This window comes from Sinocyclocheilus grahami, unplaced genomic scaffold (genome assembly GCF_001515645.1).
Source record: "Sinocyclocheilus grahami isolate Dianchi unplaced genomic scaffold, SAMN03320097.WGS_v1.1 scaffold60.1, whole genome shotgun sequence".
Taxonomy (NCBI): domain Eukaryota; kingdom Metazoa; phylum Chordata; class Actinopteri; order Cypriniformes; family Cyprinidae; genus Sinocyclocheilus; species Sinocyclocheilus grahami.
Genome location: NW_015505239.1, coordinates 1,096,079 through 1,168,167, shown reverse-complemented (window position 1 = coordinate 1,168,167; position 72,089 = coordinate 1,096,079). Strand labels below are relative to the sequence as shown.

Below are 72,089 nucleotides of genomic sequence, written 5' to 3'. Positions count from 1 at the left end.
GATTAGCTAATAGTAAAGTACCAGTTTCAGCTGAGCACTATTACTAACTAAATTGTTAATCAGAGTTTCTTGTTAGGTAATAGTAGTTACTACAATGTTATTAGTGCATTAGTCATTTGTTCCTGTGTAGTTATTAATTAACAACGGAACAGTATTCTTAAGTGTTACCAGAAATTGTTTTAAATGGTACAAGTGAATTTATAACCACCACTGTGCATAATAACATACAGTATAAAAATAGATATTCATTTTTCTACATTTAACAGTGTTACATTATAAGTGTTTAATTTTAAGTAAGCATTAGATGCTTACAAAGATAATCTAAAATGTACAAACATGTATATAATATCAGATGACAACACATATGGCACAGATATATTGTGCATCAGATTTTCTCAAAAAAAGATCTTATGGCAAATGTATTTATAAATGAAATCCATTTGGGACATTTTATAAAAGTTAATTAATTAATTAACGACTTCCATGTAACAAAAACCTGCTAAAGCACTTCCTGGGATACACATATCTCTAGTTGGGAATCATTGGTTGAAATAAACACCTTTGTACCCTACAGGCCAACAACAATGGGTAACAACAGCCTCACAGCTGCCCTCTAGCATGTTGTGCATACAGTGCACAAACATGTGACTTCCTGAAGCTCCAGGGATTTCTTTTTTTTTTTTTTTTACAGCAGAACAAAGTAGCCGAACTGTTAAGAGCTGCCACAGTTGGAGACCCAGAACAAGTCAGGGAGGATGAAAGAAGGGCAAGCGAGAGAAACTGCTTGAATGACACTCCATGGGGAACGCATTCGCCATTTTACCTCACAATTTTCTTTAATGTGACAGGGCAGAGGTGATGGTGGATGCTTTTGAGAGGTTGTAATATTTTGCAACACTGATAGAAAGATTCACAAGGGACTAGGAAGAGAGCGAAAAGAGAAGCCAGATGTTTTCTCTGTCAAAATGACTTTTCAGTTCTACTTTGAAACTAAGAGAATTAATCCCAGACATTTGGCTTATCGTGTGTTTTGTGCAGATGTTTTGTAAATAATTTGCAAATGCATGTCTATCGTTTTCTTTGGCCAACTGATATCAAGATTGGCTGAGTGGTAACAAAGCTTACACAACAGACACAAAATTACAGAACAACAACTTATCTACAGAATAATATAAACATGATAACAAATAAATATGAATAATATATGTACAACAAATTGTTATGTACCGTAAAGGAAAATATGTATATCTGCATAAGCAATACTTACACTACTGTTGAAAAGTTTGGGATCAGTATGCCATTTTTCAGTCAGCGCAGTCAAAAACATATTTGATTAATTAATTAAATAAACTTACTTGCTGAACATAAGTAGCAAATTATTTCCCAAAAATATTACTGAAACCACAACTTGGAGATGAATGGAAGTGTATGCATATATAAAATACATTCTAATGTAATAATAAAAAACAATGAGTATTTGAATAGATTGTCATACTATTACATTTGGACCCTTCCAGTCCTGAATATAGCATCTATGTCTCATCTATGTCTTAAATGCTCCAAGATAAGATAAGATAACCTGAACTAAATCTGGAACCATACTGTAATTATTTAAGATATTTTCATATTCGTGACTTACTAAATCTAAAGAAGCTGTGGAATCTATGAGAACATTAGTAGCCAGAAGCCAAAGGAACATGATCTGGACTGAATCACAAAGAGTTTGACAGCCAACAGACATCTTTTTTCAATACAATGGGCATTGTGCACCTCGCAATGGCTGCAAGCTGTTACGACTGACTTTGTGAACCCCCTCAGTGAATATTTGTCAGTGCTAGCCAGCATTCACCTCACACAGCAACACACATCACTCCTGGCATTCAGAGAAGTCCTTGCCCACAGAACCATCTGGATTCTTCTACAACAACATAAGAGGTGGAGGAAGGTATAGAGCATGTGTCAAGGTCAGACTTCTTAATTTCCTTCATATTTGACCTCTAGGCTTGTCTTCATGTCCCGACTCTTTACTTGCATGGACTATCTGGTATGAGGAGATTGATATAATGTCCAGATCAGATCATCCAAATCATTCAGCACAGGGGCTACAAAAGAAATAAAGATCTATTTAAGACATATATCATTTCTCGCAAAATAATAAAAAATAAATAAATAAATAAACTTAACCTAGCTTTAAACCTAGAGAATGATATATAAGATCTATAAGGTTGGTTCTCAGAAACAGTTTGCACATAATATTTAACCAAAAAAAGGTTCACTGAGAAGCAGCACAGACATTGCACAAATGTGACCCTGGACCACAAAACCAGTCATAAGTCGCTGAGGTATTTGTAGCAAAAGCCAAAAATACATTGTACTGTATGTGTAAAAATAATTGATCTTTCTTTTATGCCAAAAATCATTAGGATATTAAGTAAATATCATGTTCCATGAAGATATTTTGTAAATTTCCTACTGTAAATATATCAAAACTTAATTTTTGATTAGTAATAATGCATTGCAAAGAAAACTTTAAAGGCTCAAAACTTTTGATTTTTTTTGCACCCTCAGATTCCAGATATTCAAATAGTTGTATCTCAGCCAAATAGTGTCCTATCCTAACAAACCATACATCAATGGAAAGCTTATTTATTCAGCTTTTCATATGATGTATAAATCTCAATTTCGAAAAACTGACCCTTATTGAAGACAAACAATAGCAATTTCTCGCTTTTCTGTTTATCTGTGTTCTGTTCATTGTTACCTTTGAAGCAATACACTTCCAAATTCTCCCGAGTATAAACTTGGCAAATAAATTCTATTTTAATTCTGGACTAATCTTCAATCTGTTATGAGAAACCGTTCAGCCCAGTTTGAAGTCTGATTCCCTGGAAAGTCAAGTGCAGTGCTGTCGGTGTAATTTAGCATTATAACAAAATTTATTCTGCAAAATTGTTTTTGAATGTTTCTGATACTACTGCTGAGACAGAATCAGTTTTTTTAGCACCAATCATCTGACCTAATTTTATATGACAATGAGGCTAGAACAATCTACACTCAATGAGTTGCATAAGAACACAGTGTGCTGTTTGGGGATGTAAGGTCAGGTGTGTATAGTGAGAATGACAGAAAGAAGGTTGGGTAGACTGGGGGGTGGTGATGGAGACGTGGCTAATATTTGAACAGTTTGATTAAGATTCAGCTCCATTCCATTCTGATATCACCCCCCCCCCAGTAGACTCACTACAGCAGATAATGGACTTTTTAATAGGAACGCAAACCAGCCAGTAAAGGTGAGTGTATTTAAGGGTGAATATATGAAATAAGAATGGCACCGCCAATCATTCACTCTCATTAGGCATCAAATGGAAAGCGATTCTCCTCTGTTTGCATGCACTGCTCAGCACCGAAAACGCAGTAAAAATCACTGACAATAAACATAACAATATCTCTATTATTTCTCCTAGACAACAACATTAAGTGCTGTTGAAGTCTCCTGTGTCAGATTTTTCTCATGAGAAAAATAGTCTCAAAAATGTGTATAGTGAGAATGACAGAAAGAAGGTTGGGTAGACTGGGGGGTGGTGATGGAGACGTGGCTAATATTTGAACAGTTTGATTAAGATTCAGCTCCATTCCATTCTGATATCACCCCCCCCCCAGTAGACTCACTACAGCAGATAATGGACTTTTTAATAGGAACGCAAACCAGCCAGTAAAGGTGAGTGTATTTAAGGGTGAATATATGAAATAAGAATGGCACCGCCAATCATTCACTCTCATTAGGCATCAAATGGAAAGCGATTCTCCTCTGTTTGCATGCACTGCTCAGCACCGAAAACGCAGTAAAAATCACTGACAATAAACATAACAATATCTCTATTATTTCTCCTAGACAACAACATTAAGTCCTGTTGAAGTCTCCTGTGTCAGATTTTTCTCATGAGAAAAATAGTCTCAAAAATGTCTCCTCTATTTTTTCAGAAGAGATCTCAACAATAACTCAAGATTTGAATGTGTGCAATCGATATGCATCCAAGCATTCTCATCAAATTTTGAAACAAAGTTGATACATAAACACAAGATCTCCATTAACTCTATATGGAATTCAAGCAATGTCATTTCCACAGGCTCAGCAGCATGTTCAGTTATTGTATATTGCTTCTCTCCCCCCAGAAAAGGTAAATGGTAAGAACAGAACAGAATAGAACAGAATAGAATAGAAATGTATTTATAAATAGCAACCACATACATAGGACAAGCGGTTTGTAAAATAGATGTATGATATGATATGATATGATATGATATGATCCATTAATCCATTTTCCAAACTGGTTGTCTTATGTAAAGGGCTGTGGTTCTATTCTATTCTATTCTATTCTATTCTGATGAAAAGCTCTTCTTTTAATGTTCTTTTTACATTTACATTTACATTTAGTCATTTATCAGATGCATTTATCCAAAGCGACTTACAAATGAGGACAATGGAAGCAATCAAAATCAACAAAAGAGCAAAGATATTATATTATATTATATTATATTATATAAACTTTAACCAATTTATTATACATTTAAACTCAAGTAATATTTAATGGCCATTTATTTATTTTTAATTTCTCAACAATGACTCAAAATGAGCAATTTTCCAAGATGCTTTGCTGAAGTGTGCAATAAAAAGAGGTATCAACATGAGCTCAAGTATTCTTATCAAATTCCAAAATCAAATAATTTGAACTATGACATCCACATTAATGGTAAAACTAAATGCCTACCATATGTCAACAAATGTCTAATGTTTTTCATCTGAAACAAAGTTGATAATATGAAACATAAGATCTCCATTAACCCTCCAGTAGCTATCTATGAGCAATAGAATTCCCTCAGGCTCAGTATGTTCAGTGACTGTACACACTTTTTGTCTCCCAATAAAAACCTCTAAAAATGAAAGAATGGGGCATCAAGGCTTAAAACTAAGGCGGGAAGTTCAGTTTAATGAGGGCACCCGACTAAAATAGGCATCTTTAGGTTAGCCTCTTTATCCAACACAAAAGATAATATCTAAAGATGGCAAACAATATATTGCATTAATGAACATCTCACTCAGACGGGTCCCTCAGCATCAGACCTAATTTCAGCGAACATTCCTCACAGAATGTGTGCTTTCACACAGCAGGGAAACCAGGAATGACTTTGTGGAGTATTCTGCCTCAGGCTACAAATTGCACAGACATAACAAGGGTCCCATCGTGACAGTGTTTCACACAAAGACATCTGTATTCCACATGCACTTTGAACAGGTCTTTTTTTATTCCTTCCTTTTTCTGAGGTAATGATCAGGACAAACCTCAGCTAAAGGAAAGCTGTCATGGATAGTTCTGGTAGTCATGTTCCCATGCCTTGGCAGGCTGTATCACAGAAACTGTTTTGATATCACATTAGAAAATAGTTTAAAATGTATCCACAAGCAATTCTTTAATGTTAGTTTTGTGATTACAGCTTGGCCTACACTGCACACTCTCAGAAATAAAGGTACAACAGCTGTCAATGGGGCGGTACCTTTTCAAAAGGTACAATTTTGTACCTAAAGGGTCAAATTTGGTACATATTAGTACTTAAAGTGTACATATTAGAACCTAATAGGTACAAAAGTGTACCTTTTGAAAGGGTACCGCCCCAGTGACAGCTTTTGTACCTTTATTTCTGAGAGTGCACAGAATATTTACATTATGTTAAGTGCTTATTTAAATGTATACACGTAGATGATAATATGAATATAATCCTACAATATGTCTTTAACCATACATTATGCAGTTCAAGGCATTACTGATCAGTAAAAAAACATCAAACCCATCGTTTCATCACAATTTCACCATCCAGTTAGGCACATCAACCATAACTCCTTCAAAAACAGCCAGAAAACTTATGATTGATGATCAGCTGACTTTCTCAGACCACATTGCTAAAACTGTTCGGTCCTGCAGATTTGCTTTATTGAACATCAAGAAGTTCAGGCCCTTTCTTTCAGAACATGCTTCACAACTCCTTGTTCAAGCTCTTGTTCTGTCCAGGCTGGACTATTGGGATGCTCTCTTGGCAGGTCTTCCAGCCAGTTCTATCAAACCTTTACAATTAACCCAGAACACGGCAGCAAGATTCATTTTTCAAAAATTAATAAAAAAATTCAAAAAGAATGCACGTCACACCTCTGTTTATCAATTTGCACAGGCTACCAATACCTGCTCGCATAAAATTTTAAGCATTAATTACCAATACCTGCTCGCATAAAATTTGAAGCATTAATGTTTGCCTACAAAACCACCACTGGCTCTGCACCCCTGTACCTAAATTCATTACTTTAGACTCATGTGCCCTCTAGAAGCTTGCATTCTGCAAGTGAACGGCGCTTTATTGTGCCATCCCAAAGAGGCACAAAATCACTTTCATGGACTTTTAAATTAAATGTTCCCTCCTGGTGGAATGATCTGCACAACTCAGTCCGAGCAGCTGAGTCCTTAGCCATCTTCAAGAATTGGCTAAAAACACATCTCTTCCATCTTTATTTGACCTTCTAACTCTAGCACTCTCTATTCTAATTCTATTCTTTAAAAAAAACTTGTCCCTTTTAGACTTGCACTCTATTCATTTACTGCTTGTTTTCTTTAAAAAAACAGTAACACTAGTTTTTCTAATCTTTTTGTATTCTATCTATTTGTTTTCTTTTTATTTATTATAAAATTAACAAAAGCAAAAAAGTCCTCTAACACTAGCTTGCTCTATTCTATCTGTTTTCTTTTTATTTATTATAGAATTTTGAAAAACCTTGCTACGTCTACTGCATTAAGCTAACTGAGACTTGTTATAGCACTTGCGTATCATTGCTCTTTTGTTGATTTTAATTGCTTCCATTGTTCTCATTTGTAAGTCACTTTGGATAAAAGCATCTGCTAAATGACTCAATGTAAATGTAAATGTAAAAAGAACATTAAAAGAAGAGCTTTTCACCAGAATAGACTAGACTAGAATAGAACCCCAGCCACATAAGACAACCAGTTTAGAAAATTGATTAATTGATATATAATATAATATAATGTAATGTAATGTAATATAATATAATTATATGAACTAAAAAAATATCCATGTATTTCATTTTAAACAGCTGTGTAAAAGTAGAATAATAGATTTTATCTGAAAATAAACTTCAGGGGTTTATTTAGAGATAATCATCGGCTGACTGTACAGTATATGTAATCCCTGCACTGCACATATAATATTATCTTAAAAAACAAGAGCGATCAATCATTTATACTGCATATAGTCTGTGAAAATTGATTTAACACCAAATGAGTTTTTGCCTGTTTGATTCTAAATTCTAGACTTTCTTAATTATTTAATAATGGCTGCAGTTCTTGCAGTCAGTAAAGCTCCATGGACCAATTATGCTTAAATTAATTGTGTTAATTACAATTATGTCCTTTGCCTCCTCCAATGTCTTTAACAAAAAAGCATTAATGTTTGCCTACAAAACCACCACTGGCTCTGCACCCCTGTACCTAAATTCATTACTTTAGACTCATGTGCCCTCTAGAAGCTTGCATTCTGCAAGTGAACGGCGCTTTATTGTGCCATCCCAAAGAGGCACAAAATCACTTTCATGGACTTTTAAATTAAATGTTCCCTCCTGGTGGAATGATCTGCACAACTCAGTCCGAGCAGCTGAGTCCTTAGCCATCTTCAAGAATTGGCTAAAAACACATCTCTTCCATCTTTATTTGACCTTCTAACTCTAGCACTCTCTATTCTAATTCTATTCTTTAAAAAAAACTTGTCCCTTTTAGACTTGCACTCTATTCATTTACTGCTTGTTTTCTTTAAAAAAACAGTAACACTAGTTTTTCTAATCTTTTTGTATTCTATCTATTTGTTTTCTTTTTATTTATTATAAAATTAACAAAAGCAAAAAAGTCCTCTAACACTAGCTTGCTCTATTCTATCTGTTTTCTTTTTATTTATTATAGAATTTTGAAAAACCTTGCTACGTCTACTGCATTAAGCTAACTGAGACTTGTTATAGCACTTGCGTATCATTGCTCTTTTGTTGATTTTAATTGCTTCCATTGTTCTCATTTGTAAGTCACTTTGGATAAAAGCATCTGCTAAATGACTCAATGTAAATGTAAATGTAAAAAGAACATTAAAAGAAGAGCTTTTCACCAGAATAGACTAGACTAGAATAGAACCCCAGCCACATAAGACAACCAGTTTAGAAAATTGATTAATTGATATATAATATAATGTAATGTAATGTAATGTAATGTAATGTAATGTAATATAATATAATTATATGAACTAAAAAAATATCCATGTATTTCATTTTAAACAGCTGTGTAAAAGTAGAATAATAGATTTTATCTGAAAATAAACTTCAGGGGTTTATTTAGAGATAATCATCGGCTGACTGTACAGTATATGTAATCCCTGCACTGCACATATAATATTATCTTAAAAAACAAGAGCGATCAATCATTTATACTGCATATAGTCTGTGAAAATTGATTTAACACCAAATGAGTTTTTGCCTGTTTGATTCTAAATTCTAGACTTTCTTAATTATTTAATAATGGCTGCAGTTCTTGCAGTCAGTAAAGCTCCATGGACCAATTATGCTTAAATTAATTGTGTTAATTACAATTATGTCCTTTGCCTCCTCCAATGTCTTTAACAAAATCCTCTCAAACAAGGGTTTCTTAAAGAAAAAAAACATTTCTGATTTATGTTTCCTTACTATCTCCTGGATCATGGTGGCCTAACAAGAAGAAGTTCAAGAGGCCACAGGAATAAACAGCATCAACATTCACTTGAGCTAAAATACATATATTAAATTCATTATCAATTAGGCACAATTGCTTTACAAAAGCCTATGAATGTTTCTTGTCATTTAGATGTTTTTCAAAAGAAACTGAGCTGCCGGGCTCCACACACAGACACTACGAGCAGGTTTTCTGTGTGTTTGTCTGTTACAGCCTTCTGTCAAGTCTCCGTGTCTTATACTGCCCAGTAGTTGACCTTGGGTGGTGACAGAGTGGGTGGAATACATTAAAAGCCCTATCGCATCTGTCAACGAGAACGCTAATGAGCCGCCAACAGACGGACAGACAGACAGAGCGCGCGCACACACACACACGCGCGTCGTACATATACACACCTGTGAGTAATGAGGCATTAATGCAAAATGCAATCACTTCCAACTGTCTGTCAGAAAAAAAGAAGAAACTGTCTGGCAGGGATGACAGCAGGCTCTACTGTTCTTACACAATAGGAGGCTGTGGATTTCTATTGAGCTGCACTGTCTGTCTGCCAATGGATTTTCTTAACAGAATCTGTGCATTTTGAATATTAGCATCTTTGGACACCAATATGACAGATATGCACCAGACAACGTGGGACTGCTTCCATCTATTCCATATAATATATATTCCAATATATATTATATTTTTTTTATTTTCTCACAAAAATCTCTCATATTGTTCTGCTTTCATAAAGACTGGACCTTGTGTTGAGATGTTATACTGCATGCATGTTTTTTAAAAATTTTTATTGAGGCATTTGCTTATTGTATTAGATGGATTTATATCTCTATAAAACTGTGTATGCATTTCATGTTTGTGCTTCTACTTTGCTTCATGTTTTTTTTAATAACATTTATTTTTAATTTTTTGCCATTTTGATTTTATATTTTGTATTCGTTTTAGTGTTAGTAACATTTGCAATAACAACTGCACCATAAGCATGTCCTGTTGCTAAAGCTGGCTGTACCAAATTTGATACTGACGGAAAAGTGTTCAACAGATACAGACCGATAGTCATCATGCCTGAAAATGTTATTGGTACACATCTGCCAAACCATTTGATGAACTGGAATTTGAAAATGCTTGGCCTCCTAAATATTTGCCTTGTAGACATTTATTTAAATACTGTATGTGCCTGTACTGCTGATAGGCTCTAGCTTTAAAGCTGCTTTGGAACAATGTGTGTTGTGAAAAGCACTACACAAATAAAGCTGGCTTCACATGACTACATATGTTAACTAAATTTATGCTCATATTTGGAAGAAATGAAACAGTCAATTTATAATTACCCTTTGAAGTACCTGCCACACTCATGCACACACTGAATGAACAAAGAGCAGAACAAAAACAGAGGTGCATGAGTGCGTGTATATTAAACGTCTCACCTCGTGATGTTCTGGATTAATGTTGTGCTTGGCAAGATTCCACATACAAAGAAATCCTATACTGTGTATATTCTCCTCTGCTGTCAAATTTCTGCACATATGCTTAAAAGAATTTGGTGCAATATGTCCCGTGCAAGATGTCTTCAACAAAAACAGGACCTTTACAGTCCCACTGACTCAAGCATTTCTTTACATTATAATATTTGCATTGACATATTCAGTTTGGCCATCAAGTATCCTGATGACAGTATAGACCCTGCCTGTAACCTACATCACTCATTTCAGAAACAAAAAGAGTGGCATTCAAGTGAATTCCACCATCAGGAAGGATGATAACGTAATTAGTACCCTCAACGGCGTTCATGTGAAACAATGACAGTTGACACATAAATTGCCGTGAAGTGCAGAGCAATTTGTGGCGCCCATGTCAGAACACACTTATTTATGCAGATTACAGCTGATAAGATTCATATTAAAAAGTGGAGGCATTAATACGACGTGTGAAAAATATGGAATATAATGTGTATATGTATATATAATCTGTGTGTGAGTGTGTATATATATATATATATATACTTTATATATACACACATACTTTATGTTTAAATTTATATATTTGATTCTGGTTTTTGCCTTTTATTTATTTGCCTCGATCTCGGGACGCCAGAAGTGCCATGTCATTATATGTCAGCGCACTGCCCATGAGGCTATTGGCAATGACTTCTTAAAGCCATTATGTATAATGCATTATAAAGGGTTATTAAAAGGTATAATGCATTATAATGAATTATTCTTTAATTATATTATTCATAACGTTTGTTGTAATACATTATGTCTTGTTGTAAATAACTATAAAAGATCGGAGCATTGCAGATCGGTCTGCAATGCTCTTCTGGCTGGACTTCCATCAAGCACAATCAAACCTCTACAAATGATTCAGAATGCAGCGGCACGACTGGTCTTCAACGAGCCCAAAAGAGCCCATGTTACACCTCTCTTTATCTCCTTGCACTGGCTACCGGTTGCGGCCCGAATCAAGTTCAAGACATTGATGCTTGCATATAGAACAGCCACAGGTTCAGCGCCCGCCTCCTTCCACTCACTACTACGAATTTACATCCCCTTCAGAAGTCTGAGATCCGCTAGTGAGCGACGCCTCTTGGATAAAAGCGTCTGCTAAATGACTAAATGTAAATGTAAATGTATAAAGGAATTTATAATGCATAGTGTAACAATGATTGATAAGTGTTAATGTATTAACTGTGGTTATAATTATTCATGAGATTGTACAATGCATTATGAGGTGCATTACAAGGCATAATTAATGCATTAAAACTACTTTTACAATGCATTATACAAGTAAAGTGTTATATATATTACATACATATATATATTAGTGCTGTCAAATGATTAAACGCGATTAATCGCATCCAAAATAAACGTTTTTGTTTACATAATACATGTGTGTTTACTGTGTATATTTATTATGTATATATAATTACAAACACATGCATGTATATATTTAAGAAAAATATGTTATGTTTATAGATTAAATATATTTATAATATAAAATATAAGAATATGAATATATAAATGTATAAACGTGTAAATATTTTCAATATATATATACTGTATGTGTGTGTATTTATATATAACTAATAAATGTACACAGTATACATACATAGATAATGTAAACAAAAACTTATTTTGGATGCGATTATTTGCGATTAATCGTTTGACAGCACTGTTAATATTGTTATATACTATATATATATAACAATATTAAGTATAGTTGTTTTTGCATATATTTATATATATATATATATATATAAAATAGTAATATTATTTTTTATTTTTATAACAGTAATTATTATTATTATTATTATTATTATGCAAAGACATCTATAATACTACTAATAATAATTACAGTAATAATTTGTATTAGCCTAATTTTATTATTATTGTTATTACTTTTTATCAGCCCAAATATATGCACAGACAACTACACTTAAATCACATACAATAATTATTAGAATGTAATATTTTATATTATGCAGATATTCTATATTATGCTTAAATAGTATGAAAAGTATTAATTACATGATGAAGATGTCTAGATGTCTAGAAATTATAAAGATGCCTATGCACAGGCCTACAGCTCTGTGCTGCCCCTGCTAATGCCAGATCAGATTTCTGTAGGAGATTTATACTGGGGCAGCTGGACAGTCTCGTAACCTGTGCTCTGAAAAACAGTAGGTGATGTAACAAAATCCGAACAACCAAATCAATCCATCAAGCTCAGAGAACTGTGGATAATCATCCATGAACACCAGTGGGTCTACATTAGGGAAGGTTTATCCGATCCGCTAACAATCCACAGCAAACCTGATACAGGCTACTTCCATCCCCATCATCATCATGGGGAAGTCATGGCCTAATGGTTAGAGAGTTGGACTCGTAACACAAAGGTTGTGGGTTTGAGTCTTGTACCGGCAGGGATTGTAGGTGGGTGAATGTACAGCGCTCTCTCCACCTTCAAAACCCCGACTGAGGTGCCCTTGAGCAAGGCACCAAACCCCCAACTGCTCCCCGGGCGCCGCAGCATAAATGGCTGCCCACTGCTCCGGGGGTGTGTTCACTGCTGTGTGTGTGCACTAAGGATGGGTTAAATGCAGAGCACTAATTCCTAGTATGGGTCACCATACTTGGCCACATGTCATGTCACTCACTTAAAAGATAAGCTGAGCTTCTGTTTTCTGCAAATAGCTGACAGTTTATTTGGTTTTCGTTGTCATAGTACTAGCAGCCAATTCCCAAATGTCAAGCAAAAGTCAATATATAGTGAGAAGGATGGGATACAAGGTGCGCAATTATTTCTTTATCCTGCAATTAAAACAGTTCCATAAACAAGACGTTAATAGTAACTGATATTTTAGACACAATATGGCTAGCTGGCTTTGTTTGTTTTAGCTCCGCCACACATATTGCTTCTATAAAACAGTTCAATAAACACAAAGTTAATAATGAATAACTTACATTTTGGACATAATATTAACAATATCTTAGTCTATATTTGTTCCATTGACAAACAAAGATGTATCTTTGGGCAACACACTAGGAGTGTTTTGTTCCTGAATGAATCAGCGTTTCTGAATCAATCGTTTGAGCGAATGATTCAATGACTCATTCAATCTCTTGTTTCATTACTGAATAAATCAGCATTTCTAAACAAATTGGTTGCGTGAATGATTAAATGATTCACTCATAAGACAATCAATTGTCGTTTCAGTCCTGAATGAATCTGATTTTGAACTATTTCGAGTGAATGATTTAAATGAACAAATCTGCAGTGCTGACTAAACGATTCAATGATGCCTCATAAAGTCAATCATTGCCACCTACTGGCGTACAGATGTAAAGTGCTTAACTAATAGCTCTATAATTCCTATTACAAACCTTTCATATGCAACATATTCACATGACACATATCAGTGCAATAAATCTGGCATTTGAATCAACTGAAAGTGACATATACATGTTAGTCAGGACAGTGCATGAGACTGACTTGATCAAAAGGTCAACGCAAGTAGTTTGTGATGCTGACATGCAATATGGTGTGAAGTTTAACCCTAAAGCCACTTTTAATACCACAGCATCAATTACATGTCGGACCACCGGCACCATACTTGACACTGAGAACAGATCTCCAGTGTGAAAGTCAAACATGTGGCAGTCAGTCAGGGCGGCCTCCAGAGGCCACTTACTCTCACTGTTTGACGACAATGCCCAGTTCAGGTTTCCAGCACTCGCTGGGAGGTCAGAGCCCGAGCAGGAAAAGTGGGGTCATTATACCCGCTTTTGACCCCAACGACACCTCCCTTCCCTGATCCATCACGCTCATGACACACACACTCCCATTCCCACAGTCCAGAACACATACACAAACATGAACGGAGAGCGTTTGACCTTATCTAATTTATTGTCCTGGGCATTATTCGCACAGGTCCAGGTGTGGCCAGCACCACATCCGATTCAATCAGACAAACCACCCCATTCAGTGGCATTTAAACACTGTGAAAGCATCTTTGAGATGTTCTGAATACTGGGTTGCCTTTAACAGAGAAGCCCAGCTGAAGAGTATGCTTTTCACTAGCAAGTGAAAAGTGCAGAGTGACTAATGGAAATACTGCTGAAATTTACATAATAATTTAATGATTGCAAATGAGATGTGCACAAAATTGCTGAAATGAAACACTAATTTTGAAGGAGAGTTTCTCAAAATTCACCAAAGAGCATATTTGAAAATTTAAATTGTTATCCATTTACAAGTGTGTTGGCAGATTTTGGAACTGACACAAGGGGAGGTAACTCTTCAGTTCATCGGCTAAGTTGGCCTCATTAAAATTGCCATATTAATCAAAATAACTATTTATTTTATAAAGATTTATAATAATAATATTCTGTAAATGTACCCAGTATGCAATTCATTATATAATTTTAATTTCTGTAAATGTATCCAGTATGCAAAGAACAAAAGGCACCTCTTTAACTGAATATATATCGAGTACGAGAGTGATATTGCATTTATATACAACAGTTTGTTCTGGTTCTCAAATCTGATTGGTTGAGAACCGTGAGATATTGTACTGGTATCGCTACAGGAACGCCCTTTATAGCCGGGTCTATGTTTTTTTTTATTAATCACTGAGCTAATCGTAGAGTACGTTAGTTAATATAAGAAGAAAAGAGGGTTTTATTAGGCACTCCGTTGTTTCTTGTTTAATTACACACATGTTCCGTCGAACTGTTGTATAAACGCAATATCACTCTCGTACTCGAGCAATACCGGCTCTATATCAGCGGCTGTGATTGCCTCTGGCCTAATCACAGCCATGCTGATATAGAGCCGGTATCGCTCTCGTACTCTAGTGATATTACTGATATATATATACAGTGGGTACGGAAAGTATTCAGACCCCCTTAAATTTTTCACTCTTTGTTATATTGCAGCCATTTGCTAAAATCATTTAAGTAAATTTTTTTTCCTCATTAATGTACACACAGCACCCCATATTGACAGAAAAACACAGAATTGTTGACATTTTTGCAGATTTATTAAAAAAGAAAAACTGAAATATCACATGGTCCTAAGTATTCAGACCCTTTGCTGTGACACTCATATATTTAACTCAGGTGCTGTCCATTTCTTCTGATCATCCTTGAGATGGTTCTACACCTTCATTTGAGTCCAGCTGTGTTTGATTATACTGACTGGACTTGATTAGGAAAGCCACACACCTGTCTATATAAGACCTTACAGCTCACAGTGCATGTCAGAGCAAATGAGAATCATGAGGTCAAAGGAACTGCCTGAAGTGCCTTTCACGATACAAATCGTTGCAAAGCAACTTTACAGAAAATTAAGTTTCTACAATATTTAGTACATATATATATTACTTCAGCATTTTTGTTTTTACATTACAAGACTGACAAAATCTAAGAGAAATTAGACTTCTAAAAGAATGGTGACAAATAATTTGAATCATTTTAATTTGATTAATTAACGAAATTTGCAAATGGAGCATGAAACAATCTGAAATAAACCTTATTTTAAGGATGTTTTTAGATATCTTCACTGAAAATGGGACAAAAAAAGGTTTTGTTTTGTCGCTAACCACTGCATTTGAGTAACAAGTTACTGTTACTGTCAACCATCTCATGGCCTCATGAGAAGTTGAACCTGCTATTAGTGCTTCACTGTCTCAAGAAAAAAATTATAAGGAAAGAGACAAATGAATTTTTTTTATGCACGAGCTCAACAAATGCTTCTGTTTACATCCATGAGGGACTTTTACACTTTTAAACTGAGAACAAACTAATCTCCAACATCAATTCTACGACTCTCTAATAAATGACTAATAATTAAGACTTGCTTCTATTTTGGCTGTTTGACCTTTCGGGTACAAACACTCATCAAACATAATTAGGAAAGAGGAAATTAGATATTTACTGTTCGTCAAGCCTGCCTGTCATTACACAGAACTCAGACAGGTCATAATGTGAGAAGTGTCATTCATTTAGCTGTGTTTACCTAATGAGATGAGATGGCAGTTATAGAGCGAGACTCTTGAATGAATTATGAATATTACTGCAGGAAGCTTGCACTATTCTATTCTATCTATCTATCTATCTATCTATCTATCTATCTATCTATCTCAAAAAATTGAAGGGAGAAATGCAGCTATCTTTTTTTGGCTTACTATTGCAGCTATGTTACTACAGCAACAGAAATACACAGAAAACAATCCACCATTCCTTTCATTCTTTGCAAAAGAGCTTTTTTTATGTACAAAAGAAAAGCAACATCAGTTTCCAGTTGTAAAGAGGCCTATTCTCTCTTCTTCCTCAAAGCCCAGAGGCTGTTATTCTGACAGTCATCGTGCACAATTCCTTTTAGGTGAAATAATTCCTTTCAAACAAAAGTCTTATGGTCTCATGTCTATCTTGTGGTTTACAATCTGTCCTTTCAGTACAGCTTTGTAAAGTTGGCACAGATTACAAAAAGTATCTACCAAGCATAAAGAAAGTCTTAGCAAGTGCGTTGTTTCGCGTGGCTTTAATTGCTGTTATCATGCCCCATTTACAAATATTAATATAGTGGGATTTTCTAAACAACAGCCAGTTTGTTCGCATAGTAAAGGCTGACAGCAGTAAATTGCAGATGGATGACATGAAAGATACGGCACATGATGATAATCAAAAAATTCTTTTTTTTATTAAAATAGATGGTCTCTAATTGTTGAAGAAAGGTTGCATGTCTTTTATAAACTATAAAGAAACCAGCTACCTGATCCATCCCAGAAAATAAACGATTACACATGTTAGATATCTAAAAAAAAAGATATGCTCGTTCCAAAAAAGACACTTCACAGTGTCTTCAGTCTTCTCTCATGGCCAAGAGAATCCATTGACCTCCTTTGAACTCTGGGACATTGACCTAATGCATGAGTGGCAACCATTGCATTCCTTTCTATGGCAGCGAAGACATGCTCCCCCCAAAATTAGCAAGCCATCTCAGTGTTATACCACGTTTTTTGTCTAACTGGGGAGGATGTTGAGCGTATGCTTTCCTTTGGCCAAGGTGGACCCACAATATGTCTGAAGAGTGCAACCTGACACCAAACTTTACATAAACAATCGACTGCCTGCATGTTAAATGCATTTGAGAGAAAAGTCCATTAAGAAAAAGTACAAAAAGATCCTGCAGGGATAAGGGAGAACTCAAGCGCTGTAAAGGAAAGGAACCGAGCGCTATTAAGATATAAGATGACCAAAATAACAGAATATCTCCTACCAAGAAAAGCTCATAATCAAAGTGTCCTTGTGTGTCTAGATCTCTTACACGGGGAACTCCGTTCTAGAATAGTTCACATATTTAGCCCTCAGGCTGATTAGTATTTTATAAATACATAAGCAAGTGCAGTTACGAAGCCTACTGATGTAAACATGGTGGTCTTTGAATCCTCTCTATAGGGGTCTTTCACTGCTGTCATCTAAAATGGGGGGTAATGGTTACTGTACACCACACTAATGGCATGCATAAGGGTCTGCATTCTTATGCTAAAATTGCATGCTGGCCTTTCAACCCCAGGAGACAAGCTGCGATGCTATAATAGGCTTTTAACGGCTTCTCACTATGACAACAATTAAGAAATGAAGAAATATGAGATGAGAACCTGCATGTACTTTAAGAAAGTAAACAGCTTTAACAGTAGATCTCACAGCAGTATGTCACAATTGGCTGTTTATTAATTTATTTATGCATCACCTTGCATAGCATGTCAACCTCTAATTTTGTTTGCCTTACATAATTTAAAACACTGTGATACACCAAACCTGAACCCTACTATATTTCAACGAACTAATACATTCATATCAGCTATCTAATGCTCTTTTCCCACCACAAAACAAAATTTAAGGGACCGAGAGTCTTTCAATGTCTGTGCACATAAAGAAAGTTGAACTTTGAACCTTTAATCCCAAGGAATAATGCCATCTTTCGGTCAGGACTGTAATTCATTGCACCTTCAAAGACATTTAAGAAATACTAATGTATTTGTACAAACATGAAACTAAAACATAAAAGTCTGGGAGGTTGGGAGCGTCATTTTGTTAATGTTAACGTGTAATTAAAAACCTATGAACTTTTAACCTCTAGGAAGAATACAGCTTAGGGAACAAATCCATTGGAACAAAGCAAACTTGAGCAGTTTTTGTGCATATATAAATATTTTGTTTTGTTTAGCACATTACTGGATCTAAAACTAAAACTACAGTCTTTTAAATCTATAATATTATTATTATTTTCTCTTTTTTTGGCAGAAAATACTGTTCTGAGAACATAGAAAATATTTGAAGATACATAAAACATCAGTGCAGTAATTGTGTTACCACAAGCTTAACTAGTATATTATTTAATAATATGCATAGGTTTAATGCACTTTGAGTCTATATGTTTATAATTTACCTAAAAATCAAAAATAACACATTAAATATAAAAGTCCACGAAAAAGTCAATAAAATAATATTGTACAATAAAACAAAACTGTTATCTTTCAAATCAGGAGAGACTTTTCTTCGTGCCAAAGAAACGTTTTGAAGGCAAACATATTAATGTTGATTGTTTGCTATTCATTGCTAGAAAAAGGAAGATTTTCTCAACACAAATTGGTGTGAGGATTGAGACAATGGAAGAGAATGTTCCAGCTTGAGGCATTCTGTATAAAAGGTTAGAATAACTATATCATGTTCACACCAGCAAAAAAATATTCATTGCGGTGAAGTAATAAAACAGTATGATCATAATATTGAAGCTAAAATGGTTCTCTTTCTCCTCTGCCAAGAAAAATGAAGAAATGAACACACACAGAAAAATATCATTATCAAACCCCTACATATTTTTGTTTAATGTTGAAAAATTTAAAGTCTTAGGAAAACTAAAACTAAACTTGATGAAACCACTTTCACCAGTACAATATTTTCCATTTCTGATCTCACACAGCACACTAAAATACAACACACAATACAATTAAAGGAATATTCCGGGCTCAGCGAGTTCAATCAACAGCACTTCTGGCAGTGTTCATTACAAAAAAAAAAAAACTTAAATTGGGAATTGAACAATTGGGTTACAGTGAAAATGAAAGGGGCCAACCTGTAAACGTTACAATACTCATTATTTAAAAAATGCTGTCAATTGAGCCTACATTGAATTAAACTCTGAATATTTCCTTAACCTCCCTGATCCTCACAGTATCTAACTAGATATTCCTGATACGTCTCCACTGGGAAGGTCAAGGCAATGGACTGAAGGTTTAGGCAGTCGTAGCCTAATGGTTAGAGAGTTGGACTTGTAACCCAAATGTTGTGGGTTTGAGTCTCAGATCCGGCAGGTGAGATCCTTGAGTAAGGCACTAAACACCCTACTGCTCCCAGGGCGCTGCGGCATTGGCTGTCCACTGCTCTGGGTGTGTGTTTGTTCATTTCTCACTGCTGTGTGTGCACTTGGATGGGTGAAATGCAGAGCACAAATTCCAAGTATGGGTTGCCACACATCATGTCCTTTCCTTTCCTTAACCAGTCTTGTTCAAGCATGCTGCGGTCTGATTTCTGATATGTAAAGTTTAGGCAATGGTCTGAAGCTAATTACGGGACGTTGCTTTAGTTTAGCGGACGAGTGTTGTAAGCCCTTTTCAACACTACCTTGATTCGCTGCACATTTAGGGGCCCGGCGCGGTTAGGTATTACCTTAAATGCAACAGTGGGCCAACCCCCCCACCCCCCCAGGTCCCAGTCATCATTCAGTCTCACATATACACTCTCACGTGTGTGCACACACTGATGGGGCTTTGCCATTAGTCAGTCGTCACACCGCAGAATTGCAAAACGATTGAGCAGCTGTTTGGGGCTGTGGAAGAAATGCTACCATCTGGGCTTAACCTCCAGGGCATTACCACCTCTTTCCTCCCACAGAGTCCAGAATATATACAAACCAATACATATAAGCTAATGTACATGGCATGGCTTCCATCTAACAGCTTACTAGATGTTTTTACATTTCCTGAATAAGTATGAGTGTTGCTTGCACAAGTTGCTGTTGCCAGGGTTGTGCTACGCAATTGCTCTGATTGTTTTTTTAACTTGTTGCTATGTGACTGCTAGAATATAGTTGAATTAGGTCAATGCCAACATGGACTTGCTCTCATCCTCGAAAACCAAGAACCATGCAGCATAAAAAGAAATTAACACAGAAAACATTACAAGCAGTCTCATTTGCAACAAGGAAAAATTTCATTTGTGCTGTTTTATACCATGAAAAAATTAAGGTGTGATCACATTAGTGAAATTTCAGTGACATTTTGCAGACAAACAAAGTCCAAACAAAATTGCCTATTGTCAGTAGCATAGCAATATATTCATTGCAATATAAATCAAGCCGATTTTGTTGGTCATTGCAGCAAATCTGTGCGACCAACTTGAACCTGTAGCGAAATCTGCATTGGGAAATTTTTCACCCTCACACAGAACTCCTAATCGCACAGATTCCTATTGAAATGACTGGATTTCACCTGCAAACATTTGCCAAACAGCGGTAAATGTGACTGCACCTTTAGAAACCACTAAAAGTATAAAGACAAACCATGTAAAATGCAAATTACATTTTCCAGCCTATGCTGAGTTCATAATTTTGCATTATTACCAAGAAATAAATATCAATGTTTGACTTTAAGGACAGTTTTGTTACTTTTGAACAATGAAACATTTGGTACTCTTTTGGGTCACTAATATAACATCTAAGTCCGTAAAAAATAAATAAATAAATAAATTCTAGATATAGTAAGATATTGCTTATATAAATTACCCTTCGTTGGGAGTTTGATTAACAGGCACTTTGACCGATCATAACATGACTTGAAAAATGGTGTGTATTGACGTCTTTCTGTTTAAAACAAGATACTCAAGATACAAGATGTTCGTTCATGTTTATTTCATGCTATATCTAGTAAAGAGGAAGAGATGATTGGTTCACATGCTGTTTGAACTGAGGCGCTACAGCGAACTGTTATGACTCAAAGAGCCACAAAATGGTATTTATTGTTTGAGAGGCAAAAATGAAGGGGAGGAAAGGAGGGAATGAAGGTCTGCAGTCTGTCATCATGCCATACTGGGATGAGTTTGGGTGAAAGGGCTCCGCAAAAACATTATGAGAGATGTATGGATTTTGCACTCGTTTGTTCTCCCCCCTCTATCTGTTTGCTTACAGTAATCTGTCATTCTGTCATTTACTGGGGGTAGAGCTGTCTGTCCCGCTAGCCTACAGAGATATATATATAGGGGGAATTAAAGCTTGTTCACTCTTTTAGACATTTAAATCTTGTTTTATCCAGTTGCCCCATTTTTCTCAATTGCTCTCCCCTTAAAGGTGACATATCATGAAAAACAAATTTTCCAGGTTTTAAGTGCTATAATCAGGTCCCCGGTGCATCTACCAACCAAGGAAACGTGAAAAAGATTAACTCAGAAACTTTGTTTTGGTAAGCCTTTTTCTGCAAGTGTCTGAAAAAACGAGCGGGTCTGATTTCGCTCCCTTGGTGACATGGCAAAGGGATTTCGCAAGTGACAATGGTGGACTAACTCTAATGCCATGGCGAAGGTTTGAGCAAAACATGCTAACTGTTCTGTCTTTGGCTGCACTGACAAGCACAGAACACTATTTAGAGTCCCAGCCTCAGATGAGACAAGACAGCAGTGGATTTATTGATTTATTTACTGTATATTGCTGCTGCCACACAGATCTACAATAAACATGTGCTTTATTTTCCAGCTGTTTACCTACACAGACATAACCAACTGTTTTTGTAACTCGTGTGTGTTTTTAACGTAAACTTGTGTGTGAATGAGAACTTAGTTTAGTACTCACATGCTGTGACAGCCGCTTTCGGTCTGTGTGCTTCAGATGTGTGCACTCAGAAAAGAGTATATCATAAGCTTAAACTAATATGGTTTAAAACGCATGATTTCAGCGTGATAAAGATGATAATCTGAACCAAAACAGATGTTTTTAGCAGGTCTGAGCAGTAATGGCGCAGCTCCATTCTGGAAAAGGGGGCGGGGAGTAGCAGCTCATTTGCATTTAAAGTGACATGCACGAAAAAACAGTGTGTTTCTGCTTCCACTCAAAATAGGCATTTTTAAAATGATATAATAAATGATCTGTGGGGTATTTTGAGCTGAAACTTCACAGACACATTCTGGGGACACCAGCGACTTATATTACATATTGTAAAAGGGGGCATAATATGTCTCCTTTAATGCTCTTGTTTCAATTGTTTATTTATTTAAATTAATTTAATTTATTCGTTCCCCTAACCATCAGGTCAAACATAAAGCAAAACTCTCTATTTAATAGACAAATGTTTACAGTGTCTTGTGGTTTATTAGCAGCCACAAGTTTCTTTTGCTCAAAATGATCCTACATAAAAACTTTTAAACCAGTCTAAGCTGGCCAGGCAGTCTTTTGACTGGCTTTAGACATGTTTGGGGTGTTTTAGAGAGGTGAGACTATATTAAATCAACTAAGACCAGCAAGCCAGCTTAGTTTTTGCCAACTATACAAGCAAATGGATTTGGGGAAATCAAATTTTGCAGATATGAGCATTGAAATACAACCAAATGATAAGACATGGTGAGATGTTCTACTGATCCTTTTTTATACAATATTTCATTTGATTCTCATACAAAGATAAACTGGTGAATATGAAACCTCCCTGAAACTCACCTTACATCCGATTATGCAAAGAGTATAATGTGCTATACCCAGGGTTAAAGGAAAATCAGCTTGTCACATACTTCCATAGTGTATGATTGCAGAAAAAATCTAATAATTGTAATTAAACATTGATGGATCAACACATTTTGTGGGGGAAAAAATCATAAAAGCATACTGTTGTTTAAAAATCATGTAATGGCATGAGGTGGCGAGGGGGGACTTTTACCCAGGGGAAAGACTCACCAGCATGGGGTAAAAGATGAACTGATGATGAACTGCATCCTCTTCCATACTGAAGTGAGCACTTATTTGCTATTAAGGTCTGGATTTGGAGATCTGTTCGTAAAGTTATTCCTGGGTGGCTAAATTGTACTTATTTTTTTATGACTAAATGATTTTCGCGGTTGTTGTTAGTACATTATAGATCAAATGAGATTTGCGTCAATGTCAACATGGTGGATATAGGCTATATATACTGAACAAAATTATAAACGCAACACTTTTGCTTTTGCCCCCATTTTTCATGAGCTGAACTCAAAGATCTAAGATTTTTTCTATGTACACAAAAGGCCTATTTCTCTCAAATATTGTTCGCAAATCTGTCTAAATCTGTGTTAGTGAGCACTTCTCCTTTGCCGAGATAATCCATCCACCTCACAGGTGTGGCATATCAAGATGCTGATTAGACAGCATGATTATTGCACAGGTGTGCCTTAGGCTGACCACAATAAAAGGCCACTCTAAAATGTGCAGTTTTATCACAAAGCACAATGCCACAGATGTCGCAAGTTTTGAGGGAGCGTGCAATTGGTATGCTGACTGCAGGAATGTCCACCAGAGCTGTTTCCCGTGAATTGAATGTTCAATTCTCTACCATAAGCCGTCTCCAAAGGCATTTCAGAGAATTTGGCTGTACATCCAACTGACCTCACAACCGCACACCATGTGTAACCACACCAGCTCAGGACGTATACTCCCTTAAGCCATTGCAGACCTTCTGCAAATAAAGAGGAAAGAAGGTCAAACCATGAAGCCAACGCTATGCATTGTTGTTCGACTTTGATGACAGATGGTCATCCAAACATTTGGAACGTATTTGTTTGACAGTCAGCAGAGTCCAAGTGTCAGACATAGAAAAAAGAAAGCATTCCAGGTGGAAAATTAGAAATAACACTTGGAAATTCCTTTTTGTCATTTAAAATGTGTATTATAACCTAGATAACCCTGAAGGCAGCTATATATTTTTATCTATACAGACCCTTTTTTACTGTGTAAAAAAATCATATAAAGGCTACATTTTGTTTCTGTAAATGTAAATTCAAAATGTTGCGGATCTTAATATCTACATCATACTAATATATTAATATAAATTAATAAAAGTTAAATTAACTTTGGCAGCCCTAAAATTTCATTTTGTGCGTGAGTGTGTGTGTATACAACACACACACACGCAAGACAATCTTAAAAGTCTCACCCTGGGACACGGTTTCTGGACTTCTTTAAACCATAGACACAGAAACAGGCTGAGAAGTATGTATGGGAACAAACTCTGAGATCGAATACGACAAAAGTCCTCCACTTCAAAAGAAGCTGGCAAAAACGGACATTTGCAAGCTTTCTTTTAAAGAATGACTAATTAATAAGCAATTACAGATGACAACAACCATGAGGAGGAAGGAAAGCAAGCCGACCTTTGACACGCTCTACATTATACCATGACTACAGGCAACAGCCATTTACACATCAAAGCATGTCAAAGCAAGTCTGATAAAGAACAGTCCTAAAATTTGCTCTGTGGAGAGCTAGTCTCAGAGCTCTGCTGTGTCCATATAGTATCCTAACACAAGTATTATCAGCTTTTATCTGCGGCTGAAGAAATGGCTATTTAGTGAGTGCAGAAGAAACCATTTTTGGGGTGCATTCTTTTTTTTGTTCCTCTGATGTATTACCTGCACTCTTAAAAATAAAGGCGCTTCAAAAGGTTCTTCAAGCGATGCCATAGAAGAACCATTTTTGGTTCCACAAAGAACCATTCAGTCAAAGGTTCTTTAAAGAACCATCTCTTTACCTTTTTGTAATCTGAAGAACCTTTTTTCACCACAAAGAACCTTTTGTGAAACAGAAAGGTTCTTCAGATGTTAAAGGTTCTTTATGGAACCATTTAGACAAAAAGGTTCTTCTATGGCATCGTGAAGCACCTTTATTTTTAAGAGTGTGCTGCTGACTTCTGTAGAATCTCATCCGGACATACACTTCAAAAGTTCAAGCTGTGCTCATAAATGTATTTAAATGTTGTAAATATGTAAGGCAATGATTAGAAACATGAGGAATCATGTTGCACAAAGGTTACTGGCTCTAACAAACGACATGATTTCAACATTTTATAACAAAGCACTAAAAGGTTTAGTGAAGGCTGCAGAACTTTTGGATAAAGTGAAATATAATCTCTGCCTGTCCATGCAGTGAAGTAAAGCGCTGTGTACTGTCAATGCATCACTTTCAAGTTTAACTCAAGGCACTCTGCTGCTATAAAAGAACCACAAAAAAATGGAAAATAAAGCCAAGGGGGAAAGCTTAATGAAGTATAGACGAAATTCTTGACTGCATGTGTAGATTCTTTCTTTCACCATTAGACATCTCTGAGGTGCGGCTCACTGTGTAACTGAAATAGCACTAGCTATGTACTGCCACCTGGAGGAGGAGGGTGTAGAAAACAGGCTCTATAGATACTCTTGACTCCTAACACTTTTGAGACCTGCCTCAAGCAGTAAAAATAAGATACATTGGTTTAATGTAAACATTTTTAAATTAATAAAAATCACAAGAATTTGTATATAAATACAACAGACAAACTGTGTTTACAGTCACATTGAGGCAGTTTATTGACCCAAGGACAAACTTAAATGTTTAAGCTCCTCAGCTCAAATATTTCATTTTACAAATGAAATATTACATAAATTTACTACATAAAGGAACAAAAAACATGATAGAACATTATCAAATTAGGAAATATTTAAAAAGCCCTGAAGAATAGAGCTGCAAGAAGGATGATTAAACATAACGGTACATTTGGAAAGAATGCATTCATTTTATACAGTCACACACACACATCACCATATCCACAAAATGAGGGGTTAGTCACAATAAGCTTCTCCAGGAATTTTGTATCAGTTCACAGATTAAAGCCTGGAATGAGCTGCCAACGGACCACACAATACCATGTGTGTGTGTGTGTTTATGCATGTATATTCACAAATTCCCTTTTTGTTCATTCATTCATTTCACTTTCAGTCCAGCTCATTGAAACGTGCAAACATGGCCTTCCGAACTGCCTGTTTGTACGTGGCATGATTCCAGACGACGGGTTCCTTCTTCTTCCGCTTTGGTAAGAAACAAAAGAAAGAGAACAAAATGAAACCAATGCCCCTCAGCTGCTGCAGTTCAGAACATCCGGTTGCTGAATAGACTCACCTCAGTAGTTTCTAAACCCAAACCTGGTCTCTCGCTGCCTTTATGACTGTCCCTGCAACAACAACCAACATGCCACATTTAAGATATGATGGTTCAATATCAGTGCCAAGTGTAAATGGAATGTATTAGGATTCAGAAAATCACAAACCTTGAGCTGCCGGCCCATGTGTTTTGCGACTTTCTTCTTTTTGTTTCAGGTGAACCGTTCGACTGTTTTATTTTCATCTAAAGAACAGGTTCAAAATGAGAGTGAATCATTTCATTTCAGACTACTGTGAGAAAACAACGGAGAATATGTTTGAAATCAAGTATAATGTTTGAAGCACATGCTGACCTGTAAGCAAAATGTTGCTATTAGAAATAACTAGATAGTCTAGCTAAAAAGATATACAGTACTCAGCATAAATGAGTACAGCCCCTCTAAAACTTGACAAATTTAGCAATTAATCTTTACTTAGTAGACAGACATATTAGCGGTCTGTGCATATGTTTCAGCAAGTCATTTACTAAAGAGACATGTCAAAGATTGTTTTCTTATCAAAGTGATTAAATGTTGTCTTGCAAAAATGCACCCTCCTAAAAGTTACAAAGTAAAACTAAACAAAAAATATCTGGTGTTACATAGCCCACTAAATCTATCTCAGGTATAATGCTGACAATAGTGGAACCATTTGGGAGAGAATTTTCAGGAGATTCATTTCTTTGCACAAAAGAGTGACAATGTCCCTGAAATAATTACACACTTCACTTGAAGCTTTCATTTCATGAAGAGTGATATTTTGCTAGTAAAAGAACAAAAAACTAAAACAAATGCCATGTCTCAGAGCTGGCAAAAGCTATGAAAAAAGTGACTGTTTCATCTCGCACATTACCTACTGTAGCCAAAGCACAAACTCATTTAGCCATTTCCAAGGCCCATATTTACAAAATATAGACTTCTGGGAATCCATAATCTGGTCTCATGAGACCAGTTCAATCATTTTGGATCTAACAGCATCCAAAATGTTATGGTGCTTCTATAGGAACAATATAGTGAGAAGTGTCTGGTTCTCACAGTGAAGTTTGGAGGTTGTGAAGTTTAAAAAAACTTTAAACAGAAGATGCAACCCTCTCTTCATTACAGAGTACTATACTTTAATCAAGGGTGTACTCATTTCTGCAACCCATTTTTGCCATCTCTCCACAATTTGTTTTAGGGATCAAATCATGAAAATCTGACTTTTCCAGGTTTTAAGTGCTATAATCAGGTCCCGGTGCATCTACCAACCAAGGAAACGTGAAAAAGATTAACCCAGTAACTTTGTTTTGGTAAGCCTTTTTCTGCAAGCGTCTGAGAAAACGAGCACGTCTGATTTCACTCCCCCTTAATCTGTAAGTTTCCACCCACGGCACCATCATTTTGATTTCACAAGTGACAGTGGTGTAATGCCATGGCGAAGGTTTGAGCAAAACATGCTAACTGTTCTGTCTTTGGCTGCACTGACAAGCACAGAACACTATTTAGAGTCCCAGCCTCAGAGGAGACAAGACAGCAGTGGATTTATTTATTTATTTACTGTATATTGCTGCTGCCACACAGATCTAAAATAAACATGAGATTTATTTCCCAGCTGTTTACCTTCACAGACATAACCGACTGTTTTTGTAACTCGTGTGTTTTTAACGTAAACTTGTGTGTGAATGAGAACTTAGTTTAGTACTCACATGCTGTGACAGCCGCTTTCTGTCCGTGTGCTTCGGTTGTGTGCACTCAGAAAACGTATTTCAGAAGTTTAAACTAATATGGTTTAAAATGCATGATTTCAGCGCGATAAACATGATAATTTGAACCAAAACAGATGTTTTTAGCAGGTCTGAGCAGTAATGGCGCAGCTCTATTCTGGAAAAGGGGGCGGGGAGCAGCAGCTCATTTGCATTTAAAGAGCCAGGCCCGAAAAACTGTGTGTTTCTGCTTCCACCCAAAATAGGCATTTTCAAAATGATATAATAAATGATCTGTGGAGTATTTTGAGCTGAAACTTCACAGACACATTCTGGGGACACCAGAGACTTATATTACATATTGTAAAAAGGGGCATAATATGTCTCCTTTAAAAAATATATATTTTTCCAGAGGGGTTGGCACTTGTTTATACTCAGTACCTTACATAATTAAAGGAAAAAAATACCTCTTTTTCCTGGTTTTCTAGAGCCTCAAGTTCTCTCTTTGACCTTTTGATTTTTAGGTGAATCTCCATATTTTGCTAAAATAAAGAGAAAAATACAATAAAGGGAAGGTCAAAACCTGACCCACAAATTATATAATTTATATACTTATAAAAAAATAAATAACTGATCAAAATGTATTTATATAAAGACTACACAGAGATCTGGTACCTTATGCAGGTCTGAGAGCTGCTGGTGGCGGATCAGAGCGTCTTTATTAGGGAACTGCCTCCTGCACAGAAGACATGCCATCTTCTTCCAATCTGTCAACTTGTCTTCCTTCTCGTCCGCCTGTGGCTGACTCTTTGCGGGCCCTGCAGCTTCCTGCTTCTCGTGTTTCTCTTCTTCCTCCTCGTCGCTGCCTGCCCCATAGTCAGCCGCCAACATTCCAAGAGAGCCCATGGGCCGCTGCCAATACACAAGAGGGAGAGAGGGGAGTTTTGCTTTGATCTACAATGACACTCACTGTAAATCTGCTTTAGTGTGGGTTATCAAATAACCTACATCAATCAGGGTCAAGGTGATGTGTGTGCCCTTTCAGCTGTTTGGGAAAACTGAGACTGAAGTGTATTTGAGTGCATGTTAATGTGTGTGCGTTGTTGATAGTAAGACTGTAAACTCTCACCTTTGATGATTTTTCCTCTTTTTGTTTTGGTGGAGCAAGAGGCTTCTTGAATAATTCATCTGCACTGGTGGCCTATATGAATAAAGGAACAGTATGAAATAATAACAGACATTAAAACATTTAAAAGAAAGATCATCGCTAAAGTTTAGTAGGCTGTTATAGACCTATGACAGATGGGTAAGATCTGACTGTGTTAAATGTACTGAATTTTAAAAACATGTTGTTATCTGGCCTGTTGCATTTCCCTTACTTTACAGACAATTCTGAAGTCAAGCACACTAATAGAGATTAGAAATTAGGAAAAACTAAATATAAAGTTTAATGTGTGTCAGTGAAAATATACGAGGGGAGGGACATGAGTAAGGATTGGAGAGAGAAATTAGAGATTTCAAATGTAGTCCAACTAAATAATTGATGGGACATTGCAACCCACAAAACACATATGACTAAAAATACCAAGCATTACAATATTTTGCTGATGGATTAAAAATAGAGCATGACACATGCAATCCTATCCTAAGAGATGGGTAATGATTATTATCTCTGGGAAGGATAATAAAAAAACACTAGATTTTGATATGTTCTGAAGAAACCATACAAACAAAACTTGATGCCACAATCTTAGGGTGTTATAAATGGTTGCCAGGTGTGCATAGTTTGTAAGATGGTCAAAAGTAATTTTGATCTCTAAATATGGCCCATCCTTCCTTAAATTCAAGTATATTGATTTTTGTCTGGTTCAGCATCTACAAAACAAAAATCTGATTGCTTAAATTAATAACACACCTCTCTTCAACGAGCTGCCCGATTTTTAGTGTTCGTGTCAAAATCACAAAGAGTGTGCACTGAAGTTATTAATATGTAAGGTGTGGGGTTTGTTTAAATTCCTAATTCTGATTATGAGCAATATAGACAGGAGTGAAGGGGTCCTAAGATAGCTAGGCCTTTAGAGAATAATGATTTTAGACTGGTTGCATTAACATCTGTGATTATGAAATGTTTGAAAAGGGTGTTGTATCCGTGTTATAAGCAGAGGTCGCTAGTAATCTAGACCCCTTATAGTTCACCTATAGACAAGGGAGAAAAACTGAATATGCTATTAACTAGGGCTGTGAGATTAATTTGAAATCATCATAAAATCGCGATTTGAGCATGCGCGATTTCTAAATCGCTTTACAGCACGAATTTCCGCGCCCCCTACCTACCGTGGACCTCCATGGATTGACACGGAAATTTAGTAATTACACCATAAATGCATATAATTAAAGTCTACTGTTTCAGTGTCAACACATGGATTTTTGGATAGATTTAAAACAAGGAAGAGTGCACTTTTAGATAAACAACACAATAATAGATGGCACTCGTGGTGGTAGTTAAAGTTATATTTATTGAGTTTAAACGTGAATATGTCTATGAAAGATTGTATTACTGTACTGTGATAAGAGAGAATCACAATGCTGAAAAAGCATGTTCAGAAACATTTGGATTTGAAATCAAAATAATGGATAAATGTTGTGTTTGTGGTAAACAGCAGCGGATCAGGAGCGGACTGCAAACGCATCCTGTGCGAAAGCAAAATGAGTCTGTGCTGCTTCTGCACCGCATACACATAGGCAGTATATGTACTGCAGACGGAGTATGTGTGAACTTGGCGCAACAAATCTAGTTAAACATCTGAGGCAATGCCACAAAGAGCTCTATGACCAATGCATGGAAAAAAAAAAATCCCTGGACGCGGGATTTTTTTCAATTTCAATACCATAATCAAATAAATTAAAACCAAATACCTTGCATGGAAGGTGCAACACCCATAGTTGTATGAGAAGGCTGAGGATAAAATTGTTGCTGTGGCTGCTGATACTGATGTTGTTGTTGCTAGGAAAAAAAATATATGAAAAGTTTAATACAAGATATGGACTGTTCACACAAAACATGCTCTTGCGTTCAACTGGGATATTTTTTAAACACGGTTCCACGTAAATATATGCTAGACGGAAGTGAATTTTAACCATCTTGATATTTTTGTTGTTGTTGTTTTTCTGCATCTCACGCAATGAGCACTACATTTTTAAAATGCGGTTTCAAGATAAAAGAAAGCTCACCCTTATAAAATGTACCTTAAAAACATTGTCTAGCTGTCTGAAAGTTTTAGTATCAATGTATGTCATGCATTGAAATGACCTACCATCATAACATCTGGAGGGAAACCCAAGAGAGAAGTGTTTGACTTATCATTTTCCCTCCTATAGCTGCAGTGAAAACAAGAATTACCTTTAAAGCTCAAATAACAACCACAGTTGAAATTTCTTCTCTTAGGACTTATGAAATGTTTCCTCTAAGAACTGAAACTAGAATATACATGTAATATTCTTTTATTACTTACGCAAATGAGACTTACTTTTGGTTTTTCAAAGGTTTGGCAACTTCAGCATAAACTCTAACCCCATCAATCATGATAGGGCGGGGTTTGGTGAGCAGCTCCACCAATCGCGTCACATGCTGTATATACAAGTGAGTAGTATCCTTATGAATGCATCAAGGAACACAGTGGACCATTTTGAGACATTATATTGTAGTTAGAATGAGAAATCTGTACAATACCTCATGTGAATCCATATCGACAAAGCAGAAGCATTTGGACCCAGGTGACTTCCCTTTGACCAGACGTACATTGCGCTCATCCAGGTACGCAAATGTATCGAGTGCTTGCAGAATGGTCTCCACGGTGGTGGTAGGCAAAATGTTCTTGATAATCATTGCTAAAAATAAGACATGAAACTTAAGAACAATCTGCCACCTTTTGTTCATTTGTTTTCTTTCAGAATATGTATTCACAGTTGACATCACTTACTCTTGCTCTCTTTGAAGACCGGATCGGAGTGCTGCAAGTTTTGGCGAGATGCTCTCTGATTGGTCCATTCTTCCGATTGTTGCTCTACCTCCTGCTGTTGTAGCTGTTGGTCTACTTGCTGTTGCCATGCTTCAGGAGTCAAGTTGGAGTTTCTTTGCCACACACCTTGAGAGGCAGGATCCTGCACAGGCTTGGCATCGGTTTCCTCCTTTATATTCAGTGGCAGGGCTGGATTTGGTAACAAATTGTCATCGCTGGCTGGAGCGGCTTTAGCTGGTGGTTCATGATGCTGCAATCCAAATTACATTTAAGTATGTCAATCACACTAACAGATAATTAAGATCAATACATATCAAGCTCTACCAAAGAGGAATCTCACCTGTTCTTTCATATTTTTGTCAGGCTGGATATATTTGAGCAGAGCAGTCTTGTCACCAACCTTAACAGATCCCTAGAAAACAAGACAACAGTCTCTCAGTGCTAAGTGACTGACAGCTTTCCAAAAAGCCAACTCAACCTAACAACAAAAAAGAAAAGGTATTTCCCATTTGCCCATCTGAGGGCATAAACAGGCAGGTCTGATCTGGGCTTTACTTATGCCCAGGTTTGGATTACATTTGCGGTTTTTTTTTTTTTTTCATCTGCCTTTTTAATACACACATTACCGTGTGAAAATGGGAGTAAAATCTTTTAAGTGTAGTAAATCTTGCAGTGGTTATATGGCTGCAATTTATGTACTACCGCCTTAATTTGAATGCTAACCTGAAAATATAACTGAAAAATATAACTAGTAATGTCAAAGTACATAGTAGAAGCATATTCATCGCACAAGTAACTGCACATTCATCCGTAACAGGATGAATAAAGGCAATAAAGTCTGGCTTCTTTCAAGTGAGAAGACTATGCAGACTTGGAAAATTTCACAATTCACTTTCAAAATGGGGTGGACAGTCAAAACAGCAGTGACATTAGGGCTGGGCGATATAGCTAAAAACTTTATCAACGATATAATGTTTCATATCGTTCGGTATCGATAATTATTGATATTTTTTATAACCTTTTTTTAAACAGAGCAATAGAATTTTTTTTTTTATTTAACCACTGTATTTTTAAATTAACCCAATTTATTGAGACAAACAACAAATATTTTTTGTTTTAACAATCACACACAAAATAAAAATTAAACATATCTAATTTCTAATGTTTTATATGCAGATTTAAATAGGTCTTAAGGAAACTTTTGACATCCTGAGGCCCACAGGAGGGCGCAATGAGCAAAATAATGCCGCACATTTAAATTGTCAATGTAAGGAAATATCTGTCTATAAAAAAAACGTGCATTACGTCTAAATTAACTCATAAAAATCAAATATAATTTTGTAAATTGCATACACAATTATGAACAAAACAGCATCATGTATTTATTATATAAAGCACGTCTCGTGGGCTAGACTAACAAAACATTAAAATGAAACAACGTCACTTACATCACCACATCTTGCACGCCACTAGTGACGCTCCCTGACGCACTCCTAACATTCAAATGCAAATGTTTATTTTAAATTAGACTAATATTCATTCTTTATTCACAATCTCCTCATCACAGGCAGGCACAGCACTCAATTCAGCATGTGTTCATGTTTGTGTGTGCTGTTTGCGTCACTCATAGCACGTGCCTATATCGTGCGCTATATTGAACATTTTTTCTATCGTTATCGAAGGAGGTGTACCGTCGATAAATATCGATACCGTTTTATCACCCAGGCCTAAGTGACATTTTTTCTATGCTAGGACATTAAGATTTTCTCATTTTACTTCACATATATTTATGTTGTTTATAAAAAGGGTTTCAAAAGACAGACCATATATTGACTGGCCCACTGTGAAAAATCCAGTTCATGCCCGATCAAAGAAAAGTACTGCTTATGGACAACTGTGGTAAAAGATCTTCAGCTTTTAGGTTTAAAGGACATTCTAGGTAAATTGCCTAATAACGTGATCAGAATTTTATGACTTCTAACTAGGGCTGCACAATAAATCGAAATGAAATCGCGATTAGGCAGAAGCTGCGATTGTCATGCGCATCTTGTCAGTGAAGCACGGTTTTGTGATCAGCAGTAAATCTCCATCCGAAGCCCAGAGATACTCCAAATACACCCCAGAGAAGAAATCCATGCCTATAACGGTAGCTGAATAAACAGAAGATTTAACTGCTTTCACTGATTCAACGTGACTAATAAACAAGACTACGACAATATATGGGTTATCTGAGTTCTTATTATTATAATAAAGTATATTTATAATGCATAGCCTTTATCACCGCTTAGAATACTATGAAATATGTTATTGCCTTATTCTGTGTAAGAAGCCACATCATCTCAGAAGGATTTCAACACTCGACTGACGTTATGACGTGAGTTTGGAGTAAAAACATGTTATTAAATGTGGTATTTTCACATGCTTTCAGATAGAGAAGCATTTACTACACAGAGCCATAGTTCACTGAGAAGCTACGCGATTTTAGTAAATGTGTAGTAAATGTCGCTCCATCTGAAAGCATGTGATGGAGATTTACTGCTGATTACAGAACCGGCTTTACTGACAAGATGCGCATGACTACCGCATTTGATAAATCGTGCAGCCCTACTTCTTACCCACCGTCACTGCCGCAGTTACTTGTTGTAGAAATTTGTTTTTAAGTGTCTCACCAAGTACACAAAACAAGATAAGTTATCCTGCTAGTTGGCCAGCAGGGAACTGTGGTTTCGGATGAAAGAAGAACCCTGAGCAAGATTCTTTTCTGAAAGGTACTTTGTCAGACATTTAACAAAAACGAGGGAGAAATATATGCTGTTACAACCAATACAACCCACAGGGTATTCAAGTTTCAGCACAACAGCCAATGGCTCAACACAAATCCAAGCAAACCTCTAGTTGCCTTACTCGCCTTACATTTATAGTGCAAGTTTCATTAGAAATGTCAAAATACTATTAGTACAAACAAGCCCTGATTTTCCAAGTCTGGATTTTTCCAAATAAACATCAGCATGGATCTCTCAGACATCCAGATACACAACAACCACGAAGTCGGTCAAGATGAAGTAAGCAGGAATGAAAAGAACGAGTTTGTTGTGCTGGAAGAGATAAGACACCCAAACTCAAGATGATTAAATCACAATCCATGGAAAGAAGAATAAAAAAACTTCACAGACTGCAAGTAGAACCAAAGAGCACAGTTCTGGAACTGTAATTCCATAAGGTCAAAGGATTAAGGAATAAATGTTGACACAGCACGAGGATGATACTGTGCTGTAGGCATAACAGCATAAAGCTTTACTTACAACCATTTGACAACCTGTTCATCGGAAATTCAAATAGGGGAAAACAGCAACTACCTCTTTCCTTCCAAGTCAGCAAAATATGAATATCAACAAAAGGAAGCTACATATAGCATTTCAGTCACCACAGAAATTATGAAAATCCAACGCTGAATCACTTTAAAGTAAGACAATAAAGGAGGCCAAAGAAGAATGCTTAGTTTTGCTTTAGTACCACTTCAGAACATGCCAGTGGGAGCAAGTAAAAAGTGATCGTAAGAGCATAACCTCCAGATGGTCAAATGAGGGAAATAAAATATTATACTGTTGAAAACAAAGAATGAAATATCAATGGTCTGGAGTACTACCACCTAAGAGTTGAAGAAACAGGTTGCACAACTTGTTGCATAGATGCAAATCCAATTCAGTATGCCATGTATCTATTCATAAAACTATCCATTCTGTATAAGTCGAAAAAAAGTGAAATGTAAAGGTTCACTCAAGTTCAATCACTCAGCTAATACACCTATAACAGTAATCAAAGAATAGTGCACCCCTTGTCACTACGCTCACTTGTTATGCCTTGAAGCTAATGTTGCAAACTAAGTGGCGTGTTTTAATTGGTCATGATTAATATAAGTGGGAAAAATGTTCCCTTGAAAGTCTCATGTCCCATCTACCCCATTCCCACCCAGAGCCCAGCCACCTCCCCCTCCCCAGGCCCAAGCCTTCTTCCTGTTAGCAGAGAGAGCCGTTGTAGACGAGGATGGGCCACCTGGTTGGATTCCATGAAGTGGACAGCATCCTCGAGGTTTAAAAACTCCACATAGGCCGTATCGTAGCTGTAACCTGGGAACAGCATTTGAAATACAGATGGGTTTGTGTTAGTTATTGCAGGTAAATAGGATAATTTTCAAGAGAAAAAGCAATGTTTCGTTTCACAAGACATATCACAAAGTGAATTCATACAGGATGTCTTTTGCTTGTCGGGCACATTTTATTTAATTATTTAATTGTTTGAAGTCAGTCGTGAAGAATCAGAGTAACTCGGAGACAATTCTGAAGCCAAGATATACAGCTATAAAAATTAAGAAATAAAAATAATAACAGTAGAGAACAAAAATGTAACAGAGCTTGAAATAACACTACAGTAACTGAGTTTCTAGTAAATTACAAGTCTAATCACATCTAACATCTAAAACACATCATAGAAGACCCACATTTACTTTCCAACAAACTTGCAACAGTCTGAACAATTAAACAAAAAAGAACAATAAAGCAAAAAAGTTATTAATTGGATTAATTTGATTAAGTGGAACAATAAAACAACTAAAACTGAAAAAGTTGGTCTCTTCACTGCAAATTTATAGATGCTTTTAAGAATTAAATAATATTGTAATTAAATACAATTAATTTAAAATTGTATATTTTCTATGACTTGAGTCATTGGCAAAGAATGATTTTATTATAATTATTTTATTAAAGGGGTCATATGATGCTGCTAAAAATAACATTATTTTGTGTATTCGGTGTAATGAAATGTGTTTATGCGGTTTAAGGTTAAAAAACACATTTTCCACATACTGTACATTAATGTTTCTCCTCTATGCCCCACCTTTCTGAAACGCGTCAATTTTTACAAAGCTCATCGGTCTGAAAAGCGAGGTGTGCTCTGATTGGCCAGCTATCCAGTGCGTTGTGATTGGCCGAATACCTCAAGCGTGTGATGGAAATGTTACGCACCTTGCCATATTGTGATGCCTTGTCTGGCCGGAGCGAAGAGACAAAAACATTAAAACCCATTATAAACGAGGCATTTGTTGTATCCAGTGGGGACATAATCACGGATTATAATGATTTATACTGTCTTTTTACGCATTGCGTTGCGCCGAGTAAACATAAAACCATGTCTGCATTTGTGATCGGATAAATGACAAACAACAAGTGCTACTCTACACTGCCCAAAAAACTCGCGTTTGAATCGTCAGTGGCAAATTCTTTAAATATAAAAAAACGTACTTACAGTCGGTGACTCAGAACAGCCTGCATTGTAGTCTACTCTAGGATCAGGAAACAGTCCTCCATAAAATGCGCTGGACACATCTGAATATTTGGGTTGAACTGTTCTGGAACAGTGTTGTAAATACAACTTAACCACTGATTTCTAGTCGTGTCCTCTTTTTGGAAGGCCAAACAAAGTAGTTTCGCTTTCACAACGAAACAGCGTCACACACTGCGGCCTTGAGTGAGCGGAGGCCGGAGGCCTAGAGTGACCGGCGGACTAGAGTATGCGGAGGCCAGCTTGAGTGAGCAGAGGCGGGCGGGCTTGAGAACCGTGCGGCCAGCAGATTCGACGAAGGAGCATCCGGCAGGCTTGCGGCAACCACATGTGACAACCCCAGGCTGGACTCCACCTCGTCCACAGTGAAAGCCGATCTGGCGATCGACAGCGTGAAGTTGATGTATTTCCTCAGCGACCAGCACAGATCAGCTCCAGGCATGACGAAGCAGATATCGTCCTCTTTTGGAAGGCCAACCAAAGTAGTTTCGCTTTTACAACGAAACATAGCACCTTCACAGCATGACGGCAACAACAATACTACAGCGAGAATAAAAGTTACGCCTTCTTTCTTTTCGTGAACATTTGGGCGGCGTTAAGCAAATCTTCCCAGATCATGACGTAGACAAGTGGGGGCGTGTTAGAACGAGCCGTTTTAGGCGTGGTTGACTTAACTTTTATAAAGAATATCTCTTTGGATTTGAGACTTTAGTCTTTGCAACTTTACAGATCTTCTTTATGCACCAAGAGCTTGTAACACTTCAAAGAGAAAGACAAAATTGAAATCGCATCACATGACCCCTTTAATTTAAAAAAAAAAAAAAAAAGTAAAAACCTTTCCTGATATTTTCATGTTTTTTCAGGGAACAACGAACAGCATATTAGCTTATTTGATACTGTCCTTTGTGAAGAAAAGAAACAATTTTGGCATATAAAAATGAAAAAAATGTTGAAACCTTTATCAGATGAACCCAGAGAGGAATATTTTGCAGCAACACTTCACATCATCACAAAGTAGTTGCAGTTGGTATTTGTGTTTCGACAGTTAATGGCTTATTTATAAAGGGAACCACGTTTAAGAAATTCCAAAATTCCCTCTAAACACATGCCACCTTAAAGATGGAAGCTGCTCAGAGAAAATTCAACCTCCCGCACAAGAACATGGGGAAAGGGGACAACAAGAGATCCTGTAGCATGTTTGCAAAAGCGACTCAGATTCAGCAAGTACAATCGATGTAAAAGAGACAGTGAGCGCAAGATTCGGAGAGCGAATAGCGAAATGTGGTTGCGAATCGGTCATCATTGTTTACAGCGAACAAAATCTCACCTGGCACAACATCCTTTATTTTCATGCCCTGCATTGGCACACCATCACGGACTGCGAAAGCATCCAGAATCTATGAAAGAAAGAACTAACTGAAGTCAAACTTACTTTGGCAATCATTCAGGTAATTGATGATGTTGTTTTTAGAACACCAAGAAAGAACCATTTTTCTATAAGTATGAAAATAATCAAAGTCTGAATAATTACATCTCATTTACCTGTTGCATTGTGGCAGTTTTAGGAATTCCAGAGATGGCAATGGTTTTTGAGACTTGATCCTGGACACTTGCACTCCTGTAATCCTGGTCCTTTATTTCAAAATTCACAGTAGAGTTTAAATATTCAGATAATTCACAAGACAATCTGCACTAGCGCGTTTAATGTATATTATGTTTTATGTACAATTTCATAAGCAATTATGTGAGCTGTGAAAATAAATGTTATATTAACTTTTAGATGGATTACCATCCCACCTGAAAAAAGTTTTTTTTTTTCCACACTGAGGATAAAGAAAAAAAAAATCAAGCTGATAAAAAAGCAAAAGAAAAAAAATCAACTTATTCTATTTACATAATACATTTATATAATCAGAATGATTCTGTAGTTGGAAAATAAACTTTCGCGCTTTCCATCAAACAAAATCAAAAGCCAAAATCTAACCTGAGAACCAGAGTCATCTGGTCGTTGAGTTGGACCAAGTTTGGATTCCTTCACGTCTTTCTCAGGTCCTTGAAGATCCCCAAGATTGTAGTCGTATTTGCGCCCTGAGCTGGTGCGATAATCAATGTCTCTATAATCCTGATCCTGTCGCTCACCTCTATTACTCTGGGGTTCCTTTGGCCCAGACACCAAGCTCTCTCGCTGTGGTCCCTGATCTAAAGCCATGTCACTGGAACCCTTAAAGGGCACTCGATCACTTGCGAAATGATGCTCTTGATTTGGCTGGTTCTTGTTTTGGAAATATGGCGGTCTACTTCCTGCAGGTGCAGCTCTTTCAGGCTTTTCATCTCTGTCACCAGGCCAGGTTTTATCTCCATCTCTACTTTGGGCATTTAGAGGAGGATCCAGTGGAAGAAGAGGGGGCTTCTGAGTTGGATCTCTGCCTGGAAAATCACTAGGAATATTTTTCTCCCAGTTTTGGTGTTTGGAGTCTCTTTCTGATAGATTAAAGCCTGTGCCGTCTTTTCCCAGAAACCCGTCTCGGTCTCTGTCTTTGAACTGGGGACGTTCTCCAAAATCTACATCTTTTCCACGGTTAGAGAAGAACTTGTCATTCAGCTCTCTCTGGAAAAGTGGTGGCGTTCTGCCCATCATCGGTGGAAGAGATTCTCGGTCTCTCATGCCATGTTTGCGCCACTCGTCTGAGAGCGTTTCACTTTCTCTCCCTCTAAAGCCCATTGGACTGTCCATCGGCTCTGGGAATTCTCTGTCTCTGAGGGTCATCTCGTCGGGTCTGATCATGGGTTCTGGGCCACCACGACCTAAAGGCATATCAGGTCTTCCTCTGATATCCATGGGGACGCCTTCATTGTCTCGAAACATCTGAGCAGGCTGGTCTCTAAAATCATTGGAGGACCCCATGCGGTTTCTCAGATCCATATCAGATTCAAACCTCCCTCTTGGATTAAGTGGAGGGGTGACACCTCGTCTGTCAAAATCCATCATTGGTCTGTCTCTGGGAGGCATGTCCATGTTGAACCCATCAATGCCTTCCATCAGTGGCCTCTCCCTGTCTCTCATATCCCCAAGATCTCCATTTCCACCCATTGCCACCATGGCAAGTCTCCTTCTGATGTCCATGGGAGGAAGCCCAGGCATATCCATCTGGAATCTCTCCCTCTCCCTCATATTCATGAATCCATCATCTGGACCTCTCATATTCCCACTCTGCATATCTCTGCCACCCATATCCATCGATGGCCTAGACTGACCCATAAAACCTGGAGAATTCTGAAGGTTGTTTCTCTGATCCATTTCAAAGCGCCGTTGAAAATTCATGTCCATTTCATCTCCAGGTCTGAAAAAATCTCGGGGAGGCTCTCTTCCTCTGTCATGAAGACCCATGTCTCGTCCTCTCATATCAGGTGGGCAGTCAAACCGCCTCATATCCATGGGTGACCTGTCCATATTCATGCCATCCTGACCTCTGAAGTCAGGTCTTGGGCCATCTCTGCCTTCAAACATGCCTCCACGAGGTTCCCCACTGCAATAAATTCAGAAGCATTACTGCAAATGAGTGATCCATTTACTTTTTAAAAAACATACAAGCTGTGTCCCAATTCAGAGGCTGCATCCTTCGAAGACTGCATTCCAAGAATGTGTCACAGCAGCATGACAAAGTTGATTACTCTTTCAAATGCAGCCTCGAAATGTGGGTCATAAAAGATCGAACGAACGCATCCTTTGCATATTACCCAGACTATCCAAAGTTTCATTGCAAGTTTTAAAATAAAACCTAATACAGTGCTTCTGCAAGACATTTTGCTTGAAAAATGTGCTTGAGATATATTTCTTGAAAATAAAAGTCACTTGGTTTGATATTTTGTCTACTAGTATATCCACTATATCCACACTGATTACTGTGGGTTTAAAATGTTTAAATATGTTTTGGGACCAGTATACATAAAATATATTACATCAATTATAATTGTTTATACATTTTACACTTCTTTGTAAATGTATTCTTATTACATCCTGGAGCACACAAGAATATGCTAAATTGTTTATTTTTTTTATGTGAAATGCACACCGACAGGCAGGATGACTGGTACGATTAATTTGAGCTATATGATCTATTTTTGACGAAGTTCTGACAGAAATGTTAGGTTGCATGTCCCACAGTATGACAGCACTCTAAATAAGAGACCCTTAGGAACACAGTAAAATTATGACATATTCTGTGTGTCTGATGAAGAACGTAGTCTTAGAAATGTACTTCATTTAAGACCTCTTACCGAAAGGGCATTCCTCCTCGTGGTCCAGGTCTTGAACTGTTCCACATTGTTCCCTCCTCTCCTTAAAAACTCTCCCTTAGCACGAGTTTCGAGTGCAGAACGTCGGAATATACAGCTATAAGATTGAGTACACAAACGACCATCGAGAGCAAATTGCTTGGCTACCTGTATGAAATATGGCAGGAACATCTTATCACCTGTATAGCAGTTTCACAGTATTACAGCAATATTCATATTGCTTTGTTTGTACTGCACATCAACAGAACATTTGGAAACCCGTAGGCCTCAACGTATCAGACTTAATGAAAACAGATGTATTCTATATAAAATGCAGTGCTCATTAGAATTAGGATATAAGGACAGATTGAATAAAAAGAGCTACATAATTTCTTGTAAGATTGTACAGCAAAAGAAAAAGAAACATGATTCAGCAGTACAAAAACACTGAGTAATATTATATTGATATGATGATAGTATTGACAAAAACATAATGACTTGTACATCAATGAAGTACAGCAGCCGTTTTAGTTGCTGGTTAGCCAATATTATGACACAAAATATTAATATGAATTGTAATTCAGCAGCTGGGCTCTTCTGGATACATTAAATTCTACATGAAAGTCCAACTATTCTTTTTATGCAGACATATAATATTCTGATGTGTTAATTGTCCTTTTGTTTGTTTGTTTGTGTTTGTTAATTATCTTATTTAATGGCTTCAAGATTCATATTTTGAGGCTGTATTGTTTTTTAAATGCAATGTGGGAAAAAAAAGAAAATATCAGTTTGCCACTTGCAATTTTTAGGTATGCAATAAATACAACTGAAAATATTTGAACCACATACATTTTTAATGAAATGTTTTAAAGTAAATCTAAGAACTAAATAAATAAGCTTCATCCGGGTAATGGATCTTATTTTGTATAATACCCTTAAAAAGATGGTAGCAAAGGTTTGATGAGGATATTTTAAATTGGTTTGAATTAACCATGGAAATTAAATGACGGAGTATTACTTCAGAATAACAAATATTATTTCTTTGATAAAGCTATTTAAGAAAATACAGATAAAACTACTATGGGACTGGGATTTACTTTTTAAAGTCTTCCTAGATTACAGCATTTTGCACAAATGAAAATGTAAAATGGCGATCAAGCTTTTAGACACAATTGAACTTCGCTCCACCATTAGATTTCAATATGAATGTATATGTAGTGTGTAGGTGCTTCTCTATTTGCCACTATATTTGCCCGAATGTCATCCGCCATTCTATTCCTCCCTAGTCTCCCCACTACGCTGCTGGGCTGTCAGTATCTCTCCATTACACCGTGTTGGAGCCGAGGCCTCCTGCGTCTGGGCATCAGGGTGATCCAGGGTGGTGCGGGGAGGCACTGGTGTGGCAGCCAGGGGAACAGGGGTGGTGCTGGGGGTAACAGGTCCTCCTGAGGCTCCCATTGCAGGACTAGAGGCTCCAGAGTCACTCTGATCTGGAGCCCTGAGTCTCTTCATCATGGTGGTCACACGAACAGCTTTCTGGATAACAAATAATAATAATATTTTAATGTAATACGTTTAACTAAAAATACTACATATATTTTTAAATGACTCAAAAAAATGTTTTTTTTTAAATGATTAATTAAAATGATTAATTAATGAATGCATTTTAGTCCACAACTTATTGAAATTTGGCACAAATGAGGTTACAGTAGAAAGATTTTGTAATGTTTAAAAAAATGGCTTGAGGCTTAATATTTAGACTTAACACAGTAAAAACAGTAATATTGTGAAATATTGTTACAATTTAAAATAACTGTTTTTCTACAGTCATCATTCCAGTCTTCAGTGTAAATTAATACTTCAGAAATATGTCTAATATGGTGCTCAAGTAACATTACTCGTTATTATGAATGTTGAATATTTTTGTGAAAACCATGACACATTATTTTAGGATTCTTTGATTAATAGAAAGTTAATTTATTTGAAACCTTACCTTCCATTTAGCTTTAGCAAAATTTTTCTCGATCTGAGCACAAACACCATCTTTGATGTTCTTGTCTGAGGCGGCATTTCCAGATATCCTAAACAAAAAAACAACAACAAAAAGATGCACAGCAGTTAATTTTTAATTAACCTGCTGATAAATTATAAAATGCAGATTCTGTACTGGCAAAGGCTCCTTACCACTCATGATTGATGGCTTCCTGTGCGGTCAGTCTTTGGTCCTGATCCACCTCCATTAAACATGCAACTAGGCTTTTTGCTGCAAAGAATTTGTTGAATAGTTGAATTTGTGTTCTGATCAGAATCCCACAGATTCATCTCACACCTACTGTACAGTGATTTGTGTACTGTACCTGAATCTGAGATGTCATCCCAATAGGGTGAGTCAAACTCGTAGTCTCCAGACAGAATTTTCCTGAACAGGTTCTTATCATGATTGTCATAATCATCATCTTCTGTCTCATCATAAAAAGGTGGGTTTCCTGACAGTCTGTTAAAAATAATAATATGACCAGAGCATTAAAATTTCCTAGGGCAAGGGGTTCATTAGGACCATAACACCACATGAACAACAATTGATTTTGAGGAGGGATTAGGCAGAGAAACTGATACAGGAAATACTGTGCACTTACATAGTGGCAATGATGATCTAACACGCAATGTGACAAGAGGAAATGGAATGTACATGCTGATGAACTCAAGAACGTGTCAGGCAAGTGACTCCAAAACAGACATCTATGGGGTCTACTAATAAAGAAAGATATGGTTCAAAAGCACAATGAAATGAATGTGTTGAACCATCTCACACAATGAATGAAATGTATAAAATAACGACGCATGAACTCACAGGATGTACATGATCACCCCGATGGCCCAGCAGTCCACCGGTCTGCCATATCTCTGTCTGCCGACCACCTCTGGAGCTATAAGAGAAAGCCTGAATTATGAGTCAATGCCAAATATTAAATACAATATTATGCAAAACACTATATTATATTATAGTCTTCTTAGACATGTCATTTTGGTATTCATGTTGGTTTAATACATTTTTTGCAAAACATTTATGATGTAATGACTACAATCTCAAGTGGCGCAACCTTGAAGACCTTGAATGCACTTTAGTGTACACATATTAATCATTATTTTAAAAATATTTTACACATTTTTGATTGTAAACATTTTTTTTTTAAGTGTAATTCAGGAATGAAGAAAGAGGTGTGTTTTTAATTCATTATCCGTATTATTTCTATATTATTATTGTATAACTAGTTTTACATCATTGACACTAATATATTATAATTCTATCAGTATATTTATATTAATAATCGTAATTCACAATATAGGGTGCAGTTACATCTGAAAGATTTGACACTTTTTCGTACCAAGGTACTCTGGTGTGCCACATGGCTCTTTGATAAGACCATTTTCCAGTTTGGCCAGGTGAAAATCGCTGATTACAATTTTGGAGTTCTTCAGACGGTTGAAGTAGACCAGATTTTCCAGCTGACAGGGTGAAAAAATATAGCAGTAAATGCAATCAGTTGAATAAAACCTCAAACACTTTACCTCGCAAAGCCTTTATAAGAATCAGACATTTTAATTGTATTAAAAACAAGAGATGCAAGACATGTCATTGATAATAGTATGATTGTTAGAATGAATTTTTCTTTGAAATAAATTAACCCTTTAGTGTATCTAATCAACTTCTGTCTCCTGAAATGTTGTAGTCTGAGTCTGAGGTTGCATTCTGGTGCAATACCATGTGGAGACCATTAGATGGTAGTAAAGCCCCAAGTCACCTTTAGGTTTCTGTGAACGATGTGAAGAGAGTGCAGGTAAGCCACAGCCTCAAGCACTTGCCGGATCACATTGCTGGTGTCACGTTCTGAGTAGTAGCCCTGGTCTAAGATCCAGTCGAACACCTCCCTTCCTGTGGCCCTGAAGTAAAAAACATGAAAAACAGCCAAGCCAAATACTCATGTGAAAGTCAAAATTGTCCTTGTAATATAATGACTGTACAAAAATATTTGTAGTTTATAGAAAGAAATGATCAAGAAGCACATGCAAATGCATCTTTACGTAAAAAATAGATCATCAAAAAATGAAACATTTAAATCATTTGCAGCTTGAAAACCCCAGTGGCCACTGAATTTTTTAATGTACTTTTTTATTTGCTTAATCTGTTGACTGGACTTCTCCAATAATAACAGGATAAAGATACAGAAGAATAAAAAAAATATTGTCTCCACTACAACCCAATCTCAATAAATAAATAAATAATCCACTTTATTACAGGCAAAATAGTATATTCTATATTCCACATCCCTATCCATCTTGAAGAAAAAAAGAAACAACTAAGGGTGTGTAAATAATAACGGGATTTTTATTTTGATTCAATTTTTTAATCTTAACACAATAAAGGCAAAAAGTATCCATTCACACTCTTGTACTTTCTTATTCACTCTCACATATGAAAATCTCAAAGCACTTACAGCTCCAGAAAGAGGAAGTACTCTTTTCTCGTCTCAAAGACATCTACCAGCTGGAGGATGTTATGATGCTTCACCCTGCGGGGAGAGACAGAGAGAAAGCAAGAGAGAAACTGTGACACTGTGAAAGGAAGCAGAGTAGAAAGTGAAAAGAAATCATGACTATTTGCAAAAATAAAATCATTTGCATGGTAAAGAGTCGACTGCATTCTGCTACTCTTGTTATACAAATTTCAACACTGAGCACCATCTGCAAGCACCTTTCTTTGCTAAAATGTGGATCGTATAAATAACTTGCACGGAAAACGTACATTTTCAAGATGAGGATCTCGTTTTTGGCTGCTTTTCGTACTTTTCTTCCATCTTTCTTCAGGAACTTTTTACAGGTGTACATTTTCAGTGTGTTCTTGTCCTTTGCCCTGAAGATTTCACAAAACTCCTCCCTGTTAATGAAGAAAATCTGGGATTTAGAATCGAATTTACACATAGAAAAAAAGGAGCATATATTTTGCACAAAAAGACTACTATAAACAAGAGCAAAACAAAAGGTAGCCATAACCATAGATTGGTACTCACGATTTCACTACCTGTCCCAGGTCATACTTATCGGTGACCTCTGAAGGACTGTTGTAGTCCTTCTTCTCTCCCAGAGTCAAACAGCCAAATGGCATGGCTGCTCCTATATACCCTAGAAAGCAAACACAAAAAAATATATTTAATGGTCCTTCAAAAGTCATGTTACGGAAATGGATGATATGGACATCTCAAACCATGACATTTATTGAGGAGAGGGGTGCTATTAATTCTCTAAGCAACTGAGCTTATGATTTTTGTTTGGTTGCTGACAGATTTATATTAAAGGAGGGACACAAGCTATATCTAGGGACCAGAATAAAATTTGTGTCAGTAATAAAAAATAAAAACACCAAAATACTCTTAGCAACCATTCTAAATAACCTATACATGGGCAAAAAACGCTAATATTTTCTAATAACATTGTATTATTGTGTGTGTGTGTGTGTGTGTGTGTGTGTGTGTATTCATTAAGCAAGGATGCCTTTCATATTGTTACAAAAAAATCTATTAAATGCTGTTATTTTGAACTTTTTATTTATCATATAAACCTGAAAAAAAATGTATCATGGTTTCCACAAAAATATTAAGCTGCAGCTCTGAAGCATCATGTTAACCTTAAGACTGGAGTAACGGCTGCTGAAAATTCAGCTTCGCCTTTACAGGACTAAATAAAATTTTTAAATATATTTAAATAGAACAGTTTTTTTTTTAAAGTGAAACAATGTTTCACAATATTAATGCATTTACTGTGTTTTTGATCAAATAAATACAGCCTTGTTGACCATAAGAGACTTCGACCACAAACCTTTTAACAGTATATAAAATACACAGCAATACAAGCAAAAACATTGAACTTAACCACAGTCACAGCAATTATAATGTAGAGACAAAAAAGTCTAATCGTCCTGTACCCATTACCAAGCAAATTATCAGACTCTCAATGTACAATATCGTTGATGACTAGAGAATTTTTGAATGCACATTTTAATTGTGTATGTTTTGAAAGGCCACTGATGTGCGTGTTCATGATGGTGTGAATTTAATAAATTATGAAGAGAGTTTTTGCTGTGAAGCCTTGAGATGCCGCTCTACATTCATTCATTGACAATTAAAATGCACACATTTGTTTGTTTCTTTCTTCCATTGAGCTGTGAGTGAGCTCCCTGTGTTTTCTCTCCGTCTAAGCCAGAACTCAAAGAGGAGGAATAAATTCTCATTTAACTGAGAGCGAGAAAGAGGAAGAGAGAGAGATTTGGCAGACAGCACTCTCATAACCACACATGAGTAATGCCTACAATTTATTCCAAAAGTGACAATTTCCACTTGTGGCAGGAAGTAGCTCTGAAAAATTCAGATTCTTTGAACATGCAGTAATCATGCTTATTTATGACAGATCTGAGAGCAAGCGAAAGGAAAAGACCACAGGGACATCAGATAAATGACACTAATCTCTAATTAATTGCATTAGGGTATCAAATGATAAGAGTGATTTTGGGTCCTATCAAAATAAAACATTTCAGGGGATAGTCTCCCTAAAAATGAAAATTCTGTCATCATTTACTTAATATCTTTCCAAACCTGAATGAGGGTATTTCTTAATGTGGAACACAAATATACAGTGCATGCATAATTATTAGGCACGTTGATATTCTGATCATATTTTGTTTCCAAGCACATTTGACCAATTCCAAACCACATCAATCTTAATAACTACTATACATTTTGTATTTAATAATTTACAAGTGATATATAATTGTCCATGAAGGTTGGAAGTGAGAAACTCCTTATATTTAGGTGTACAGAATTATTAGGCACGTTTTCTTTTACAGAAAAAATTTGCCAAAAAACAAGAGATTTAACTCAGACTGAAGTGTCAAAAATGATTAAATCTCCATGAGAAATATTCAAAACTAATGCAATACAGAAATTGCAATGTTAAGTTATGACCACTGGACAGCAAAATACTTGGGTCGGCGGGTCAGAAATGTTGTTTTGGACCCATTGACTTTCATTATACAAAAAAAAATACTTTTTTCCCCCAAAAATCCTAGTTGATATTTTTGCATGGGACTAAAACTTACTGACTATGCTCACACCCTTACCTTTTTCCTTTGTCTTTTTCTTTTTCATTTTCTTCTTTTAATTTTTGTACTTTTAGGGATTTTCCCCCCATCTGGTTACACTTGTGGTGTTCCCGGTCAAAAAATGACCAGCCTACAAAAAGTTGCTTATACATTTTTTGTTATGCTATATTATTAACAAATATTGGATTGCATATTTTTATCAGTTTGTCTTCTTTCAATTAGCACAGCTTTTGTGTTTCATTTATGGAACCTGACTGATTGTAGACCTCACTGATGTGAGCTTATTAGGGTTGTAACGGTATGAGATTTTCATGGTATGATAATCGTCTCAGAAAATGTCACGGTTATCACGATATATATTAAACAATAATTCTTATCAGTAACAATGACTCTTAAAAGAACCAGAACAAGTTATTTGCATGAACAAATCCTTTATTACAAAAAACTTGAAACCATTTTAATGAAAGTATTGAAGTCTCCCTTCTGAATAAATAAATAAATTTAAAAAACAATAAAAAAATAAACCTTATGTATATCTATATCACACTTTAACATTTTAAAAAATTAATGTTTTAAAATGTTATCAAATGAAAATGTACAACTCCTTTTATTTTTGTCATTATATTTAAAACATGAACAAACATGATATTCCTTGAAAACAATGTTTAAATAAATTATTTTATTATAAAGAATATTATTATTGCTGTTATTATAACTTTGAAGTACATTGTACAATGCTAATATATTTCTGTCATAATTTCAAATTAAATCAAACTTTTATTTTGATGGGTTGTAGCGGACCTTTGAGTTTCAGAGTGTATTTGACAATGGATTTTCTCAAATAAAACTAGGACATTTTTATTTACGTTTTCTCTCAGAGCAGCTCTGCTGATGTTCATGTTTATGTATCTTAGACGCTGAAAACACCATTTATGTATGCATACTTCAGTATGTAGTAGATAAAACTGCGCCACTCAGAGACATGCAAAAACAAGCAGATTACTTATATAGTCTATATTATCTCTTTGCACATAAATATTCAGACATATCATATCTACTTTTGATTTATCCATCCATCGGATTGCACGTTTTACGTGAAATCCTCGTTATACTGTAAATTCCATGTTCACAACTGCACCGGGATTCCCTCTGCTTCACGGAAATCATACAGCCTTAACTTATAACTTGTTATTAATGCGACACACCTTCATCTGCACGGAGGGATGGTATTCGCGAATATGAGCGAAGATGTTGGATGTATTGCAAATTGGATCCGTCTTCAAGGACAACCCCGCGTTCGTTTTTTTTAAATATCCGAAGTATTCCCATACTGCAGATATTAACTTTTTTTTTCGCCGGGGATGGAGATTATCCCAAACCAATGGCACTGTCTCAAACTATACCTACCTTTTCCGGTTTGTCTGAATTGTCGTTGTGTTTTCTGACTTGTTAATTTGTTTTCAGATTTGTCGTTGTTTTCTGACTTGTTATTTTGTTTTCGAATTTGTCATTGTGTTTTCTGACTTGTTATAATGTTTTCTGAATTGTTGTTGTGTTTTCTGAATTGTTATTTTGTTTTTTAGACTTGCATTTGCGTTTGTAATTTGTTCTTTTGTTTTCAGAATTGTGATTTGTTCTGCACTTCTCGGCCACCGTATCTTTGTCATTTTCCCCGCTGCACGTGCGTGTAATCAGCCAAGTGAATGCAGAGTGAAGCAGCCGAGCGGAAATAAGTTGCATTTGCGCAGGTGAGATTTTTTTTCATTCATTTTTTTTAAACCGTAGATATGCAAATGTTTACGGTATGATAACCGTGCACGTTCAAACCGCGATAAACCGTCATACCGGTATATCATTACAACCCTAGAGCTTATGCACCGCAGTTTTTGAGTGATCACTGCCAAATTATCCACAAATAAGGTTGTTGTTGTTGTTTTTTTGCATAAGCTTGGTACAATGAGGCCTATGATCAATCAGTTCCAAAAATAAATACAAAATCGGTGCAAACAGAAACCTTTGTGATTTAGTAATAATATAGCATGATGAAAGATTTATAAGCAATCTTTAAAAGGCCTGACAGTTTTTGAACTAGAACACCAAATTAGGTAAAGGATTTTCAGCACAGAACAATGGTTAAAAATATCTTCTTCTGTATTCCAGAAAAAAAAGTCATACAAGTTTGACATGAGGGTGAGTAAATGCTGACATTTTTCATTTTTGGGTAAATAATGTCTGTAAGACAAAACGAGGCTGTGACCCATTTTATCTGCAATATGATATATGTCTGAGTAAAACTTTCAACCAAGTTATTTTTAAGAACAACTGACAAGCTAACTTTTTTCTTTTTGATCTGGTACCAAGACAGTTGCTCTTTCAGTTGCAGTTGATTTTAGACAAAAAATTCCTATCATTGTAGGCCTATTCATTTTTTATATAAGCACCAGAACACTTGATAGCTTAGCATTTTCTCTTTGTGTTAGTACTTGCTTTAATGTGCACTTATTTTGGAGGTTTCCTAGGGGGTATTCATTGGGTAATAAACCCTACAGGGTTTACCATTCAAATTAACTAGAACTAGTGAAAAAAACGAAATAAGAACAAAGTGCTCAAATCTAAATGCACTACATGCAGAGCCTAAAATCCCGCAGACGCCTACCAGTGCTAAATTCCCCTTATGCAGCACATCATGTGACACTCCGTTAGTTTAATCTTCTCAGAAGAGCCTATAGACTCTCAAAATTGTTGCCAATTCTTCTAAAAATGTCGCTTTACTGTTTTGAGAGCTGGGAGGACAGCCATTATCTATCGCAGTACAACGCACTGAAACAAACAACAAAACGGCCCCACACAAACAAGCAATTACACATCAGGCTGGCAGTACAATTGCACCGCTACTCGGGTCGGGTCTGACCCAACTATTTTCCAAACACCATGACAGTCCTCAATCACACTGAAGATCGACCGGATAATGTGACAAGAGTTTTGTCTCTAAAGGCTTCGGACTTTCAACATTAACAAAGAACCAAGACAAAAACCAGCACAATAGTTCACATGCACTGCACGCCTCTGAACTCTGCCGGGCTTGAACTTACTCTGAAACTCTTTGTTTGATGTTACAGTACAAAAACATCCTATTTTCTCTCCTCCACTCTCCCAGAATAGTCCAGAAAAGGCAGGAGAGCAGACTGAAGCATCATTACCACCCAGCGCCAGAGTATCGACCAAAAAAAAGGCAATTTCTGATATCCACAGTAAAGGAGGCATTACATAAATTACAGGCTGAGCGAGAGGCTGTTTACTTTGCCTGTCACAGGAGCACCAAGGTCTCTAATTAATCTCCCCTTGGCCCCTATGATTGCAGGAGACACTGGCTTTGCAAGGCCAATACATGCATGGTAATGAGGGGAGAGAAGCACTTTAAAGACAGTTTGGAGAAGAGATGCTTAAAAAACTAAACTGGGAATGTTTAGTGCGCATGCTACCGTTTTGATTAACTCTATTGCCCGTGGCATGCTTTTTATTTATTTTTATTGATTTCACTTTGTTAGTATTTTTTGTAACCAGGTATTACCATTCCTATTTTGATTTTAAAACCATGTTTCATTAAAAAATATCAATAGAGCTTAGTTAGGGTAGTGCCATATTCAGTTTTTGACTTGAATGAAAACAAGTCTGAGGGATGGAACGAGATGAGGTATGTAAGTACAGTTCGTTTAATGGATTGTACTGTTGTTTAACAACATACCGATTGTTCAGCTGACAGTATTTCTGGAATAAAAAAAAACTTTCAGGAGACAAAAGTTGAGAGTTGCTAAAAATTACATTATCCAGGACCTTTATTATTTGTGCCACTAATTTTCCTCGCTGTGCTTATAAACACTACTTTAATAGGCATTATACAGAGGTAAGACGAAAAGAAAATGCCATCAAAACTTTCCCTTCAGAGATACACAGATACCCCCACTCCCAATTCAATCAAAGTTTTCTTCCAATATTGCACACATTGTCTTGTACAGTATTTTCTCATCTTCAGTATGTCCCGTCTCTGGCCTCTGTTAATGTCCTGCTTACAGACTTCATAATATTTCCACACAAATTACATCTTTGGAAATGATTGCAATGCATTTTGTGAGCAAGTCCGGAAAAGAGATCGGCTGAAATAAAACAAAAAAGCAGGTTGACAATCACAGGTTTTTGAGCAAAAACCAGTCAGCTCTAATTGATGGCTGGTGTAGCTCTAAAATTCAATATGGCATCTAACCTGACTAAAGTCTATTACATTCATTCAGGACATTTCTGTGTCAACACATTGCAAAAAGCACCAAGAGGAATATTTATTATATTAGAGACCATAAAATAAATTTTAAAAGCATAACTCAGATAATCTTGGAACAATATAGTAAAAAATGTTTGAGTTCACACTGAAATCTTCGGCAGATGCGAGGACACCAAGGAAATCAGTTCCAATTTTTAAGCACATTTCTGGTGAGCAAATTTGTAAACGAAAAACTCCTCTAAACATTTCTTGCTGAAGAGTTACTCAAGCTTCCAACAGCAGGGAGATAACACATTTAGACGCTCGTCTAAATCTTCTGAGGTTTAGGGCTATCTCTGCTTCTTATATTTGGTCTTTAGAAAGCAATAGACAAAATATAACCCCTTTACCTTGTTTCTGATAAATTATGCAATCCAGCTTCCGTATTTGTGTGCACGCACGTGTCTCCTCGCTGTGGAAGCTGTCTGTGCTCTGCAAAGCTGAACATTCAGTTTGAAGCCTTGGGCATTGTTTGGCTCTCTCTCTGCAGAGCTGCCGGCCGTGTCTATATTTGCTGTCACTCAGCATTTTGAAAAGCCATATAGTGTTCCTAACTAAAGCAGCCTACTGAGCTAATCTTCAAATAAGATTTTGGAAGGGTTTCAGGACCAGCACTGTTCAAACAAATAATGATGTTTGGATTCATTCTTGTGATGGCATGAGTTTACCTTGACTGAATAACTGTAATATGGTTTTACCATTAAGCTGAAAGCACTCATCAGAAAGATAAAACATAGAGGAAATCTGCTCAATGAGTTTAAAGAGAGCAAATGAAGACTTTTGTCTCTCTGTGACTATTTCTCTTGAGAAAAAGATCAACAATGTCTCAAACTGTGCTCAGATTCGCCAAAACATCAAAGTTAGAGATTCTAGAAATACAGTGCTTTGCTATTCAGCATTATATCATTTTGTTTCTACTTTAAACATCTAAAAAAAAAAATGAAACAAACGTAACTAAGAACTCAATTAAGTCTCTTAAACTATAAGTGCAACATTTCAGCAATAAAATGTCCTCTGAGCAGTTTAAATAAACTATATTAGTAAACATATATAAAATGACAAGGAAAAGCAAAAGAAATTTAAAAGCAGACAGATTTGCCTGTGGAAACAAAGAGATAGACGTCAATGTCTTACAAAAACCCTGTTACAATTTGTCCTGTAATTCCATTATGTGTCTGTCAACGTTCAATTAGCAAAGTGCCATTTGAGCATTTACTAAATTGGTCATCAAGCCTCCATCGGCCATAACAAGTGTGTTTTATTCTCCTCTTAGCTAAAAAACATGCTCTCTTGCAGCATTCAAACAAATGAAGAGACATAACATTAATTAGCTGTGAGTCAACAAACGGAGACAGACATTATTTATCAAAACACATTCATATGGATGAATTTATTTTTAGAAATGGGTACTTAGTAATCTAATTGATGGTGCATCATGTTGTTGTGTCTCTCATTTGGCACAATCATAGCATTAGGCTGTGTGTTGTAAATGCACTCTGGCCATGAAAGCTGAGGCTTGATTAAAAACAGGGGAATTGTACCCAATCATACGACAAAAGATGATTGTGCATAATCATGGACATTATAAACACTTCTTTTACATAGGTCTCTGGAGTACCTGATTCTGATTAAACACTCATGGCATTCAGCACTCAGATATTTTGGCATCATCTTGCATCTTTTGTATCGACTTTAGTGAAAAGGACTTTTTCTGAGGAGACTTTCTTGTTGCTGGGCAGATTGTAATTTACAGTGTAATTGACTGCCTTTTTGTTTTAGTGGAAGCGTAAATATAATATACAGTTAAATTATAAAAAAAAAAAAAAAAAAAAATTTAAGCAAAATAAAAAATGTGATTCAGGGAAAGATTAAGATGAATCACATGTATTGAACTGAATGCGATATTGAAAAGACCCTCCATGTGTAATTCCTGAAAAATAATTATCTCAGATAGCCCAAAACATGCCAATTTATAATAGCCTATGTTTATAGGCATCCATGCACATTTATGAATAAGAGTCCATGAAAAAACTGCAAAGGTAAAAGAGCGAGAGATAGAAAGAAAGCTGGGAAAAATTAGGAGAGAACTTTTAGATTTATGAGTAAGTTAAATTAAAAAAAAAAAAAAAAAAAAACTTAAGTCAATATTACATGTACAGGTATATATTTATTTGGTGAGTAATAAGTGGGATAATGTACAGCCAAGCCCTTTCCACACTACTGCCACAACACAAAACTGCCAGGTGACTAAATATGTATTAAACTTCAAGGCTGAATTTGTCATGTTTACAGCCTGAGACATCCAGATGCCTCAAAAAAATAAATCTGCAACCTAAATGCAGCTTCTGAGTCTAAAAGAAAATTATTGATTACACCCATTTACGTAAATGGCCTAGAAACTTTTTCCTAAACAAAGAAATCTTTAGTCTGTTTTTTTTTTTTTTTTGGTTTCAAGTATTAACTTCACTTCTTCAAATGTGCATGAAAAACCTTTTAATATCAAATTGACAGAAAGTCAGATGTAGGATAGCTAATGCTCTTGTTGTTCTTTTGAGAGTGCAGTTGTTAAACTGACCTTCACACAGGGCTATGAACTATCAATGATGAACATTAGAAGAAGACCTGAGACTTCAAGCTTACAATCTTTACGAGATATTACACTCAATTGTGGAAATACATTAGATAAATACCCCACAGATTTACATAAATCAGGAAGAGGAATGAAATTTACATAAACCCTACATGACCCCAGCTAATCTACATTCAGAGCACACAACTCATTTACAGTGAGCTCACAACTCATTTACTTGTTTATCATTTCCAACACAGCAAAAGCACTTTTATCTAGTGCTATTTACCACATTATCCACAATATTATTCACAATGATATTGTGCTGTGAAATATAGTTGGATTCATGATGTGCAGTGAAAGTAATGCAAGCTATTCATAAAACATGACTCAAATGAGGAAAAACACACCTTGCATTTGCATTAGTGACTGAATATGAAATAGGCTATTCTTTTCAGATTTTTTTTGTCTTTTCTGTTCATTTCTGAGAGCTTGTCAAAATGATTTTTAAATAGTAATACATTAAACATTTGAACTGTTTGAAAAGGAAAGGAAAAATAACCTCTCTTTACAAACACAAAGTCAGGTTTTAGTTCATGTCTTTGAGCTGTCACTCCTCCACAGTTAACCATCAGTCCAGTGAGATGGAAACTTTTACTTCCAAGAAAATTAGTTACTGCACTTCATTTTCATTAATTACTTTTTCTGTGAAGACTTTTAATTCTCAAAGTGAACCTGCTAAAAATGCTGTCTCATGTCTGCCATGATGACACGTCTGTTTATCTGAGCAAATTTTTGATTCTGATCCAAAGCAAAACATTTGTGTGATTACAATATCAACGTAATATCAATCAAAATATGCATAACTTGCTTGTTAATTTACTGTAGGAAAATCAAGAAATAAATCAATAAAACAACACACACACACAAACAGTTACTTTTTTCATATATTATAATTATATGATTAACTTTTGAACTAAACCAGCTTAACTGCAACAGATATTGACAGCTGTTTCATTTTATCTACAGCAGCTTTGACATTTCGATAAAAAACTCCTCCTGTGTTCCAAGGAAAAAGTATCAAGCAACCTGAAGGTAAGTAAATGATGTTTAAAGCAAATAATCTGAGGAAGGTACGACTTAATTTATCAAATGTGAATCCCTTTTCTGCTAAGTACACTGTTAACAAAACCTACAGTAATTATCAAACAAAAATACAGGTTTAAAATACATTTAATACATTTGTGTCAAAGGAACACAAACTCCTGAGAACAGAATTTCTCATAAGCTGTCAAAAATATGTCATATCTCACGTTCCACTATTAAATAATGCAACACACCAGATTTCTAGAGATAGAGGTCTGTAGATGGCCACAACAGGCCTAACAGACAGCAGGATTTATAGGTCTCTTCAAAGAGTGAATCTTATCAAGCTGTGGTGAAACAGTAGGTGCCAGATGGCTTTGTACAGCACCAAGACGCACACACACACACACACACACACACACAAACTCCCTCTGGTGTTACACCAAGTTACACAATAATTAAACACATTTCATCTACATTAAAACTGTACTTTTGTAGTGGTCATATGGAATGTGCGTGAAAACATTCTTGAGACTCAAGGACAACAAACAAAAGCACAATACAAGATTCAAAGAGGGCAGTGCATCTTATCTTACCTGTCTATAATACCTCCACAATGCCACAAGCTGGTGCAGTCAGAACCTTCCCACAAAATACTTTGTTTGACGTTGTGTCTCAGAAATGGCTAATTGGAAGAATTATGTGTGTGTATTAAGAACCCTGGATTCCCTTCACACCCAGTCGGTTAATCTGTCCATTCTGTTCCTTATGTTGTTTGTTGCCTTGGTTACAGTCATACATAAATGCAGTGGTACAGTACAGTGCGGCTGCTTTAGAGTACAGCCAGCAGTTGTTGGGCTGGTGGATTCAAGAGGAGGGGAGCTGGTCATTGCGCAGCACTGCACAACACAAGTAAACAATTCGACAGTTAAGCACTCACAAAAATCTCTTTCCAAGGTATTCTTGGAATATGACTAAAAAAATTCCAGATTCCAGATTCCTGACTTTTGAGAGTGGGTGAGAAATCCTACTGTACTATTCTGCTGTGCAAAAGCAAAATGCAGTTTCAAAATTGAGTTATGACCAAAATGAAGTTTCTTAGATTATGATCTGTCCTGTGACAGATGGGTTTAGCTCAACTGTGCTCAGATTCAGAGAAAACAGAATGTGAAAACTCATATCAAAACAAACAAAAACTATATATATATATATATATATATATATATATATATATATACTGGCATTCAACTGCAAGAGACAAAAAAACTTAAGGGCAAATTTGGTGTCAAAAATGCATTTTATCAAATATACTGTACAGTTAAGAAAGATAATGCAACTATTAGTTGAAGAAATAAAGAAAGACATAAAGCAATGCAATGTTTCCTCCAAATAAGTCTGTAAGTATCAGTGCAAGGAATCAATCAATCATGAAATGAAATGATTATTCTACAGGAATTGACTGGATCATGAAAAAATATCTCTACAGGTAGCTGAAGCTGGAAAATAAGAGGGCTTTGCATCGTCAGTAATAAAAGAAAGTTCTTTATTTTTTAGTAAGTTCTGCGCATCCCATAATTCTCAGAAAAGGTTCTTCACAGACATGAGAGAAATGAGATATGCCACGGCACTGCACAAAGAGAACTGCTCAGTTAACTTCATTTCCTGGCTGTTCTGGGCATGCTTCCACCGAAAAACATTGAGGGTGGATCACTTAACAACAAGCACCCGCCTCATGATAACACCGTTTCCCAGGCAACAAAAAAGGGAGGGAAAAGCAATAGCTTCTAGATTCCAACAGACTATAAAAGCAAAGATGTTGCTCTGTTTTATTCCATGGCTGCTTTTCAAGTATTAGCTTGCAGTGAGAGAACCACAACAACACCTCTCAAGAGAAGTCTCAAATTCTCCAGCTCTAACTTGGAAGTCTTACATCAAACTGCTCTCTTGCTGAGTTAGAGCTAGTTTTGGGAATCAGTGATGGGTATGTTAGCAGCAAGCAATAACTCCTGAATGCTGGTAATATGATAAAACATCTCCCTCTGAGCTTTCCACATGCGACACCAGGCTTCCATATTATCACTGCTAACCCAAAATATGTTTTAATACTATAAATCTAAACCTAAAAAGAGACACAATTAAAGCCAAAACTCTAATTAAAAACCAATATAAGACCTGGTTTACAAAGACAGAGACTCAATTTTCTCGACTGGATGAAGACCAACACTACATAAAAAAAGAAAGATATTATGATAAATGGAATCCTACTGAACAGCTAATTAAACTGCACTCAAGTTAATGTTAATACAAAAAATAAATGGACTTTCTAAGAGAACTATTATCTACTGTTACTGGAAGTATTACGCAGATATGGTGCTTTAATGTCCCTTGAATTTGTGTGAAACTAATGACTCAAATCCACTGACCGGAGCCCAGCTCCATTAGACATGGACTAACGCATCCACAGATAATGATGGAAAATGAGTGGGTGGGTGAAATATTAATTAACATCTTCATTTTACATTCCCCTTTATATCTGACATTGGACAGAAAGTCACTCTCTGAAGCCGAGTTACTGTCCTTAACCAAGGAAATGAAAGTTTTTTTATCTAATTGTTTTATCTATGTAGTTTATTTTCATACAAAATAGAATGTAAACGTAAAATTGACAGTCCAATAGTGTAAACACATTTGCACCAGTTGATTGCATCTTATATTCATGTTAAATAAAGTTATCAGTTTCTAAATAAGTGTCTTTTTTGTCAGGAGACAAGACAGATTGAGACACTCCAGGGGCATGAATTTAGGTCATGAGGGCATGTGTCGTGTGTGATGCTTTTTTTTTAAACAAGGTCCCCCATAAAACTCAGAAACTGTAGATTCAGTCCTATTATTTGTCTTCTGTAAATTTTACTCCAGTCTCTCTCTATTTGTCTCTGTTTCTCTCATTCACACAGACACAGTGATATTCGTCCTCTTATTTTATGTGCTTAGAAGCAGCTCCAGGGAATTTGGTGTCAACTGGAGGTTTCTATTTAGACAGAAATAAAACAGACAAGATCTCGCTATCTCAAACTAACACAGGCTAAATCTCAGTGACGTTTCTCCCATGATAAAAGCTGTCTCTCCCAGCTATGTCAATAGTGACACTGTGTTAAGCACTTATTTGATAGATATGTTCATGTAGGTGATTAAATCTAAATCAGGTTATGACAGTACTGCTGCTTAAAGACGAAGCTGTATGGTTTCTGCCATTGTATCTCTCCATTATTCACAACTAAAACATGAATTCTATTGCATATTCTACATTAAATTATTTGCATTATTATTATTAATTGCATTATTCCTTTCATTAAAAACATTTAATTGCTTTATTTTCTCTTATTTATAAAACTTTTAATCAATTAATTTTTATGACTCTTCCCAGTCATTTGTGATTTGTGGATTAAGACTTTAAAAAAGAATTATAAAGACTGCACTTTTCTAACTAATTTCTTTTTGCTCTAGACACTTTCTAGCCAATTAAACATTTTAGAGCTTTTTATTAGAATAAAGTTATAATCACTATATATTCACTTATTTAAAAACCCTTAATTTGATTAATTTAAATGATTTTCCAGGCCTGGAAATGAAAATTCTCTGACACTTCCTGGTCATGGGGACCTTGTGAAAAGGTCAGAATTAAACAATTATTTTCTGTTTTCCACAAAATTGCACATAAACAAACATATACTGTACATATATGATTTTTTTAAAAGCCTCTTATGCTCACCAAGGCTGCATTTTATTTGATCAAAAATAGTAATATTGTGAAAAATTATTACAATTTGAAATTTGTTTTCTAGTTTCTTAATTTTCAGCAGCAATTTCTCCAGGCTTCAGTTTCACATGCTCCTTCCTAAATCATTCTAATATGCTGATTTGGTGCTCAAGAAACATTTCTTATTATTATGAATGGTAAAAACAGTTGTGCTGTTTACTATTTTTGTGAAAACTCTATTTTTTTCAGGATTCTTTGATGAATAGAACGTTCAAAAGAACAGCATTTATTTGAAATAGAAATCTTTTGTAACATTGCAAATGCCTTTCTTGTCCCTTTTGATCAATTTAATGCATCCTTTTTACGTAAATAACTTACATTATTTAGTAAATTAAAAAAACTTATTAATTTCTTCTGAACTAAATTTAACTTTTAAATGGTAGTTTATATAAAACATTATGTAAAAAAAAAAAAAAAAAACACTCAGAAATGTCCAAAACTCTGAAACTAATATTTCCACTTGAATAGTGGAAAAAAGCACACCGACTTAGACCTCTTATCAGATAATCACTGTATTATAATTGGTTCCATTTTATTTTTAGCAGCCTCCATCAAAACCACAACTGTTCAACAGGTTGTTGAGTAAAAATAGAAAGATCAGGCTAGATCTGACACCTCCAACTATCCAACTACTGTGGCCAGTGGTAAGCCATTATACAAGTGTATTATTTTGATTTAGTTTAGGGAAATCTGCAGTGGTCAGCCATTACAAAAGTGCATTGTTTTGATTTAGTTTTGGGAAATCTGCAGTGGGGAAGGGGGGGTGGTGCTCTTGTTGATCACCTCTGGTGCAGTGCGGGTGTTGGCTGGGGGTGGAGGTGGGCCAGGTGTTATGTTATATAAAGGGATGACGGGCCCTGCTAAGAGCTCTGGAGAACAGGATGGTGTTTTGAACAGAGGTGGTGGGTGGTGTTTTAGCCCGTGGGTTGAATTCACACACACATACTGTACAGACACTGACACAAACACAGTGTCCGGGCCTCTTTGTGCTCCTCTTATGGGAACCACAGAGAGAAAGGTCAGTTTTGCTATATTCTGTCTACTGATGCCATAATCATCATCATGTAAAAAAGTAGATGAACTCCTTTAAACACTATGGGGTGGTAATTAAAATTGAATTAAGAGGTGGACACACAATACAAGCTGACCCCATTTGACAACAAAAACTTCTTACAATTTTCCTCTTTCATGAGTAAAAAAATAACAGAATGTAGCAACTAAACAAAGGAATGTGTTGTTATATACTATAGCGCAACAATCACTGACTGTTACATAAGAAATAATGGCCTCTCAAACAATACTGTGACCACTAAATTACAGGTTTAGAGCATTTAAAGGAAAATTCTAGATTAAATACAAGTTAAGCGCCATTATCACAAGAAAAAAAAACCTTGATAAACATAAAAATGTTTAAACGTTCATCAAATGTTGGAAGTCTATAGGAAAATTGCAAACTGCAAAACATTATTGCAAACACACATATGTGTGTATATAGATACACTTTTACACACACACATATATATATATATATATATATATATATATATATATATATATATATATACATACCGTATGTCTGTTAGCATCATGTTTAAAAAAAAAAGATCAAGCCTGACCTGATGGGGAGGGTTGTAACACCTTCCAATGTATGTTCCATTTCCGCACAAAAAAAGCACACTGGGTGCACACCACATTTACATATATGACAAAATTCACTCATCATGACAGTAAAATAGGGCGTTCTAAGTCAATATACTGCAGTATTTCCTCTCTCAATCAGTAGAAAATATGGTTAACACCCGGTCATGCATGAAAAAAAAATACCGTCATGTACCGTGAAACCGGTATAATTTTGGAAAATACCGTGATATACATTTTTGGTCATACCGCCCAGCACTAATAGACACACATTGTTTGTTAGGTTTTTAGAGATGCTAGTCTATGTATTTGGTCTATATTATTATCTGATTAACACAATAAAGTAAAAGTAAAGTAGAGGAGAAGATGTTTTTATTAAGTGTTGGAACCCACCATGGTAATGTGTACCAGCAGCACTCTTTGTATCAGGTATACCACTTAAATCTGAAGAACATAAATATGGCATTATTATATAAATGTTTTAGATATCCAGAAAAAAAAACACTCAGTTACAGATGCTGAAACAAAACCCTTAAAATGTCATTATGTGCAGTGGTACATGATGTCACAGACTGCAAAAAAAAAACATTTCAAATCTAATAACCGCAAGTCTCAGAGCATCCACGCAATGTTTATTACCAGCAAGGATTTACCTGTTTTAATAAATGGCACGCATATTGTTGACCACTATACCACACATAATTCAACAATGCACATTTGTCGTCAAATAAAAAAGGACAGTACAACTCAGAGTCCACTGCACTTTTAACTTCTAATTAACATTCAAGAAATCAAAGGATGAACTGACGCATTACAGAACTTGCCTGAAAAAGAAAGGTTTTGCTGTCAAGAAATAACGACCGACAGAAACTGCAGTGTCCACTTGCGCACAGCAGACGCAGTGATTTGGGTTTGATGTAAACATATTTGACGTGCTTTTTACAGTTAACTGACCAAATTCACCTGATGGAAGTGCAAGCCTGCAAATACAAATGTAAATACAAACATGACTGGCGCGGAACCTCTTAATGTTGTGAAAAGTTTTAGTTAAGTCGCAGGTGAATTTTCTAAGGAAATGTGAAGAAAAAAATGTTAGCGCAGTCTGTTAAACAAAACTAACACATTCTATTACGAAAGCGTTCGGTAAAGTCCTTAAGGAAAACAAATATACGCATTCAGCGACAACAGTTGTGTGGAATTAATGTAAAAACGAAGACTTACCGGATAATTTGAACGTTTCAGAGAAATAGGCGTTGTCGACCGTTCTCGTTCGCTTCCCTCTGAGCGTCTCCTGATGTTTGAGTTCGCGGGAATTTTGGCCAATATTCCGCGTGCCACGTTCTATTCGCGCGCTCTGCTGCCAACCCAGAAACCTGCACTTGGAGCGCACGCTCGCTTGCGCTCTCTTTCTTTTGCTCTCTCTCTCTCTCTTTCTGGCAGGTAGATGTGCAGTATAGTTTTACTGCTGCAGCTCAAACTGCGCTATGCTGCTCTGCCAGGTTTTACACAACTATAATCGCCCGTCTGGTGATCGAACAGTGTCTGGGAACACGTGTCTCTAATCTTTTTGTATCAAATTACTGTAAAGTTTTAAGTTTCTCATTGAAATGTATGACCAGTTGTGAGATGTGTGTTCTTATAACAGTAAAATGGTGAAAAGAGTTGGGGGTTAAATGATAAGAGTAAAAATCTCTTTTTTTTCATGTTATCACATGACTGTTATATATGTCTTAATATATTGGATGAAATAATTACACATTTAAAGATTAAAAAACATAATATTATCTAAAAAATAAAAAAAAAAGCATACATTTTAAATTAATTTACTACTTTGGTTGGAATGGACAAAAAAAAACAGTTTAAATGGGGAAACCAGCCTAAGTTGTATTTGAAACTGCTATGATAGTACAGTACAAAACGTTCACAATGTATTTGGGAAGGCAAGTTTGAGTCCCAACCTGCATGTCCCAAAATGATATATTCCTCTCTGTCGCACCCCTACTGTCCTGTAAAATAAAGGCAAATGCAAAAAATAAAAAGAACTTAAAGAATTTAAAGAACCTCTTTCTTACAATCTAATCTAACAATTTAACTTCCATTCCCCTTCACTATATATATATATATATATATATATATATATATATATATATATATATATATATATATATATATATATATATATAAAGTTGAAGGGCCTGAATTTGACCAGACATTTTATTTCTGAAAATAGAAAAGCTTCCTTTAATGATAAAGTCACAGAGCTCTAACGGTACTGCATGACAGGAATGACCCAAGTGCAAAAAGAGGCAGCTGCACTACATTTTTTATTTTATTTCAACAACGCCTCCTGCAATTACAGCTATGTTTGCATAAAGACATGTACGATCTAAAATTAAGCTTTGTAACTGTACTGGTGTAATTGTGGCGTGTCTGGCATCTGTTTCTGTTTCTGCTCTTTTGGCTTAGTATGATTGTAGCTCTTCTCACACATACGTAAACAGTGTGCTAATCTTGGTCAGTCTTCTGAGTTCTTAGTTACTAAACCAAAAAACTGTAAACCCTCTTCAGTCATGTGTTACATGGCAAAATTATGAATAGTATTATTTTACCTTTTTATATATATATATATAAATTTGGTGATACCCACAAATTGTGATGATGTACCAGTAGCTTTAATAGTGTTATTACCAACTTTGTGATTAATATGTTTGGCACTTTTTATTATATTTGTGATATATATTTGCTGTTTTTTGTGACATTATCTTTAAAGTCAAATATTCAATTGTTATTCTTTTTTGTTTGTTTGTTTCCTTTATACTAGTGCTGGGCAATGATTAATCGCATCCAAAATAAAAAATATATGTGTGTGTACTGTGTATATTTATTATTTATATATAAAGGCACACACGTACAGTATATTTAGAAAATATTTACATGTATATATTTATATTCATATAATTTATTTTATATATAAATATATTTAATATATTAACATAACATATTTTTCTTAAATATATACATGATGTGTGTGTATTTATATATACATAATACATATACACAGTACACACACACATATTATGTACACAAAAACTTTTGGGATGCGATTAATCGTGATTAATCGTTGCCCAGCACTACTTTATACGTTATGTTCCTGATGATTATATTCAAGTGCTTTTATATAGAAATCTGTAATATACTCCCAAAGAAATCTTTCCTTATATGGACGCCACAGCCTCTGTTCAAAGGAGCATTATGTAATCTTGAAATGATCCTCAAAGAAAATTGTTGATGTTATTTTTGATTCATCCTTACATTAGAAAAGAGAGAAGAGAGAAGGACAAAGACCTGGGTTAATGAGCCTTAATGACTGTTTTTTTGGAGAATTATCTCATCCTGTTGAATCAAAGTAAGTTAGCCCACAATTTTGTCATTTAAATCTGTAACAACACTGATATTTTTACACATTTCTTTGTAAATGTTATGTTTAAAGGAAGTTATTGTACAACATACATCCATTATACGTACATATATATGATATAATTCTTATTATTTTCCAGTTACAGGTGTCACATATGTGTATGTCACATGATCCTTCAGACATCATTGTGATATGCTGACTTTTGAACATTTCTTATTATTATCAATGTTGACACTGCTGTGGTGCTTAATATTTTTGTGGAAACTGGGATATATCTTTTACTTCATTATTCAATGCTTCCTTGCTAAATAAAACAGTAATTTATTTTTAAGAACTGTTTTTTAATTAAATTAATCATTTAATAATTTTATTCAGCAAGGACACATTCAATTTTCATATTGTTTTACCTCATGACAATTGCTAGAAGTCTGTGACAGGTGAATGCTCAGGTTTGGTAGCTTCAAAGATTGTGGAGTATTTATAACGCTTTACCTCTGGGTGTGATTGATTATGCCAGAGACAGACAGAGAGCAAGTGAGAGAGTGTTTGTGAGTCAGCGGGTTGGTAAAGCGTGTTGGGGGCCGGCCACCTGTGCCATATACCAACAACGTGGGTGGACTCTGATGTGGCGCACCAAAGTTGTTTCATTAGTGACGCCATACTCACAGACGGCCATGTGCCCGTATGTGTGTGTGTATGTGTGACTAAGAGAGACAGAGAGACATACAGACACATTCAGTCATTAAACTCACAAAGAAACTAAAGCAGTGTTTAATATTTAAAGACCACCACCCACTCTTTTAAAAAGCCTATCCCTGGCTAATAAAAATAATGACTTTTAATTGCCTGTTTTTGTTTTTGGATATTCTGTCATTCTTTCTATCTTGCCCTCTCTCTGCCCCACTTTGTTAATTATGACATTTGTTTAATTCAATCATTTGAACTGTCACTTACCACAGTGACAGCATAAAAACATGGATGTCAGCTTGGAGAAACTATTATTAACTTGAAAAGCAAAGACAAACTTTGAATGGAAGGAAGGTTATAGTTAGCAGGTTTAAAGGTTATTAGCTTTGTATAGATTGTATACATAGTAAGTCTGAATAGAGATTGAAAGTTTGAAGAAATGTAGGCTTAGCTAGGTGGTTGCTGAGGCAATGCAGCTGTTCAGAGTGGTTGGTAGTCAGATGTTTGTAAGAGTATTGCTTGGTGGTTGCTAAGGTGTTCTGGGAGGTTGCTATGGACAGTTATGTCCTTTATTTTACACTTCCTATTGGAGATCACATGAATACTGATATTCAGTAGCAAAATATTTACTTTTTGGGTAGGTTAGGGAACACATAGTAACTATTAACTAAGAGTTTTGCCTCAGTAAACACCTAATTTGCTGCTTATTGATACTAAGTAAGGTTGTTGTATCAGTTATGTTTAGGTATTGGGTAAGATTAAGAGCTCTAGAATATGGTCTATGCTGACAAAAAGTTCAAACCAGCCTAAGCTGTTTGGCTGGTGTTAGCTGGTCTTTGAGCCTGTTTATAGCTGGTTTGTAGGTTTTTAAGGGGTCTTGAACTGCCTTATTTATAATTTTGTACTGTTCTCTGAGGTCCACTTACCTACAGTATATGTTCTCAAGGTTTTTACATAAAAAAAATCATAGAGGTTGTAGGTTATTTTCTGTACTGTTTTGACTCCCCTCATCAGAATGCTCTCTTTGAATAAGTGTGGCGGATTCAGCCCCTCACTGCAGAACAAAGATCCAGGGGGCGGGGTTGGATCCACATCTAGGGGGTGGAGATGGTAGGTTTAGGGGTGGAGATGGGTGGGTTTAGGTATATGTAAGGTGGGAGGAGTTGGATCTGGATCCAACCTCACCCCCTGGATCTTGTGTTCTGCAGTGAGGACCATCTCACTATATGCGCAAATTGGTGGGCAGGGCTGTGATGTAGAAGCAGGCATTGATCTTCTTCTTCGGAGGCGGTGTTTCGCCACACTATTACATCATAGAGTGGCACATTCCACAAGCTGTCGTTTTGACAGACTGGCTTCAATAGTTTTAGACTAACAAGAAAGTTTTGAGTTTTGAAACGTACAGAATGTTTTTGTTGCAATGACCTCTCATATATCAAAAGATGAAGAGAATTTTGATTTCTCGGTTCATGAATCAGTTCATGAGTTTTGACCACTTCTTTAGCTGTTCAAGCTGGTTTTAAAAGGTCAGGCTAGGAGACCAGCTGACTAACCAACTAAAACTAGCTTGGCCAGGCTGGGAGACCAGCTAAAACCAGCTACTTTTACTTTTTTCCTAAACCAATTTTTTGCATGACTCAAAATATTCAGAAGGGAGAATACAAATATAGTTACTTTTTGTTGCTGTTCAAATATGATTTTCGATTAGATTTCAGGTATCTGAATTCATTTCAAACCAATATTTTTGTGACGTTTATAAATAGCACAGTCAGATTCATAAAGAGGCACAACTGTTTTTTCTCTCTTAATATTTTAAGAAACGGGTCTCAACTAACTCCGACATCATTGACCCCATATTTCAAATGCTATTTGCATTATAAATTCTTTAAAGATGATTGGTTACCTTGACAACGATTGTCTAGTCTCGCTTTCTACAAGCATCATGACGGAGTGCAGAGGAGAGAGCGAAACATATCAGCTAACAAGCCTCGGCTTGCTGGGAACAAACCGTCTCTATCACAGTTTTGTGAATAAAAATATTTTGGGAGGGGGAAGCATCTGCAATAAAGTGGGAGGTCTTAGAGTAGTAGAATAGTAGCTTGTTTGATAAATGAATATTTTGCAAAAGAATAAACTGATCATATATATTGCCACTCTGCAATATTTTGCATATTTGAGTCCACCATCAGAAAAAAAGTTTATTACTTACCTAAAAATACACAGTAGTTATTTAGCAGACACATTTATTCAAAGTGACACAGTTTCTTTCAAAAAGGACACTAAAGTGCACAATATGGTGAGATTCGAACCTGCAACCTTCCTGAATAACACCCTATATGAATCAAATGCTTTTACTGCGGCTTAAACCATAGTATGTTGCATGTGCACATATGTGTGTGTGTGTGTGTGTATGTTTGTGTGGGTGGGTGTGTGGTACAGACTCCGCATCATGAGCTCAATCCCCTCAGAGCTTTGCCACTGTAGATGACAAACTCACACATTGTCATGGTTACCACAACACAGATGCCCCAGTTACATCCAGTGCCATGAAGAGTGGCACATTCTCCATCACAGCAGAAGACACATCTTTCACAGCCTGAATGTTAACGTTATCACAATACATTTTTTCATATAATTCAATATCGATAATTACAACGATAAATTTCAAATATTTATTTCTTTCAAGTTTAAAGGCAGATTTTTGCTCGTAAGTGAAAGTTGTAGAAACCAGACCGTTAAATGTGGGTTTAAACTACTCTTTGTGGTCAGAGCCTGACAAAAATTTCACATTTTTGAATAATTTACACTTTTCCATTATCAAAAACAGTGATCTGTAACAACCTCACTTCTATATGGCGAAATTGTATTATTCTGACTGTTCACAAATTTTTTTTTTATTTATTTATTTATTTTATTATTAACCATGGTCTTCCATAGTAGCTTACATTTAGATTATGATAACCACAGTTAAAACCACACATATAGCACCTCAATGCATGGTAAAATGTATATTGTATATTATATGGTTTCTACTTGTTTGTATGAAAAACATTTACTTTATTGCTACATTAATGCTAGCATAATCACAAAAAATACTGTAATTATATTCCATTATTCCTTTACATTTAATACATGTCTACATTAATAATTAAATAAATCCCACATTTTGCTCATCAGCGAGTAAACACATCTGCTCCACTGAGCTTGCGCTGCGCTGCCGTTTGAACTTTGAAGCGAGCTGATAAATGGTTCATGGCACGGTTCAGATGAGTTCAGCTATTTCGTATCGCTTTTGGCATTATATAGAACATTTATCGAACTTTTGTAATCGCTTTATGGAGGACAATTATATCACGATAATTATCATTATCGTTTTATCGCCCAGCCCTACGTAAACGTTTTGATACGTATAGACTCTTATGACGGTGTGAAGTTTTACCAGAATCATGTGAACAGCTTCAGATGGATGCTAATAATACATATTATGAGTTCAGAAATGACATCAGATATGTTTTCTGATAATATAACTTTATTGATGCATTTTCAGACATCTTTGGTTGTGGAGAGAGCCAATCAGAAAGGCCTGCTGATTTGCATTTTAAGTGTACATGAACTGCATCGGGGGAAGGCATGAATGGAGGACTTGCTTATTGAATGAGTGAAAGCAACGTATGAGGGACATTGAGAGAGAGTGTGTGCATTGAATTTTCATTTCAAGCGCTTCTGTCCAGTCTGTGAAATGTAGCTGACCTCTCTGCAGACTGTAAATGTTTAATAACGTTGTTTCATACAGTGCTACCTTTACACACCACTCCCTTAAATCTGATCATAAGACCACTAGTTCTATAACATTAACATGACACATTTGCATTAAATGTGTTTGAATGTAATATATTTTGATCTTGTGATTTGTCACTTCCAGTTAGTGTTGAGAGTTAGCTGGCATTTTGATTCCAAGCATTGACGGTTCTCTGGTTCTCCTCGGCACAAACTCACAATAAAGCAAATATGTGTTTTCTGCAAAAATTTGAAATCAATTGATACAGCAACGTGATTTTCTAAAGAATTCTGTTGGCCATCCAACATATTCAGCATCAAAGCTAGGTTGCCATGGTGATAAGCACAGAAACCAAATCAGGGTCCTTGGAAGATGAGTGTTGTGTGTGTGTACATCTGTACATCTAATTTTCAATTAGTTTACAAATGCAATAGAATTAAAAGCAAAATATGTTGATCATTTAATCAAATTTTACATATATGTTAATACATATATGTTAATATTGTCTGGAAAAAAAAACCTAATGAAGATCATTCAAAAACAATACATTATGTAAGGAATAATTGACGACTGGCCGTTGAATTATTAGAAAATACCTTGGGTGTGCATTATTTTTCTAATATTTCAACGGCCCGGAGTCAATTATCCCGCTTATACTACGGTTACCACACCTCAAGACATCGATCAGATGATATATTTAAAGGGATTTGACCGGTTTTTGTATTTAAATCGCTATTGTGAGTAGGATTATTTCTTCCGCATCTCATCCAACGCCTCTTTTGCTAGTTCCAAAACGTCATTTTAAAGCTGGTAATGGAGGCTTGAGCCGTTGATAGCATTCTAATGCAGTTATTAATGAAGTTATTAGAAAGAGAGCTAGAGAGACAGAGACACACAGAGAAAGATAAAGAAAGAGAGAGAGAGAGAGAGCTTGTGTGAATTAGGCTACCTCTGCTCTCTGCGTCCCTCAACAGTGTTCTGCAGCAGAGTCTCTAAACAGCACTGTTATTACCTCGCTAGTGAGAAATGTCATGTGTAGCCTTTAAGTTGCTACACTATATAGGCTAACTGATAAAATCGTCAGGGCAGTGCTGACAACACCTTTTTGTGCAAACTGCATGACCGTAGTGTGCGTGTGCAAGCACGTGTGTGTAACAAAGGTTCAGGAGGGTGGAAGGAAGAAGGCAGGGTCGGTTTGCTGGGACGCGAGCTTTATTTAAATGTCTTTGGGCACTGCACACAATACGGCGCTCGCTCCGCGCTGTCAGATTCGCAGTCAATAACTCATAACAAACAGAACACAACTTGCTTCCGTGTATCTACACCCGTCTCCCCGGGTCGCTCGCGTACCCAGTCCGTCTCTCTCCCATCATGTTCCAGGTGGCCCCTTTTATCCGGTCTCTCCACACCAATTACTGAAACAAGACACAGGTGTTTATCATTTGCCCTTGACCTATTTACGCACCGCTCGTCTCCTGCCTCTCTCTCCCGATGCAGACCTCGCTGAACCACGCCCCTCCTGCCACATACCCCCACCGCCCGACTCAGGCCAGGGAGCCCGCCGGCCTGCAGCCCCCCCCCCATTCCGGGAGAGGAAGTCCACCGTGGCCCAAGTGGAAGCCCAGATACCTTACCTCCCCCCGCCCAACCGCACACTTTTTCGGGTTGGCCGTCAGCCCGGCCTCCCTCAGTGACCGCAGGGCCGCCCGCAAATGCTGCATGTGCCACGGCCAGTCATTGCTGTAGATGATAATGTCATCCAAATAGG

At 36.2% G+C, this 72,089-nt stretch overlaps 2 protein-coding genes across 2 annotated transcripts; both read right to left on the bottom strand.

The window, feature by feature from the left end:
- Nucleotides 1-26,328: 26,328 nt before the first annotated feature.
- LOC107584498 (RNA-binding protein 6-like) lies at nt 26,329-41,963 on the bottom strand. The gene is made up of 18 exons (XM_016271130.1): nt 41,864-41,963; nt 39,570-41,112; nt 39,128-39,217; nt 38,913-38,982; nt 36,302-36,375; nt 32,589-32,660; nt 32,210-32,498; nt 31,960-32,117; nt 31,757-31,857; nt 31,544-31,607; nt 31,146-31,233; nt 29,614-29,621; nt 29,359-29,430; nt 28,905-29,141; nt 28,697-28,771; nt 26,677-26,753; nt 26,529-26,580; nt 26,329-26,437 (listed from the first exon to the last, which is right to left on the bottom strand). Exons 1-18 carry the CDS (start codon nt 41,908-41,910, stop codon nt 26,345-26,347), a joined length of 3,210 nt encoding a protein of 1,069 aa, XP_016126616.1. The 5' UTR covers nt 41,911-41,963; the 3' UTR covers nt 26,329-26,344.
- A 762-nt stretch (nt 41,964-42,725) lies between these two features.
- LOC107584462 (caM kinase-like vesicle-associated protein) lies at nt 42,726-63,853 on the bottom strand. Its single transcript, XM_016271093.1, has 11 exons — nt 63,660-63,853; nt 46,930-47,041; nt 46,665-46,796; nt 46,357-46,431; nt 45,664-45,802; nt 45,247-45,367; nt 44,712-44,787; nt 44,218-44,354; nt 44,045-44,123; nt 43,854-43,941; nt 42,726-43,396 (listed from the first exon to the last, which is right to left on the bottom strand). The coding sequence occupies exons 2-11, from the start codon at nt 47,022-47,024 to the stop codon at nt 43,133-43,135; spliced, it is 1,206 nt and encodes a 401-aa protein (XP_016126579.1). The 5' UTR covers nt 47,025-47,041; nt 63,660-63,853; the 3' UTR covers nt 42,726-43,132.
- Nucleotides 63,854-72,089: the final 8,236 nt, after the last annotated feature.

Bases quoted from the DNA above. Each gene is read 5' to 3' on its own strand.
- LOC107584498 (XM_016271130.1), bottom strand. From the start codon at position 41,910: ATGTGGAACAGTTCAAGACCTGGACCACGAGGAGGAATGCCCTTTCG. The intron at 36,376-38,912 runs GTGAGATTTTGT...TGCTGTTCCCAG, and splicing joins AATAAAGGATGTTGTGCCAG to GTTACAGCTACGATACGGCC. The intron at 31,608-31,756 runs GTAAGTCTCATT...TTTTCACTGCAG, and splicing joins AAACCTTTGAAAAACCAAAA to CTATAGGAGGGAAAATGATA.
- LOC107584462 (XM_016271093.1), bottom strand. From the start codon at position 47,024: ATGCCATTTGGCTGTTTGACTCTGGGAGAGAAGAAGGACTACAACAGT. The intron at 46,797-46,929 runs GTGAGTACCAAT...CTTCATTAACAG, and splicing joins CTGGGACAGGTAGTGAAATC to GGAGGAGTTTTGTGAAATCT. The intron at 46,432-46,664 runs GTACGTTTTCCG...CTCTCCCCGCAG, and splicing joins GAGATCCTCATCTTGAAAAT to GGTGAAGCATCATAACATCC.